The following is a 72089-nucleotide window of genomic DNA, read 5'->3' on the forward strand; positions in this document are numbered from 1 at the left end:
AGGTCTAAATTAGTGTTCTTTTTTCAGTTTTATTGTAAAGATTAGTAATCCTGACATTCACACCAAGGTGGTTTATGTTTGTTGCCAATATTTTTGTTCTGATTGGGACTGCTTGGTTTATACTATTTGTCAGATGGAAGTAAAATTCATTGGTATAAGTGACAACTGAGGTCACATTGAGACTGGAAATCTTGCAGATGAATTTTGAGAGCTCATAATATCATTTTAATGGTTTGTCTTTTTAAAGTCTTTAGATTCAGAGGTGTTCATTGTATTGCTTTCTAAAGGAGATGATTATTGATCTGTGTTTGGCTTTGACCAGAGATGAGGATACTATGTAGTGCAAGAAGGTGTGATGCTACTGAGATCGAGGTCTAGAAAATCTTGACCCTTAGTACTCTAGTGGGCTGGTTAACTGTTTATACAAAGGAGTTAGCATTTAACATGTCTAGGAATGTATGGATATAACCAGCCTTTGTGGTATAGGTACCCAGTTAATTGATGGACAGCTGGAATCACCCATCAAAGGGGAAAACTATGGGTTTTACCTGGGGAGCCTGCAATGGTGGTAGGTGCCATGTGCTAAGGCCTGCTTCTGCTAGCCATGTGTTGCATGCTGTCTACATTTGCTCTGGAGCCTGCTGAAACCGTGGTCTTATCACTTGCAAGCATGCTAGTATGCTTTTCCATAATTCTATGGATTTGACAAATCTCGATAGCTTTGCTCAGCATTAAGTCACTGTCATGAAGCAATATCTTTCTCACTGCAGCACTAGTAATACCACACACAAACCTGTCCTTTATCAGCTCATCTTTTAAGTCACCAAAATGACATGTTTTTACCTCTGTTTCTCAGGTCAGTTATATAAGCTGTGAAAAGTTGTTTTTTGATCTCATGTGTAAAACAAATGCCTCTCTAATGTAATATTTGTCTTGGGTTGCACATTTCCCTGAACTTGCTCTTCAAACACTCGGGGTCTTCCCTTGATTCAGCCTGTACAAACAACAATATGATGGTTTTTACCTTATCCCTCATATACCGCTGGTGCATACACAAATGAACTCTCTCTTTCAATGGCCTCTGACCCAACTAGGTTTAGCAAAATGAATGCCCTGGTGCAGCCATCTTTATAAGAAGAAGCTGCTTGTATAAAAATATCTTACTTTGCTGAAATAATCCCCAATTCTCTGCAATATTTTTATCAAACACCAATGGTGTTGGTTTTCAAAATCCATGTGCCATATTAACACATACCAGCAAAAGCTTTTGCAAGTATGCATGAGCACACACACATATGTAACTATGCCCAACAGCACCACAAGCCTCTGAATAACTGAACTTTGCGAAATAAGTGCCTCGGGCAGTGTAATACTCTTGAAATCACTGTACTGTAAGCAATCACCTCAGTGTAAGAAACATTTCAAAATAACTGCACTGTGTGAATAAACTGGGCAGGAAAAGCTCAGAGTAAGAAACATTTCAAGTAACTGCACTTTGCAAATAACCAGTACACAGCACACTAAAACTTTTCCAAAATGGCGGTACCTTGCTAAATAACTCTCCACAGTGTAAGAAACACTCTTTAATGGCAGCATTTTGAGAATAGACACACCCAGCACAAGAAACTTTTCAAAATGGCTGTATTTTGATTGTACTTCACAAAATAGTTGCACTTTGCACACAAACTCTCTGGAATAAATGCACAGTAAAAAGCATACACTGTAGGCACTTTTACACACTTTGACATACTTTGAATAACTCTAGTTATTCCCCGAATAGAATATGAAATAGTAGTTATGCCAAAACATAGTACTTTGCCAAAAAACATGCAGTTGCCTTGCTTTATTTATACTTAATGTACCTTTTTGTCCTTATTATATTTTATATTATATACCAGTCACCAACACTCAAAAGATCAGAATTTTTCCTGTTCATTTTCACCTGACATTTCACTTTTGCCTCAAGGTTTTGCTTCAGTACTTAAATGGAGGTCACATACAGGACTACCAGCTCTTTCCTGCAGATGGCCAGTCTAATATGTACCAGCAGTCTGGATTTGGCTTCCATACTTTACCATTTGAAACCCAAGGCCAAAACTTCCAATCTGTACTGCATGAGCAAAGTTTTCCAGTTCAGCCTAGTGGTCAGACTCATTCTGTGATGTTTAATTGCTCCCAGAATATGAACCTTTCACAAGATCAAATTTCTGCTGCGGTGCAGTCAAATGCTTTGTTTTCATCATCTGAGCATTTCTGTCAGCAGAAGCCTGTTACTGAGACAAACCCTGTACAGCCTGGAAAGTCTTTCCTTCAGTGGCAGATAGAACAGGAGGAGAATAAACTTACAAATGTTACCCATGATCAGCTTTTGGCCAAGGACTCTGATGGAGATACACTCCTTCACATAAGTGTTGCACAGGGACGGAGGGCTCTCTCATATGTCCTAGCAAGGAAGATGGCTGCCTTGTGTATGTTGGATGTTAAAGAGCACAATGGGCAGAGTGCCTTGCAAGTAGCTGTTGCAGCCAACCAGCATCTGATTGTTCAGGACCTAGTAAGTCTTGGTGCACAGGTGAATACGACCAACTGTTGGGGCAGGACACCACTACATGTCTGTGCTGAGAAAGGTTTTGCCCAAGTCCTTCAGGCTCTCCAAAAAGGAGCAAGAGCTAGTGTTCAGCAGATGGATCTTGAAGCTACAAATTATGATGGCTTAACAGCCCTTCACTGTGCAGCAGTTGCTCACAATGCAGTGGTACATGAACTCCAGAGGAATCAGCCTCGCTCTCCTGAAATGCAAGAGCTTTTGCTAAAGAACAAAGGTTTGGTGGATACTGTCAAAACGCTGATCCAGATGGGTGCTTCTGTTGAAGCAAAGGATCGAAAAAGTGGTCACACTGCACTGCACCTGGCTGCTGAAGAAGCTAATGTTGAGCTGCTCCGGGCCTTCCTTGAACTTCCCAAATCCCTGTGTTTTGTTAATGCCAAGGCCTACAGTGGGAATACTGCATTGCATGTTGTTTGTGGGTTGCAGTACCGGGTAGCTCAGCTTGATGCTGTTCGGCTCTTGATGAGAAAAGGAGCAGATCCAAGTGCCCAAAGTTTAGAGAATGAGCAGCATGTTCATTTGGTACTTGATGGTTCCTTAGGGAAATTTAGAAGAAAAAAAAAACTCCCCAGACTCTGGAATAGACTGCCCATACATGTCAAGCAGAGTGCCTCTTTGGCCCTCTTCAAAAGGAACCTTGACAATTGGATGGGAGAAAGGAAATCCTCCCCGGGGATCACGTCAGTTGCCCTGCTAGACAGGGGTCCAGGGAAGTAAATAGTGTGGGAAGAAATATCCAGGGAATTGTTATGGCTAGGCTTGTATAGGCCCTAGGGCCGATAGCCTAGTACCAGCCTATGAACCTATGAACCTATGTTTTGCTCGTTTAATCTCTTTCCATACCCATTATAATTTTCTTGTGCTTGTTTTACTCTAAGCATGCCTGTTTTGCTTTAAACATGCTTGTTTTGCAGTTCGAGGTAATTCCAAACCCCTTATGTGCTGTTCTGATAATCATTTTATGAGATATCTTAATAGTAAACATCTTGTTTAATTAATGAACCTTTTGTGCCTCTCACTTGTTTAGTGATGCGGTTTGTGCCTTTGTAATGCTCTGTTTTAACTTTTTTTATAAAATAAATTATTTGTGAAAGTTTTCATTTCCTGTGGTTCATTTCTGACCTTTTTTCATGCTTGTTTCTCTTAGTTTACCTTCACTGTTATCTCTGCACCTCATAGCTCTGAAAAACAGTCTCTGAAATCCTGGTTCTGACACCATGTCGCTTGTCTAGTCATGATAAAATAGATGAGTCTTAGTGGGCTATGTTCAAGCAGCTTTATTATGTACAAACACATCAGGATTGAGGCTTAATAACTTTAACTTGGATAAACTTATAAACAAACTAGCTATTACACTTATACATGCGCACTCTCTGGCTGCACTCTCAAAATGGCACTGAAGCTAGTACGTGCTTGCTATTTATATGCACGTGTCAACCTTGAAATGCTTCTTAAAGGTACTGCGCACACACGCGCACACACACGTACGCACACACACACACACACACACACACACACACACACACACACACACACACACACACACACACACACACACACACACACACACACACACACACACACACACACACACACACACACACACACACACACACACACACACACACACACACACACACACGCACACACACACACACACACACACACACACACACACACACACACACACACACACACACACACACACACACACACACACACACTATTCTACATGCTTGATGCAGTGGGTAGTTCAAAGAGTAAGGAATGTGCTCCAGACCCACAAAATCTCAAGAAATGCCTGAAGCCTGGTTGGACAGGAATGTGATGCTAAACATCTTTTAAATATAATATTGCAAATAAACTTGAATGAGGAAGAAGAGGCAACAGGTTATGAAGTGATATCATTCTAAATCTGAGCACTACCACAAACAAGTTTAGGAAAGAAAGATCCAGAAATGGTCTCTAAGCATTTTCTTTCTTTGGCACTAAAACATTGTTGAATAAAACCCCTTTCCCAGTTGGGGAGTTGATTCTTTCATTCCCTGTGACAGCATGTGATGTAGGACAATTGGAAACAAAAGTCAGATAAGAAGAATGAGGAAGTACCCCCTAGAAAAGAGGAATTTCCTCTTTCTGCCATCTGTAACTTTTATAAATGATCTTTAGAACCCATTTGTCTGAAACTATCTGTTGCCAAAGAGAAAGTGGAGATTTAGACTGAGTGGAATGAAGTCTCTTAAGCCGTCATTCGGACTTATAGGACTGTCCTTGGTTTTGGCAGTGACTGTAGGATATATCTTACTTTTTACAGTTTAAAAAAATGTCATGAAGGCTAGGGCGTGCAATCCAAGTGACATAATGCTCTGCTGGCCTTATCTCCTTTTGTTTTTAGGTAATTTGTGTGTCTGTCCAGTTACTAGTTCATAGGTTCATAGGTTCATAGGTTCATAGGTAAGTACTAGGCTATCTGCCTGAGGGCATTTATAAGCCTAGCCAGAGTGTGTCGGCTTTCGCCGCCCCATTGATTAATTAACTGAGCCTCTGTCAAGCAGAGCCAATGAAGTGATCCCAGGGGTGTACTTTCTGTTACCCATCCACTCGTCAAGGCTTCTCTTGAAGAGTGTTAGTGAGGGGCTCTGCCTAATGTAGTTAGGGGAGTCTCTGTGACAGGAATCTATCCCTCCAGCATGTTCTATTTATTGTTGTGGCGAGGTTTAGCTCACTAGAGCACGTGGCTCGCAGTGAGTTGGATTTCTTTAGGTGGAGCATGTCCATCAATTCTGAGTTGGACATGGCTTTGTAAGTCAGGCAGAGATCACCTCTCAGTAAGCAATATGCCACTGAGTACAGCCAGAGTTTTTTCAGTCGGGCTGCAAAGGACATATGTTTGAGGCCAGTAATCCTCTTGGTGAGGTGCTTTTGTGGTCTTTCAAGCTGTTGGAAGTGTCTTGTGAGGTACATCCCAAATGGGGCATTGTACTCTATGATGGGTCTGAAGAGTGACGAGTAGAGGGGCACTATAACCTCTTTATTTCTAGATGTGAACCCCTTAGTAATTAGATGGGCCACATAGAAGGATTTCCTAATTACTTTGGCAATATGATTGTCAAAGGAGAGATTACTATCTACCTGGGTCCCCAGATCTCTTATTACCTCTTCTGTATTAAGGGGGCTGCTGCCTATGTGGTAATTCCTGGGTGTTTTGTTTTTCCCAAATGGGATGACTATGCATTTTTTGGCATTTAGCTTGAGGCCATGACTTTGACACCAGGTGTCTGTCTCAGTAAGGCCTTTTTGGAGGATGTCCGTGTCAGCCGGAGAGTCAGTTATGGCTCCCAGTTTGCAGTCATCAGCGAACTTGGTTAGCCATAGTCCTCCTGTGTTTGCCTGTACTTCTGAGAAATATATGCCGAACAGTAGGGGTCCCAGAACTGAGCCTTGTGGGACACCACTTGTGACTGGTTTAGAGTCAGACCTGGAGCCCACTATTCTTACCGTGTGAGTTCTGTCTGTAAGCCAGTTGGCAACCCATCTTGTGACGTAGGGGTTTATGTTCAGGCTGGTGAGTTTTTCTATAATACCTGAGTGAGGAATGGTGTCGAACGCCTTGGCGAGATCAAGGTAGGCTGTGTGAACAAACACCATTCCCTCATCTATGGCTTTGGTAACTGTCTCGAAGAAGTCAACCAGGTTTAGTAGGCATGATCTGCCCTTAACAAAGCCGAACTGGGTTGGGTCAAGTGTTTGGAGGTTTCCAATGTCTTTGTTAATGAGTTCCATGATGATGCGCTCCATAGCCTTGCAGACCAGGCTAGTCAGGCTTATGGAGCGATAGTTACCAGGGTCAGTTGTGGCTCCTCCTTTGTGGAGCGGAATAACCATTCCTGTGTGCCATTCTATGGGCATGTAGCCTGTGGAGTGGCTGAGGCTGAACAGCGTGTTTAGGTGGGGGGTTAGTTTGTTCTGTAGTTCGTGCAAGATGCAGCCTGGGACACCATCTGGCCCCATTGATGCTGTGTTTTTGGCTTTTGAAAGGGCTGTTTTCACCTGTACTTCTGTGATTTTCGGGACACTACACTTTTCCGGTATTGTTGTGGGCCCTTTTGAAGGTGAGAGGGAGGTGAAGTTTGCATTGAATCTATCTGCCAGTATGTTGGCAATATCAGTAGGTTCAGTATATTCTGTGCTATTTTGCACTATCTCAGAGCATATCTGTGAGTTGCCACTTAGATTCTTGACATAGCTAAAGAAGGCTTTGTGGTTATCTTTCGAATCCTTGGTTATTTTTCTTTCAAAGTTAGCCTTAGATGATTTTATGAGGGACCTTAGTCTCTTACTGATACTGATCAGGGATGTCTTTCCTTCTTGGGATTTGCTTTTTTTCTGAACTAGTTTCCTCCTTTTGTTGTATAACCTGTTTATGGCAGGGGTCCACCAGACTGGTTTCCTTCTCTTAGGGGAGTGAGTCTTGGTTTTGCTAGGGATGGCATGATCCATGCATCCTTGTAGGTGCTCATAGAGTGCAATTGTAAAGGATTCTGCATCTTGGGCAGTGTTATCCTTTAGTGTGGGGGCTGTGATACTTACCACCTCTGCCTTAAGTAAGGTGAAGTTTGCTTTAGAAAAGTTTTTCACTGTGGTTTCCTTGGTTGGGGTTGGTGGTGGGGTGTGGACATCCAGGGTGATTAGTTTATGGTCTGATCTAACCAGTGATGGGTTGACCTCCAGTACAGAGCACCTGTCACCCATGTTGGTGATGACCAGGTGCAATATGTTGTGGCCTCTGGTAGGGGAGTTTACCAGCTGATCCAGGGCATTTGAGTTGATAAATTCCAGGAAGCGCTGAGCATGGGAGTTTGTACTCAAGTAGTTTTCCCAGCTAATGGTAGGGTAATTGAAATCTCCCAAGATCAGGGTGTTTGGTAGGACCTTCATGTTTACCAGTGTCTCCAGAAAGGCGGAGTGGTGGTCCTGGGTCATGGAGCGTGATCTGTAGCAGGCCACAATTTGCATTGCAGATTTGCCCGATGTTAGTTGCACATGGATGATCTCAGAGGTATCATGCTGTGCCACTAACCTGGAGGTGTGGGTATCCTTGATGAATATGGATACACCCCCTCCTTTTGTGTTTTGGTCCGTGTTCTGTGGCCGAAATGTGTGGTATGAGTTGTAGCCCAGTAGTGCTGGAGTGCTCTCTGGAGCCTTGAACCAGGTTTCAGTTACTGCACAGATGTCGACGTTCTCCATACTTAGGAGTGCTTCAAGCACATGCATTTTGAGATTTAAACTCCTGGCGTTAAGTAACATACCCCTCAGTTTTTTACTTGTGCTGTTTATGGAGGTGGGTTTGAATTTTGAGCCTTGCCTAAAAAAGGCACTATGGGGGCAGCAAGAGCCTTGGCCAGTATTCAAAAGCCAAAGGGTGACAGGTGCAAGCCATCTCTTGTGAAGTAATGCGGCTTGTCGAGCATGTCATCCCAGGCTGACAGACACTGGATCCCCTTTGAATGAGACCAGAAGCTTAGCCAATTGTTGAAATTGATCATTTTTTTCTTTATACTGAGGTTTCATTCTTGGTGAGGGCAGGATGCTACTCAGGGTCAGGGTCATATCCGCCTGGGCTACATTATCAGAGAGCTCTTCCATGTCTCTTTTCATGTAGTCCAGGGAGGTATGGTTCAGGTCATTCACACCAACATGAACAATGACAGAGTCATATTTGTACTTGCTCTGGAGTGACCTGAGTGCTTGTGTTATGTGGCGGATTGTGGCTCCTGACAGGCAGCTAACAGTGACCTTCTCCTTGTCCAGCCTAGTGAGTGGGGCGTCACTGTGCCTGACTATTGAGTCACCTATTACTAGTGTGTTAGTTATATTATTTCACCTTAAGGGCTGTGATTGTGCAGCACATTGATTTTGCATTTTATGTGTTGTCTGGTTTATGACGGGAGGTGCAGGTTTTGTGGGTGTCTGCTTTGGAGCTCTCTGATGCTTTTGCAGGTTTTTATTTAGAGCCTCCGAGTATGATATCATGTATTTATGTGTATTTTTTGCCAGTGCTGGTTTAGTAGGTCTATGTGAGGCTGGAGGTGTGGTGCAAGTGCTAACCTTCTCCTCATGACTGTCTGTTCCAGTCTTGGGTGGAGATACCTTTGCCTCCAGTTTGGCTGTATAATTGCATCTCTCACATATGTTAGTGTTTTGTGGTAGGAGGAGAGGGCTGTCTGTGTACATGAGGCAGTTGTAACATTGACTCAGGATACCCAGATTCACCAGCTGGACCAGACAGTAAACCTGAAGTTGCCCTTTGGTCATGCCTGAATAGTAGGGTGAGCTGCTTAGTCGCTTGGTTGGTGAGAGGTGGATAAAGAGCCTTGCCCTGCTGGGCAGTCAAGTGTCGGGGTATATTAGTCCTGAAAAAAAGCTTAAATTGCTAATTTTTACTATTCATTTTTTTTTCCCTTTTAATTTTACATTAGTTTTTTCAAATTTTCTGATTACAAATTATCAGTTTAGATGTTTGTGTGTTAATGATAAGGTTGGGGATAACAAATGTATACATTTATCCAAGGAGCATATATGGCTCTTGAAGCTTAAAGCTGATTTACATTATTAATAGGTCATTGGCAAATATAACAACAACAGAAAAGTCCTAATACTTTGGGGACATCATGTCCACTTCATTCAGTCTGCTAACCAAATTATCTATGTAGTGAGCCATAGACAGGAATATTGGTGGGCTGACACTGACAGCACTTTTCGTAGACCACCACATACTGATTCAACATCCACTAGCAGGCATTCCCCTCCCTACATAAAATCCACATCCATTCCCTCCCCACCCAGTCTCCAAAATCTTCAAAACTGAAAAGGAGCTCAGCTTGGCAGCCTTTAGAAAGGACATTTGGAAGTCATTGTTTAGTTCAAAGAATGATTTTATAAGACTGATCTCCTTTTGAAACACTTTCAGTTGAGCTGTTATTAGTAATGATGATGAGAATGACACAGTGATGTCATATCTGCATGCTGCTTACATAACAGGTAATGAAAAGCCCATCCTATATTATGAAACAGAGAAAAGATGGCTGACTATAACTTGTATTACTGTTTTAGTAACTATTAAACTGCTAGCTAACAGAACTCTGTTACTGGGAAATGTGCTGTCCTTCTAGCTGCCCACCACATTCTGCTATCTTTGAATGATGAGACAGTCAGAAAGGGAAGAAGTTAAAAACTTTTAATAAAATATACTGCAGCAGGCTACAGTACACAGTGTTACTATAAGTGCCTGAGTACTAACAAAAGAGCTAACAAAAATGTAACTAGCATGTTGTACTGCTGCTACAACCAGCACCCATGGGGATTGGTAGATGCTGGATAACTAGTGTCTGGTTGCTTAAGAGTTACTATTAAAAATAGACTTGACTAATACTGTACCCTATATTATTTGTTTGATTTGACTTGTTCTTACGTTGGGGAAAGATGGAATTTATTCCTATCTTCCTTTTTAAAGCTCTAAAACTCTAAAAACATAAGATACGTTTCTGTGGAGAGAAACCAGAAAGTGCAACATATGAAAATTGTACTGTATTTCTTCTATTTTTTTTGCCGGTTGCTTGAGAGTGCCATTTGCTTGAGTTCCGGTTAACTGAGAGTTTACTGTACCAATTTTCTTTGTTTTTCTCTCTCTTGCTTATTGTTAAACAAGATAAGAAAGCTTTCCACTAAACTTTGCTTTCTGATTTACATTTGTAAATCTCTCCCACAATCTGCATACAAGACAGCAAGCCACAGGCACACTGCAATGATTGGTCCTGTGAGGTCTGTGGTGGCACAAGCTGCTTCTGTCTCTCTCCACCTCACCGTGAAGTATTGCCAGTACCACCATCACTGAGCTGACTGATAGTGTTGTTGGATGTCAAGATGGGATACCTTTCCAGGGTGGGCAAGTAGGGAGGCATCACAAGGTACACAACCCTCACCTACATTGGTAAGTGTATATTTTTTCTCTTCCTCTACCTGCTCTTATTGTGTTTATTGTGGGTGGCAATGAATCCCAGCCTCTACTGGCATGACACATTTCTAGTGAGCTCCATCCAGGTCATGGTGTCACATTTGACACTATCCCTGATACACTCCTAATACAACAGGTGTGCAGAGAGTGGGCCCAGCTGAGTTTCACATTTTGGCAGTCCATCTACATTGCAGGAAGAAATATCCATGGCAAAGAATGCCTATCTCCTACAGATCTTCACCTCTGCCTCCTATGACATGCTACCCTCAGCCAGTGTGTGTATTGACAGCCATGTGCCATTTTTTGTCCCTAACCACATGTGCACATGATGATGACATTTACCTCCCTCCTCCCATGTGGAGTAAGGGAAGATATCTCATGTATGTTATGCATCTCCCTCCATGCAGTCATGTGTGTGCACAGTCCAGCTGTACCTACACCACGGGGCTGGCCTGCCTTCTCTCTCACAATCATCTTATGTAGCATATTACACATACTACAATCATCCTGTAGACTTTGGAAGAATTATACTGTGGCACCCCACACGGCATATCAAGGCAGCAGAAGCAGGCTTTGAGCTAGCCAAACATATGCTCATTGAAGTCATGGCTTTGTCCATGTGCTGTGTTGTACTGTTGTTTGGCAATGCTCTGTGAGTTCCATACACTCATCATTAGCATGACTCCAGTAGGTATCCAGCATCACCTGCAATTCAATTGCAGCCTATATAGAGGTTACCACATTTGGACACACTATATATGTAGATCTATACACTTCCTTTAACCACTGTGTCTGCATTTACTAGCTAGATGGTCCAGTGGAATGTCTACTTGCAGAAAAGGATGAAGCAGCTGATATGCATACTGTATATGTGAATCATGTGAACTGCCTGGGTACTGTGCAGACACATTGGATATAATACCATGTGCATCTCACACTTCCTTGCAGTTCACAGAATGTAGAATTTCCTTTTAATTTATCTTGGAACTGTGTGCCAAATAGGACTGTTATTGCTGCATGTGCTCAGTCTATGGCATCAGTATCTCTCAGATGCAAGCAGTGTCATTAAAGCCACCTGTACTGGTGCCTGTCTGGTCTGGTGTGTTAGGGAATCAGATGTGCTCATCCACATGTAGAAGCATTATCTCAAGGAACTTGTTCAGTGTTCTGGAGGTAAAGAATTGAGAAATATATAATGTGTGCCCTGATGGTCTTAAGATGGAAAGTGGTATACATACCATGTTCCACATCTAGGATGGAAAGCGCTGTACATACCATGGTTCCCACAAGGATAGGAAGACCATGCATTCCTAAAGATTCCATGTGTTGCTGGCACATATCAACCAGTTCTATACTCTGTCCCAAGCTGAAGGGAACTGGTTAATGTGCTTTTTGCCATAAAAGTTATGGAATGTTACTTGCTACAACAGGCATTGTATTTGATGCCTCCTTGAGTATATAGGCAGTAAGTGTCAGCACTGTTGTGTGACTGCTACTGGGATCCCAAGCAGTTTTGCTACCTGCAACTCCAATATTTTCAGTGTATTTTGACCTTTTATGTTCCAGTGCATATTGCTGTATTTACCCCCTGTACAGTTGTAAAATATGAATATGACATATTATTATGGCCTCATTTCCTTAGCCACTTTCATTTGCATATTATTATGCTCTATTTTGCATATGTTTTCTTTGGTACACATCTTCTTGCTTTACCACAGCACAACCAAACACTGTTTATTTATTTACTTTGTTTAGTTGTATTTATTTAAGGGATAATTCAATTGGGTGATTGTGACTTTTCAGTAGAAGTTCATGGAGATCAGCTCTGTAAAAGATATAATGGTAATTATAACTACCTATTCAGTAAAAAACAATTATCCATAACATAGAACAGAACATACCAGACTGCATGTGGCCATTTCACATGTATCTCCACACTGCACAATACACAACCTGTCTATAAATCCCAACCATTGTTATTCAGCATTGTTTTCACATGCCTGTTCAGCTTTTCATATATGTATGTGCATGTATATATATATATATATATATATATATATATATATATATATACCGCTCTTGCAGTTTGATCATTTTAAATGTACTACTTCTACAAAAATGTGGCATTTAGCCTCTTTGTAATGATATATTTGTGGGCATAATTATTATTGTTAGATTTAAAATATTTTATTTTTATGTTTTGCATTATTTGTCTGTCTTTCAGCTTTTTATATAGCACCATGTGTACCACATAAGTCTTTCTGGTTGTGTATCTGGACCCAGCTTTTTATACAGCACCAACATGTGCCCCACATGTCTTTATTTGTTGTGTATCTGGATCCAGCTTGTTATACAGAGCCAACATGTGTCTCATATCTCTTTAATGGTTGTATATCTGGATCCAGCTTTTTATATATCACTGTGTGCCTCATATGTCTTTATTGGTTGTGTGTCTGGATCCAGATTTTTGTACAGCACCAACAAGACTGGCAGCCAGCTAAATATACAACCTTTGGTATATAGCAAACATACCTGTCCTTGGTAATCCGAAACTGTATTTTATCCTTGTCTTGTCTGGCTTTTTATGTCAGCAAGACTAACAATGCTTTTAATGAACATATATACCAGCAGATTTATAGTATCAACATAAAAGATGAAAAAAAGCCCTTGATAAAATCATCTCATGTACAAAGAATTGTTTTGGCAGTTAAGGTTAGATGCAGCCAGCAACCCTGGTTTAAATGAGGAAGCATCCATTGGTAGCATTTTTAAATATAAAGCAGCAATTTTATGAAACACGGGCGCTTGTAGCTTTAAATTGTGTTGGTAGGCTTTGATAGAATGTAACGGGGTTGGTTATCTTGTATATATAGGAGTGTGTGTATTAGTTTCCTTTTTATGATGTCACTTTCCTTTGTAATAGTTGCAAATGGTTCTGAAGATGTCTAAATTTTGTTTAGATGAAAGAGCTTAACCTTTTAATGCATTTTAAGCCTGTGTTTATTTTATTAAAGTTTTGGATTATTTCTTTGGATTCCTTGGCTTCCAGTATGTTTTTGGATTATTGGTTGAGTTGTACGATACTGAGTGGTTGCATCCTGCTTTGCTTTTTTATTATGAATATGTTTAACTTGTTGTTTTCATTAATATTTACAATAAAAAAGGTGCAAACCAGATGAAATATGAACAAAGAAACAAAAATCAGGAACCGATGGTCAAGGCAAAGAAAATGTAAACCGGTTTAGCATACCAAAACGCTTTTGTCAAAAGACTTCAACAGAAAACATAATCCACTTGTAGAACCAGTGTATAAATAATCGAACCAATCAACTAATTAAATCATTAGTACAAATCACTTAATATAAAAACCTTTTAAAAAGACAGAATCTGTTAACAGGACCATACAAAAAATAATATTAAACGCAGAAAAAATATGTTAAAACCATAATCAATGTTGTTGTATCTTTCGGCTTTTCCGGTTAGGGGTCGCCACAGCAGAATTCCGGTCCGCTAATGATTGGTAGTAGATTTTTACGTACCGAGTTGCCAGCTCTGACACACAACCTTCAACGAAGGTATGCCCATTCACGCATGTCTCAACACAGTAAGTAATTAAATCCATATGTTTGTTCAAACTTAGTTTTCTATGTTTTAAAAAACATTTTATGTTAACAGCCTCATTTAATCCAGGCTTCCTGTCAGCACCAAGTTTAACCTGCCATATGGTTTCTCTCTGTTCAAGGTAGTTTTTGAAATCCCCACCCCTCAAATCCATTTGACCAACTTCCAAAATGGAAAAAAGGAATTTCTTGTATTTCACACATTCCGAGGAATGTCTACATAAGGCACTTCTAGAATCCTTAATCTTGATGCTATAAATATGTTCTGTTATGCGTTCCCGTAGACTACGATTAGTCTTACCCACGTAGAATGCCGAACAACCACTACACAGACTAATGTAAACAACCCCCCTAGTTAAACAGTTAACAAAACCAGGGACTTCAAATGTTCTAACATAACATAAGGCCCTTCAGAGATGTATCTACAGAAGTTAAATTGCTTGCGTTTGTACATGCCTTTCCTATGTGTTAAGTGCCGATTGTCCTTATGATCTAAATGGTCATTTTCTAATGACCTTTTAAAATTAGAATGATTCTTGTAAACAAACTTAGGTCGATCCCCCAAAACCTTAACTAAATCTGAATTTCCTTTTAAAATATTCCAATTTTTCTCCACTAGGTTCTTTACCGTCATATCAAGTGAACAAACAGCACCATAATGATCATTATTAAAGGTCTTGTTGTCACCAAATTCCTTAGATGTTATTAAACGTGCCCTCAATAAGGCTGGATATAACAAATTTCATTTGTTAAAAATATCAAGCCTCAAATTGGTCAAATACATTTCAACATATCCCCTGTTAACAAACATTGCTGTAATAAGTTCAAATTCTTTTAGTAAATCACTGTCCTTGGTTGTCACATGACAAGCTCTGATGTATTGTCCCCTAGGAATGTTTTTCTTTACATATTTGGGGTGATTGCTGTTATAATGTAAATAACCATTAGTAAAAGTCTTTTTATGAAAAATTCTACTTTGAAACTTATTCTCCATGTTATCCCACCAAAGAGTAACATCTAAAAAATTTACGAAATAGTCTCTTTCGCTTAATAGAAATTTTAAAAATTCAGAAGACTTGTTAACATCAACCAAGAAAGCACCCACCATATCTGGTGTACCTTCCATAATAAAGAAAAGGTCATCTACAAATCTAGAGTACAAAAGTATTTTGTAGTGCTTCCCAATTTCAGCTAAAACATTTGTTTCCCACCAAGCCATAACTACATTGGCATACGCCGGAGCAGCTGCTGACCCCAGAGCAACCCCTTTTTTTTTGCTTGTGGTAAGTGTCATCAAATAAAAAGAAATTGTTGTTTAAAACTATGTCCACTAAACTATAGACCAGGGAAATCATTCCTGCTTTCATCTTCGAATGTTGGGTTAGAAAACTACGAACAGCTTCAACCCCCTCCTCATGAGGGATACAAGTAAATAAAGACACAACATCGATGGAAAACATAACATGCTCAACCACATTTAAATCCACTAACTCAGAAAATGTTCTTAATTTATTCAAAAAGTCCCATGAGTCTTTCAAATAAGACTTGGAATCCTGTATTAAGGGGCTTAATAAAGCATCAACCATTAAAGCAATTCCTTCGGTTATGGATTGTGGTGAGGAAACAATAGGTCTAAAAGGGGGATTAACTAAGTCCTTATGAATTTTGGGAATGCCAAATAGCACCCCAACCTTAGGTTTCTCGACAACACAAATACATTTTAAAATCCATATCCCCAGTCATTAAAGCTTCATATAAAAATGAATGGATGTTCCGGTAACTACGGTGTATGTCAAATAAACACACTTTATCGTACTCATCTGTGTTATTAAGAATATTTAACATATTTTATTTGTATTTAGCTACATTCATAATGACAATGTTGCCCCCTTTGTCACTCTTCATAAATCTGAGATGGGATTTTTTTCTAAGTTCACTTAAGGCCTTACGCTCTACGTGGGTTAAATTATCAACCCAATTCCCCTTTCTTTTTAAAAATTCAAAAAGCTCCTGCAAACAAACCTCCTCGAAAACCCTAATGGCATTGTTTAAAGAAGGTGTATAGGTGGAAGGTTTAATGAACACATCATTTGAACTAGATACATTATGCATTAAGAACTGAAGGTTCAAGTTACGAGTATATTTTTTTATGTCAATAACAGTTTTGCTGAATTCAGCCCTTCGAGTAGGAACAAAGTTTAAACCATTCCTTAAAATGTGTAACTCAACTTCTTTTAGTAATGTATCAGATAAATTCACAACATCAAAAGTGTCACATAAAATTACATTAGAAGTCCCTAAATTTCGTCCCCCAAGGAATTCGAGCTGGTTATCATTCTGCTTCTTGTGGTCACTGTCTTTTTTACATTGTTCCCTTTCTTGGCTAAAAAACCCTTGGGAACAACATCATTAACAACACTTCCAGATGGATATTGATTACCACCGTCATGTTTAGTAAGGGAAATTACTTTTGGTTCTTCCACATTGATGTCGCCATCATTTTTATTAAGAAAAAACTTTTTTATAGGAGCCGAGGGTGTAACCCTCTTAACAGAAGTGTCCGTTCTATTGAGTCTAATGGATTGAGGTCTGTTGTTAAAAGACGTCATGCTCAAGCCTGGTTTCAGTTTGAAAGTACCAACATGGTCATCACCATAAAAACGCTTCTGATTGGGTTCAAAGTTACTGTAAGCAGTGCTGTTTTCATAAGATGTGACATCGCAAAGCAACTTAGTGTGCTTACGAACAGTAACTTCATTAATAGAGTGTTCAGCCTCAGTAAAAAGTTGCTAGTAAGCATCGTCAGACCCAAAGTCCGCCAATAAACTGTTAACATCATTGTCAATTTTTAGTATGTCCTCTTTAAGTTGCCACATTTTATTAGTGTTATTTTCAATGAACAACTTTAAAAATTCTAAACCAGCATTATTAAAAAAAAAGAAGTTAAAGTCTTAAAGAAACAATCGTCCCCACTTACCCCATTAGGGCACTTGAAAAATCTTAACCCTTTTGGAACAGTCTCTAGTCCCAAACATCACTGAAAGCACCGATTTTCTAAATCAAGAAACCTGTATTTTTTTTAAAAGTTTCCCAAGATGTTCACATTTGCCATGGAATTCTTCAGTTTTAGCTCTAGTAACCCGATAGTCCGTTCTCGTGAAAGGATCATAGTTAATCTCCAACATAGACTTGATGTTTATATTGGAACCAGCTGAATTAGAAAATAACTTAATTCTACGTTTATCTTTACCAACCTCAGCAACTGGAGAAAAAACATCCTCCTTTTCCAGGTCGATAATCCTATTCTCCTCACCATCAGAGTTGGAGGAAGAGGTTGTAATACTTGCACCATGAAATTTAGAAGTAAGTATTTTAAGAGATTTTTGAATGTCAACCATAGTAGTTAGAAGCATTTGAACAAGCCTAGTATCTTTACCCGAAGGGGTAGAATGGATAGTTAGCTCCATTAACGGATCCGCTACTGCCTCGGCCATCAAGAAAGCACCCGCTCAGTAACAACAACAAAAAAAGGTGCAAACCAGATGAAATATGAACAAAGAAACAAAAATCAGGAACCGATGGTCAAGGCAAAGAAAATGTAAATCGGTTTAGCGTACCACAATTTATTAAACGCTTTCGTCAAAAGACTTCATCAGAAAACATAATACACTTGTAGAACCAGCGTATAAATAATCGAACCAATCAGCTAATTAAATCATTAGTACAAATCACTTAATATAAAAACCTTTTAAAAAGACAGAATCTGTAAACAGGACCATACAAAGAATAATATTAAACACAGAAAAAAGATGTTAAAACCTTAATCAGTATAAGTAATTAAATCCATATGTTTGTTCAAACTTAGTTTTCTATGTTTTAAAAAACATTTTATGTTAACAGCCTCATTTAATCCAGGCTTCCTGTCAGCACCAAGTTTAATCTGCCATATGGTTTCTCTCTGTTCGATGTAGTTTTTGAAATCCCCACCCCTCAAATCCATTTGACCAACTTCCAAAATGGAAAAAAAGGAATTTCTTGTATTTCACACGTTCCGAAGAATGTCTACATAAGGCACTTCTAGAATCCTTAATCTTGATGCTATAAATATGTTCTCTTATGCGTTCTCGTAGACTACGAGTAGTCATACCCATGTAGAATGCCGAACAACCACTACACAAACTAATGTAAACAACACCCTAGTTAAACAGTTAACAAAACCAGGGACTTCAAATGTCACATTAAGATGTTCTAACATAAAATAAGGCCCTTCACAGATGTATCTACAGAAGTTACATTGCTTGCATTTGTACATGCCTTTCCTATGTGTTAAGTGTCGATTGTCCTTATGACCTAAATGGTCATTTTCTAATAACCTTTTAAAATTAGAATGATTCTTGTAAACAAACTTAGGTCGATCCCCCAAAACCTTAACTAAATCTGAATTTCCTTTTAAAATATTTCAATTTTTCTCCACTAGGTTCTTAATACCAAAGCTGTCAACCGTCATATCAACTGAACAAACAACACCATAATGACCATTATTAAAGGTCTTGTTGTCACCAAATTCCTTAGATGTTATTAAAGGTGCCTTCAATAAGGCTGGATATAACAAATTTCATTTGTTAAAAATATCAAGCCTCAAATTGTTCAAATACATTTCATCATAGCCCCTGTTAACAAACATTGCTGTAATAAGTTCAAATTCTTTTAGTAAATCACTGTCTTTGGTTGTCATACGACAAGCTCTGATGTATTGTCCCCTAGGAATGTTTTTCTTTACATATTTGGGGTGATTGCTGTTATAATGTAAATAACCATTAGTAAAAGTCTTTTTACGAAAAATTCTACTTTGAAACTTATTCTCCATGTTATCCCACCAAAGAGTAACATCTAAAAAATTAACGAAATAGTCTCTTTTGCTTAATACAAATTTTGAAAATTCAGAAGACTTGTTAACAACATCCAAGAAAGCACCCACCATATCTGGTGTACCTTCAATAATAAAGAAAAGGACATTTACAAATCTAGATGATATGTTTTCATTCTGTGTGTATTTTACTGGCACACCAAATTAATAAAAGATTTCAGTAAAGCCAATCCATGACATTCATCAGTTTTATTTTATAGTTAGCAAATTGTATTACCTTTCGGTACAAACAAAGCCTATTCTAACCTGTTTTATGGATATTGCATCTGACAATGATTATTTCATGAAGGATACCTATTCACGATATTGACGTTACATATGTCCTATTTTCCATCAATTAGCATAGCTGCTAGCAATTTAATTAAGCTGGATGTAAGACACCACTGATATGACATATCTTTTGTGGTAAATATCCACTTCTCATGATAAACGACTCCTTGGGAATATACCAAAATTTTATGACTTACTGTTAGTGTGGCCCTTTCTGAAGATGATACTACAGTTGTAGAAGGAATTTCTATAACTCTCTCCTATTTCATTGTCTATTCTCATTGACATTTATGTGCATGTGAACACCTAGCCTCATTATTCTGCATATCAGTCAAAGGACTAATAATAAATTTGCTCTTCTAGAAGATATCTCAATCCCACGTACTTGCTACTGCAGACACTTGGCTCAAGTCTGTAGGTGCTCTCCTCAGTTGTCTCACCAGATCTTGCCATTTTTATGCATCTGACCAACCAGGACACACTATAGCTGGAGGACTAATTACTACATACTGGGGAGAATCTTACTATCACTGAAATTATCTTCTTTCCAACCACCGTCACTGTGCGACCCTAACTAGATTCATGTATAACTGCAAATAGGATCATACCCTAAACTATATCATCATGCCAGGCTCCTTAAAGCACTATTTCATTGTTGTCTCTGTTGGTAACTCTATCCTCTTTGAAAAATGTATTCCCCTTAGAGTTAGAGACCTTAACATTGATCACCTGGGAATCAGCCAACACAAACCTCAGCAGGCTTCCTCCTGCCTTAATCTCACCCAACAAATAACTAGACCCATTAATCCAAATCCTCTTCTGGTTGGTATCCCTTCCTAAATATAATACTCACCAATATTCCTAATTGTGTTTCTTTCATGATGTCTTCCCTAACACCATCACTAGATATAGCTCACTTAAATCTAGCAATTTTTTTCAAAGAGCCTAAGATCCTCCTAAGGATCATTACTCTCTGCCACTCTTTCCCCTATTTGAGAAAAGACACAGTAACGTTCACCCTTATACAAATCAAATGGTCACCCTTATACACATATTCATTTAATATGGATCCACATTACTTCAATAACGCACTGTTGAAAATTCAAGGTTCACTTTATTCTATACATACATTTCCTCTGTTTATTTGCTAAGTTTTTCTGCATAGCCGCCTATTTTGAGCATTTTCTGGCTTGTTAAATTTGATTTCTGCATTAGTAACTGTATTTAGAGCACAACCTAGAGCTGTTTACTGAATTTCCTGTTTGCACTTATTTTTAAAATCATTTTTTCTCAAAACTTGCATTTTATCTGTCTTTGGCCTAACACTCTTGTGTGGGGTCATTTACTGCACTGTTATAACTTGTTGATACTTGTGAACCTCTGCTATCTCTGAAAAAAAAAACAAAACAAAAATCTTGCTTTTTTCCCACTTTTCTGAGATTTTAAAAAGTTCAGTTACAGGCTTGCTGTTCTTGAACTGTTTGTAAGTTTCTGTGAGGCCATTTTTTGCTTGGGCTAAAGGGAAGTCTCTCTGTTGATCAGTGGCAGTGAAAAACATTGAGCAGCCTGCCTGCCCCTGTGGGAGTGGTTACTGACTTGAAACTGTAGTTTTATTGGCCATTCTGGGTCAATTCCAAAACTCCTTCATCTTCCTCTCTTAAAACCCTCTTTTGCGCATTTTTGCGCGTTTTGTGCATAGCGCTACAGCGGGCAGCGCCGCCTAATTGGGTTTAAACTATTCCTGGCTCCACAAAGTCTGCTCTTCACTTTTTCCCTTAGAACTGCTCTATCTCTCAATTTAAACACCATATTCTCATTCTAAGGCCCTTCACTGGTCCAATGAAGTAATCCTACAAGTTAGCACTATTACACCAGAAGCACTACTTACTCTTATACTCTCTACGATTACCCTGTCCTCTATTGGTCTGTCTTAAATTCAGTTTCCCTATTACTCTAGCATGTCCAAAGGTCAGTCAATGGTTTCCTCTCCAGTCCAGCTGGTGAATCTGGGAATTTTGAGGCAATGTTACAACTGTCTCATGTACACGGACAACCCTCTCCTCCTCCAAACAGGTTCAAATATATGTGAGAGATGCAACTATTTAGCTAAACTGGAGGCTGAGCTCTCTCATCTCAAAACTGTTGTAACCAGTCAGGAGGAGAAGGTAACCTCACACAACAGAATTCTGGTATCACATGGTCCCACCACATCAGCGAACCAAACACATAAATACACAAAAACATACTCGGAGGCTCTAAATAAAAATCTACCTAAGCAACAGAGACCTCCAAAGCAGACATCCAAGCAAACGCTACCTCAAAACAAAACACACACAACACATAACCCACAAAGTCAGTGTGCCAAGCAGCGACAGCCCTTAAGGCTGAATAACACACCTGATACTCTTGTTATAGGTGACTCTATTGTCAGACACACTGACGTCCGGCTCACCAGGCTGAATAAAGAGAAGGTCATGGTGAGCTGCCTGTCGGGTGCTAGGATCCGACACATAATGCAAGCACTCAGGTCACTCCAAAGCAAATACAAATATGACTCAGTCATTGTACATGCTGGTGTGAATGACCTGAGACGTACCTCCCTGGACTACATGAAAAGAGACATAGAGGAGCCTTCTGATCATGTAGCCCAGGCTGGTATGACCCTGACCTTGAGCAGCATCTTACCCTCACCTAGAATGATGCCACAGTACAAAGACAAAATGATCAATTTTAACAATTGGCTAAAATGTTGGTGTCATTCAAAGGGGATCCAGTGTCTGTCAGCCTGGGATGACATGCTCGACAAGCCACGTTGCTTCGCTAAGGATGGCTTGCACCTGTCACCACTGGGCTTTCGGATATTGGCAAAGGCTCTTGCCACCCCCATAGTGCCTTTTTTAGGCAAGGCTCAAAAGTCAAACCCACCCCCATAGACAGCACAAGGAACAAGAAACTAAGGGTAATGCTGCTAAACGCCAGAAGTCTTAACCTCAAGATGCACGCACTCAAAGCTCTCCTCAGTATGGAGAACATCGATATCTGTGCAGTGACAGAAACCTGGTTCAAGGCTCCAGAGAGCACCCCATCACTACCAGGCTATACCTCATATCATGCTTTTTGGCCCCAAAACCCAGACCCAACCACAAAAGGAGGGGGAGTTTCCATATTTATCAAGGATATCCACACCTCCAGGTTAGTGGCATTGCACGAAGTATCGGAGACCATCCATGTGCAACTAACAGTGGGCAAGACTGCTTTTCAGTTTATAGCATCCTACAGATCACCCTCTCAAAGTCAGGAATCTCACTCTGCTTTCCTGAAAACATTGGAGAACATGAAGATCTTTCCGAACACCATTATATTGGGCGACTTCAACTACCCAAACATTGATTGGGAGCACTACTCAAGCCCCAGCACCTTAGCCCAAAGATTCCTGGAAATTATAAACTAAAATGCTATGGAACAACTAGTCACCACTCCCACAAGAGGGGACAACATACTAGACCTGATCATTACAAACATGGGGACTCTATGCTCCACACCAGAAGTATATCCCTCATTGGTAAGATCAGACCATAAATTAATTTCACTGGATGTCCACATCCCGACCCCACCCCCAGCCCAGAAAACCACAGTGAAAAACTTCTCAAAAGCAAACTTCTCACTTCTCAAAACCAAAGTGGAATCCTTCAAGGCCCCAGGGCCAGTGGAAACTACGGCCCAAACTGCAGAATCCTATATAAATGCATTCTACGGACATCTCCAGGAATGCATGGATCATGCTATCCTAAACAAAACCAAGACCCAATCATCCAAAGGCAGGCGTCTGGTCTGGTGGACCCCTGCCATAAATAAACTGTACAATAGAAGGAGGAAGCTACTACATGATAGAGCAAAATCCCTAATAGGGAAGGCATCTCTGATCAGTACTAGCAAAAAATTACGATCCCTCATAAAATCCTCCAAGGCCAGCTTCGAGAGAAAAACTGCACAGGACACCAAAGACAATCATAAGGCTTTTTTCAGTTATGTTAGAAACCTGGGATGCAACTCCCAGACTTGTTCTGAGTTGATTCTAAACGACAAAAAATACACTGAACCCACAGACATCGCCAATATCCTGGCAGACAGGTTCAGTGCAAACTTCTCCACCCCCCCCCAAAAGAGCAAGTATCTATCCCAGCAGAGGGCTGCCTCCCAAACATCTCAGATGCTCAGGTGAAGGCTGCCCTCTCCAAAGCAAAAAACACTGCTTCCATGGGACCAGATGGCATCCCAGGTTGCGTCCTACATGAACTCCAAGAGGAACTAATCCCTCAAATAAAACAGCTATACAATCTCAGCTTCACTACAGGATATGTGCCCACAGAATGGCGTACAGCAACAGTGGTCCCACTCCACAAAGGTGGAGCCTCTACGGACCCTGGAAACTATCGCCCCATAAGCCTGACTAGCTTAGTCTGCAAGGCTATGGAGAGGATCATCATGGAGCTCATAAACAAAGACATTGGGGACATACAGACACTAGATCCTACCCAGTTCAGCTTTGTCAAGGGTAGATCCTGCCTTTTGAACCTGGTTGACTTCTTTGAAACAGTCACCAAAGCCATAGATGAAGGGAAGGTAGTCCACACAGCCTATCTGGACCTTGCAAAGGCATTTGACACAATACCCCACTCGGGCATCATAGATAAGCTATCCAACTTAAATATAAACCCCTATGTCACAAGATAGGTCACAAACTGGCTCAAAGACAGAACCCACAGAGTGAGAGTTGCTGGAGCCATGTCAGACTCGAAACCGGTCACAAGTGGCGTCCCACAGGGTTCTGTCCTGGGACCACTCTTGTTCGGTATATACTTTTCTGAGGTACAGGCAAACGTGGGAGGACTATGGCTCACCAAGTTCACAGACGACTGCAAACTGGGCGCCATAATCAACTCTCCAGCTGACACAAACATCCTTCAAAAAGGTCTCACAGAGACAGATAACTGGTGCCAGCGCCATGGTTTAAAGCTAAATGCCAAAAAATGTATAGTCATACCCTTTGGCAAAAACAATGTGCCCACAAATTACCACATAAGCGGAAACCCATTAAGTACAGAGAAAGTTATTAGGGACCTGGGGACCCAAGTTGATAGCAATCTCTTCTTTGAAAACCACATTGCCAAAGTGGTTAGAAAGACCTTCTACATAGCCCACCTCATCATGTACGGTTTCACATCTAGATCAAGAGAGGTCATCGTGCCCCTTTATTCATCCCTCATCAGGCCCATCATAGAATACAATGCCCCTTTTGGGATGTACCTTATCCGACACCTGCAGCAATTAGAAAGACCCCAAAAGTATCTCACCAAGAGGATCAAGGGTCTCAAACAGATGCCATATGCTGCTCGGTTAAAAAAACTCCAGCTCTACTCAGTTGCATACCGCCTACTTCAAGGCGATCTATGCCTGACATACAAAGCTATGTCAAATCCAGAATTAATGGACATGCTCCACCTCAGTAAATCTAAATCCCTTAGAGCCACACGCTCGAGGGACTTGAACCTCAGCACAGAAATAAATAGAACTTGCTGGAGGGACAGGTTCATAACCCAGAGGCTCCCTTCGCTCTGGAATAGAATTCCAGTTCATGTGAGGCAGAGCACCTCACTGAATTTCTTCAAGAGAAATCTCGATAAGTGGATGGGGGATCGTAGGTTTGTCCCAGGGATTACTCCCGTGTCACTATTAGACAGAGGCACAGTAAACTAAACCTTAAAAAGGGCACAGTATACTCAAATCAAGGGGTGGTGTAAGCCATACAGAATCTGCCTAGGCTTATAATTGCCCCAGGGCAGATAGCCTAGTATGAACCTATGAACCTATGAGATTTAAGGGTAACCCCTGCCTTGGCTGCCCAATAAACATAAAAACTCTATAGGACAAAAAAGCAAAGCATAAAGACACTGGAGTGCTGCAAACAACCCAAACTTCAGTACCTGAAATACAGTGTCTTGATTGCTGTTAAGGCTGCAAAACTGCAGTCCATCTGGGCAAAGTGAAAGGCTATATTTGTAGAATTCTGACTTATACTAGAAGACTTAAAACTTTGGTAGGGGACAGAAAAACACATTGCAGACTACCATCCCTCTTATTATTTCAGCTAATGCATTAGAAGACTTCACTTCCACATCTGATTTTCCACTATTCCTACTTCAAATCCTTAATAGTGCACACAACACATAGTCCATCCATGTAGCCCAGAGATACCATGTTAGCAGCATCGGTACTGGACATACCAGGCAATGGAAGATGGGTATGTGTGACCAGTGCTTTCCCATCCTGGAGGGAGTTAGAATCGCTGGCTTGTTGCACTGGTGATACTTGCAGGAATGCAGCTGCATTTCCAGCAGCATGAAGAACCTAGAATGCCTTTCATAATCCAGTAACAAACAGAAAAGCTTATTTACAAGCACATGCCTAACCACAAATAACTATTTTACTCCATTTCCAATGCTCAATATGTTTTTCCAGCCTATATTTAGTTCCATTTTGTGCCAATTATATTTTTTCCAGCATGAAAAGAGATGTCTTTACCAAGGTGATACTCACCGACTTCAAAACAACAAAAGCTTTTGATATTGTGAATCACTGTACTTAACACCCTTTCCCATCTGGGTTTGTCTTCTACTATAATCCAATTATTTACCTCCTACCTACATAGCCATCCAATTAAAGTCCTATTCAAATCCAATGCTTATGACCTATTACTCTGAAAACAAGGAAAATACCTACCTGATCCTGCCATACAGCATTAACATACTTTAAATTTTGCCTCAAAGCCAAACTATGATTTGCAGAACACCTGAGTGCATCTCAAATAACCTTCATATAAACTTTCCAGATGTTTGGGGAAATCCTTTACTGCTTATTTCTTCCTACAAATGCTTCGGCATGACTCTTCTTAGGTTCACAGGTACTTATCAGGTTATCGATCTGGCTAGTAGCCTAGCCATTCATTCCCATTAGTTTTTAGTCCTTATATTTTAAGTTCAAATAGCCCAGAGTTCAGCAGAGCATTTAAATGTTGCCCCCATATGTCTTGATACATGCCTTAACTTCAATCAACAAACACACTGACCTCTCTGCATCTAAATACCTGTCCAGACTGAGACAGTGTTAATAAATAGCTAATCACTTTACCCCAGAGTCCAGATACTGCATCAACAAATCCTTGGTAATGCTGATAATTTAATATGCACTGTTTCCCATTTCCCTCAGTAACACTCAGAACATATCCACCAATCAAGGCCCAGCCAAAATATGAAGATTCATCTTTCTGGTATATGCATACATTACTGTATTCTGCTACAACCAATCTGTACTCACTCCATCAGTCGGTGTGCTACCTTTCTATCTGCCACTAAATTATTTTAAAATAATACATTTAGACTTCTGTTCCATTAACTATAAATACCAGAGGGCACCCCCACTGGAATACCCCCCCCCCCACCATGTAACATCCTTACCATCACAGAACTCTCCTCCTGCTTTTTGGGACTTCATCCTTGGTAACATTCACAACATCCCATTTCTAGATGCTGTCAGAACTCTACTCTCAGCCCATCATTTCAAACAAATACAATGCTGTTGTTTTGCACAGGCTCCCTACTTAAAAATCAATTTCCACCTATCATTCTTAAATTCTATGCTCTTTAGCTAACTACATTACAGAGCAATGATCTGTTATGTTGGACATCACTTATTGACATATTATATATCCCCAATTATTAATAAGATAATTATTTCTTTCACAGGTCTCTAAACTCTGTCCTAACATACTGTGTATTTCCTGTTATCATACTGTGCATCCTTATATTCAGTCCATACCTCTCAACCTCTTAGTGCAAGAAATCTAGACAAAGCCCAATCAAGTAGGGGGAACAAAGGCCCAATGGACATATTTTAAATATTGCTCTTATAAACTTAGAAAGTTGCTAGAGTAAACAGAGTTTATTTTAACATATATTTTCTGAAACATTTGAAGTCTGACACTCAAATGTCTGTCATTATTTAGTGACTTCAGTCCTCAGATCATTCCAGTCATTTGGCCAGAAAACCACATATTTTATGAGGAACAAGCAAAAAATATGAGCCAAAAATCTAGACATTCTGCAAAAATCTGGACAGTTGAGAGGTATGATTCAGTCTCTAAATATATGTGCTTGCTTTGTGTATCCATGTATTCTCTCTCTCTCTGTGAAGATATGTCCTTGCTTTTGTTTGCTTTTCATATTTAATAAATGTATCAAGTTTTAGTAACCTTTGTACTACATGATAACAATGTTAAAGACTCAATTGTTCTCTTGACATTTATACTTGAAGAAAATCAGCTTTGTTTGTTTGTTTTCTGTTTTAATTATTTTTGCCCCTGCGGTCAGGGTTGTGGCTGAAATAAGTAAATTTATCATATCCTCCCTCCAGTTCCCCTCCTAGGGTATTGTACGCATTGTAAATAGTAGCAACTGCTTATATATATTTATATATTGGTATATGTTGGGTGACATACCCTAGGATACAGAAAACGGCTAGCAGCTCATGCTAGTTACCCAATACAGGTTGGTCAATTAGTATGAAGGCAAGAAAATGCAGTTCAGAGAAAGCCATGGCTGCAGTGAGAAAGACTTATCAATTCATTAGTATATCCAAGAGTGTGAATTGCACACTAGCCCACACTACAGTTATGAGATCTAGCAGCCCATGCATCATTTTTCCAAAGGCATCCTGCCTACAATTACACACACACACACACACACACACACACACACACACACACACACACACACACACACACACACATACAGAAACACATTAGGCACACACACACACACACACACACACACACACACACACACACACACACACACACACACACACACACACACACACACACACACACTCACTTGGATTCAGGCAGCTTCATTCATGCCCCTACAGACAAGTGCACACAAACACACTAACAGACATCTACACCTCCATGCCCTTGCTGAACATACCTGCACCATGAGTATGTATTAATGGGTGACTGCTATGTTTTTTTTTAATGGCGGTCACTTGTGTCACACCTCTTGTATATCTAAATAATATAATGATGTGGGTGTTCGTTTAAGCTGTTTATTATACACAAACACTTCTGGATGGAGGACTGGAGCATAAAACTTAAATGAACTTCCTAATTGACTGACTAACTGCTACACTCATACATGCTTTCACTTTGGCTACTCACTCAAAATGGCACTCTTGCTTCCATGTGCTCAGTATATACACATGCCCAATGACTTCAGTGGTTCTTAAAGGTACAATTAAAGTTACAACACACACTCTGATCTACATCCTCCTTCTTTGACTATTCTGTCATGCAATGAAAAAATGACAATTGAAAAGGGATGTTAAGTTATACAGACACATATACACAAGAACAATCATGTCCAGGTTGCCGTGTATCTGAGACTAAGTCTTGAGATGCGGCCTGACCTCGTAACATAATAATTAGTACTGGGTTTAGCAACAGGGACAGTCACTGGGGAATGCTCTTCTTTCGGAACTTCAGGGACAGTATCAGGAAAAGGAAAAGATGATTAGACATTTCCTGGAGCAGGTACATTAAAAAAGTCACTCTAAGAATTAGAGTCTCCATTATAGGCAAGATGCTGCAACACTGGCTCAGACACTGGTAATAAAGGTTTCTGATTCTGGTTAAATTCCATCCCTTGTAATTCAACAATGTATGATCTCAGTTCCTCACACATATATTTCACATGCCCAATCTGATCAAATCCTTTTGCTGTCTGCATCCTCACTATCTCTCCTTCTTTCAACAGATTCAGAGGTTTGCTGGTTTTGTCGTAGCAGGACTTTTGGGAAAAACACTTTTTTTAGGAGTTGAGCTTTTTCTGCTTTGTTGTTTTTAGCACTAGGAATGAACAAATTCTTTCTGACTGGTAGTATGGTTCTGGTTTGTTGTGATGTCACTCTCTGAGCAGGTGAACCAAGTAACTTATCGCGAGGAATTTTTCTGAGATTAAGCAAATTTAGAAAAACATCAGTATTGCCTTGTTTGGATTTTTCCAATAAATGTTTTGCACTCTGAACTACACGTTCAGACACACTATTAGATTCTGGGTATTCAGGACTACTAGTAACATGAGCAAAGTCCCAAGTTTCAGCAAATCTTTTAAACTGCTGACTTTCAGACTGTGCACCATTGTCAGAAATTATTTAGTGCAGACTACCATGGGCAGATAAATGTCTCTTCAGATTTGTAATGACAGTGCTGGACATTAGGTTAGGAAGCAGGTTTATCTTGAACCAATTTGAATAAGAGTCTACTAACACCAAGTAATGGTCACCATTCAATTTGAAAATATCTGTAGCTGCTATGGTAGTTCAGGAATCTGGCTTAGCTGAAGTGTTTTTTTTTTGTAAGTGCAGTTTAGTACGATTACAAAGAAAACAAAATGAAAGTTCCTTCTCAATATCTTTTGACATAGTAGTTCAAAATACTAGTCCTCTCACCCTTCTTTTGGTAGAATCAGTTCCTGGTGGCCACAATTCAAGATCTTAATAAACGCTTATTGCAAGGATTTTGGAACTACCACTTTTGGACCTTTCATGAAGATACCATCTTCCATCAAAATCTCATCTCTGTAAGGAAAATACTGCAGCACGTCTAGTGTTAAACAAGATTGCTTTGACGGCCATCCTTGACTGATAAAGTGGTTGAGCTTTTGAAGAATTGGATCTGAAGCTGTGTGACTTCTAAGCTCATCAAGATATGTTGAAGAAAAATTTCTCATTTCCATAACTTCAAAATCAGGTTTCTCATTGTCATGCTGTTCAGTGGTTTTACTGGGTGATCTGGATAAAGTATCAGCAAGATAAAGAAGTTTGCCTTTTGTATATACTATTTTGAAATTGTACTTATGCAGTTTTAGCATCACGTGTTGCAGTCTGGCAGGAGATGTGTGCATTGGCTTTCTTAAAATAGTAACTAGAGGCTGGTGATCAGTCTCTATTTGGATAGGTTGGCCATAAATATACTCATGGAACTTCAAACATGGAAACACAATTGCTAAGAGCTCTTTTTCTATTTGTGCATACTGCATCTCAGTATGGGTTAAAGTTCTAGACCAGTGATGGCAAACCTATGACATGCCTCAATGTTTTGGGTGACACACCAGTGTTCACCAACATCCAAGTTACCACAGAAACTGAATAAACAAAAATACAAGAAATATGTGACCCTGCACTTATCTATTAAAACTCAGAAACAAAAAAGTCATTAACTGATGTTAAATCAATGCAATGTGCTCCATATTTTTTTCAGTTCAATTCAAAATTACTATTAAAAGTAGGGTAATTTTTGGTGCACTGTTTTAAACCCAATTATCATTTTTTGTAGGTCACTGATTTTAGTGTTCCTTTTACAATACATGGGAACATACAATCGGACTGCCATCATCTTCTTTCGGCTGTTCCCGTTAGGGATTGCCACAGCGGATCATCTGTTTCCATTTCTTCCTGTCCTCTGCATCTTGCTCTGCCACACTAACCACCTGCATGTCCTCTCTCACCACATCCATAAACCTTATCTTAGGCCTTCCTCTTTTCCTGTTACCTGGTAGCTTCATCCTTAGCATCTTTTTCTCAATATACTCAGCATCCCTCCTCAGCACATGTCCAAACCAACATAATCTTGCCTCTCTGGCTTTGTCTCCAAACCTTCCAACCTGGGCTGACCCTCTAATATACTTATTCCTAATCCTGTCTACCCTCATCACACCCAGTGCAAATCTTAACATCGTTAACTCTGCCACATCCAGCTCAAACTCCTGCCTTTTTATCAATGCCACTGTCTCCAATCCATATAACATAGCTGGTCTCACTACCCTCTTGTAGACCTTCCCTTTCACTCTTATTGGTACTCGTCTGTCACAAATCACTCCTGACACTCTTCTCCACCCACTTCATCCTGCCTGTACTCTCTTCTTCACCTCTCTTCCACACTCACCATTACTCTGAACTACTGATCCCAAGTATTTAAACTCATCCACCTTCGCAACCTCTACTCCTTACATCCTCACCATTCCTCTATCCTCTCTCTCATTCACATACATATATTCTTAGTCCTGCTGACCTTCATTCCTCTTCTGTCTAGAGCATATCTCCATCTCTCCAGGGTCTCCTCCACCTGTTCCCTACTCTCACTACAGTTAACATACAATTGGACTGTATTTTTTAAAAATAAATGAATATGTAAAAAAATTGTTTCTCTTTCATTTGGGGGGGGGGTGACATGCTAGCAGAGTCAAAATAGGCATTTTATGAATTTTTGACACGCTGAGCCCAAAAGGTTCGCCATCACTGTTCTAGATGCATAGGCTACTAGTCTAACCTCTTGAAGAATAACTCCACCAAGATCAAACTTTGAAGCATCACAGGAAAGAGTTACTGGTTTGTGAACATCATAGTATCTCAAAGTGGGTGGACTGGCAATTCTTTGTTTCAGGACATCATATGCATTTTGGTGTTGCTCCAATCAGGACCAAGTTACATTTTTGCATGTCAGCTCTCTTAGCAGTGCTGAAAGCTCACTCAGATCTAGAATGAACTTGCCTAAATAATTGACCATGCCAAGAAAACATTGTAAAGATGTGACATTGTCTGGTGATGGCATCTCAAGAATTGCTGTTTGTTTGTAAGGATCTGATCGTAAGCCTGAACTGGTAAACAAATAAGTAACTTCTTTCAGCCTGAATTTACATCTCTGCAGATTCAGCTAAAGATTCACTTCATGACCACATTCCAGAACTTTCCTAAGGTTTCTATCATGTTCGACTTCTCCATTGTCTCCTACTAGAATATTATCTACTATAATAGCACATGGATAGTCAGAAAAAAAATTGTTCCATCACATGTTGAAAGACTTCACTGGCAGAATTTATTCCAAATGGCATTCTCAGAAATCTGTACCTTCCAAATGGTGCACTATATGTTGTTAGCAATGAAGATTTTCGATCAAGCATAATTTGTCAAAATTAACATTTTGCATTCGAGACAGGAAAAACAGTGGCATTTTGTATCTTTGACTGTACGCATTGCATAATGAGGTAATTTAAGCACTTTGTTCAAATCTCTTGGATCAATACATATTCTAATATAATCTGATCTTTTCTTATGAGCTACCACCATGGAGGATACCCATTCAGTTGGTTCTTCTACTGGACAAATTACTCCTAATTGCACCATTCTGTCTAGCTCAGCTTTGACTTTGTCCTGCATAGCTACTGGAACTTTCCATGCTGGTCTGGCAACTCTACTTACGTTGTGGTCTGACTTCATGGAGTAGACAACTGGGAGTTTGCAAAGCTTTTCCTCAAAAATAGCAGCATAGTCAGAAAAAAAGAGTGTGGGTGAAATTCGAGCATATGCTTATACGATGGACTTTTTTACTAAATGAAAGCAGTCCCAATTTCAAACTGTGTTTAAGGCCTAACAATGACTGCATATGTCTCTTGACTATGTAAAACTGCAAGTCATAGCTGTTCCCAGCAGAATAACATGAAAGCACTACTGAGCCTTCAGTTTGAATTTATTTACCACCATAAGCAACAAGCTTCGCACACATTCCCAAATTAAGTTGTCCTCCAGCTTTTACTCTAGCAAACATTTCTGCTGATATAACATTGCACTTTGAACCAGCATGTACTACGAGCTCTATGGGTCTCCCATTAATCAGAACAGTGCAAAATACTCCACTCTTTGCCAACAAATCTACCGCATTGATCTTTTCATCAAACGCAGACACACCGTCAACATAAAAAGTAGGGTCTCAGCATTCGACTTGATCAGCTTGCTTCTTTTAATAAAAAATGTTCCCCATTTGATTTGCAGAGCTTTTTAAAAGGATTCCATTTTTTATATCTGCGGCACTGCTGACCAAAAGCTAAGCACTTCTCTTGACTGGGCTCATGGCTACCTCCACAATTACAACAGTTGACTATGAGGTTTGCCTGTGGTTTTGCTGAGTCACCACTTTGCTTAACTGAGTGTGCCCTAGGTTTTACTGAAGCTACTCTGGGTTTTGCTTTAGCAACCACACACTTTGGCCTGTATCTTTTAACCTCATGCTGCATATTATCAACATTAGCACTATTCACTATACCTGTTCCTGGCGTTTTTAGCTGTAAAACCAAAGGGGTGATTTATGTTACTGTTTGCAACAAATGTCAAGAATTTTATATTGGTATGACAACTAAAAACTTGTATAAGAGAATGAGAGAACATATGTATAGTATAAAAAGGAAATATATAAGTAATGCTTTCTACAAACAGTTTGACGTGTTGGTTTTAAAAAGTTTTCATTTTCTATTTTGGAACAAGACATAGGTGACATCAGAGGGGGTGATTTTAAAAACTATTTAGAACAAAGGGAAGCCAAATGGCACGTTCAGCTGTAAGCTGATAAAAAACATGCTGCATACTATCAACATTAGCACTGGAAGACTCTGCAAGCATGCTTTTCTCATTCAGAAGCATATTTGTGTGCTTTTCTGAGAGCTCATATATTTGACAAATCTCTATGGCTTTGCTCAAAGTTAAATCATGGTCTTGAAGGAAAATCTTTCTCACTGCATCATTATTAATACCACATACAAGCCTGTCTTTTATTGGCTCATCTCTTAAATCATCAAATCTGCACATTTTTGCCTTATTTCTCAAGTCAGTTATGTATGCTGCAAAAGCTTCAACAGGCTTTTGATCTCTTGTGTAATATAAGTGTCTTTCCATTGTAATATTTGTTTGGTGGTTACACATTTCTCTAAATTTACATTTTAAGCACTCAGGGTCTTCCCGTCTTTCAGCTTGTACCACAGTATAGGTTCATAGGTTCATAGGTTCATACTAGGCTATCTGCCCTGAGGCAATTATAAGCCTAGCCCGATTCTGTATGGCTTATGCCACCCCTTGATTTGAGTATACTGTGCCCTTTTTAAGGTTTAGTTTACTGTGCCTCTGTCTAATAGTGACACGGGAGTAATCCCTGGGACAAACCTATGATCCCCCATCCACCTATCGAGATTCTTCTTGAAGAGATTCAGTGAGGTGCTCTGCCTCACATGAACTGGAATTCTATTCCAGAGCGAAGGGAGCCTCTGGGTTATGAACCTGTCCCTCCAGCAAGTTCTATTTATTTCTGTGCTGAGGTTCAAGTCCCTCGAGCGTGTGACTCTAAGGGATTTAGATTTACTGAGGTGGAGCATGTCCATTAATTCTGGATTTGACATAGCTTTGTATGTCAGGCATAGATCGCCTTCAAGTAGGCGGTATGCAACTGAGTAGAGCTGGAGTTTTTAACCGAGCAGCATATGGCATCTGTTTGAGACCCTTGATCCTCTTGGTGAGATACTTTTGGGATCTTTCTAATTGCTGCAGGTGTCGGGTAAGGTACATCCCAAAAGGGGCATTGTATTCTATGATGGGCCTGATGAGGGATGAATAAAGGGGCACGATTACCTCTCTTGATCTAGACGTGAAACCCTTCGTGATGAGGTGGGCTATGTAGAAGGTCTTTCTAATCACTTTGGCAATGTGGTTTTCAAAGGAGAGATTGCTATCAACTTGGGTCCCCAGGTCCCTAATAACTTTCTCTGTACTTAATGGGTTTCCGCCTATGTGGTAATTTGTGGGCACATTGTTTTTGCCAAAGGGTATGACTATACATTTTTTGGCATTTAGCTTTAAACCATGGCACTGGCACCAGTTATCTGTCTCTGTGAGACCTTTTTGAAGGATGTTTGTGTCAGCTGGAGAGTTGATTATGGAGCCCAGTTTGCAGTCGTCTGTGAACTTGGTGAGCCATAGTCCTCCCACTTATGGCTGTACCTCGGAAAAGTATATACCGAACAAGAGTGGTCCCAGGACAGAACCCTGGGGGACGCCACTTGTGAGTGGTTTTGAGTCTGACATGGCTCCAGCAACTCTCACTCTGTGGGTTCTGTCTTTGAGCCATTTTGCGACCCATCTTGTGACATAGGGGTTTATATTTAAGCTGGATAGCTTATCTATGATGCCCGAGTGGGGTATTGTGTCAAATGCCTTTGCAAGGTCAAGATAGGCTGTGTGGACTACCTTCCCTTCATCTATGGCTTTGGTGACTGTTTCAAAGAAGTCAACCATGTTCAAAAGGCAGGATCTGCCCTTGACAAAGCCAAACTGGATGGGATCTAGTGTCTGTAGGTCCCCAATGTCTTTGTTTATCAGCTCCATGATGATCCTCTCCATAGCCTTGCAGAATAAGCTAGTCAGGCTTATGGGGCGATAGTTTCCAGGGTCTGTAGAGGCTCCACCTTTGTGGAGTGGGACCACTGTTGCTGTACGCCATTCTGTGGGCACATATCATCTAGTGAGGCTGAGATTGTATAGCTGTTTTATTTGAGGGATTAGTTCCTCTTGGAGTTCATGTAGGATGCAACCTGGGACGCCATCTGGTCCCATGGAAGCAGTGTTTTTTGCTTTGGAGAGGGCAGCCTTCACCTGAGCATCAGAGATGTTTGGGAGGCCGCCCTCTGCTGAGATAGATACTTGCTCTTTTGGGGGGGAGGGGGGGGGAGTTTGCACTGAACCTGTCTGCCAGGATATTGGCGATGTCTGTGGGTTCAATGTATTTTTTGTCATTTAGAATCAACTCAGAACAAGTCTGGGAGTTGCATCCCAGATTTCTAACATAACTGAAAAAAGCCTTATGATTGTCTTTGGTGTCCTGTGCAATTTTTCTCTTGAAGCTGGCCTTGGAGGATTTTATGAGGGATCGTAATTTTTTGCTAGTACTGATCAGAGATGCCTTCCCTATTAGGGATTTTGCTCTATCATGTAGTAGCTTCCTCCTTCTGTTGTACAGTTTATTTATGGCAGGGGTCCACCAGACTGGATGCCTGCCTTTGGATGATTGGGTCTTGGTTTTGTTTGGGATAGCATGATCCATGCATTCCTGGAGATGTCCGTAGAATGCGTTTATATAGGATTCTGCAGTTTGGGCTGTAGTTTCCACTGGCCCTGGGGGCTTGAAGGATTCCACTTCAGTTTTGAGAAGTGAGAAGTTCACTTTTGAGAAGTTTTAAACTGTGGTTTTCTGGGCTGGGGGTGGGGTCAGGATGTGGACATCCAGTGAAATTAATTTATGGTCTGATCTTACCAATGAGGGATATACTTCTGGTGTGGAGCATAGAGTCCCCATGTTGGTAATGATCAGGTCTAGTATGTTGTCCCCTCTTGTGGGAGTGGTGACTAGTTGTTCCATAGCATTTGAGTTTATAATTTCCAGGAACCCTTGGGCTAAGGTGCTGGGGCTTGAGTAGTGCTCCCAGTCAATGTTTGGGTAGTTGAAGTCACCCAATATAATGGTGTTTGGAGAGATCTTCATGTTCTCCAATATTTTCAGGAAAGCCGAGTGGGATTCCTGACTTTGACAGGGTAGTCTGTAGGATGCTATAAACTGAAAAGCAGTCTTGCCCACTGTTGGTTGCACATGGATGGTCTCCGATACTTCGTGCAATGCCACTAACCTGGAGGTGTGGATATCCTTGATAAATATGGAAACTCCCCCTCCTTTTGTGGTTCAGTCCGGGTTTTGGGGCCGAAAAGCATGATATGAGGTATAGCCTGGTAGTGCTGGGGTGCTCTCTGGAGCCTTGAACCAGGTTTCTGTCACTGCACAGATATCGATGTTCTCCATACTGAGGAGAGCTTCGAGTGCATGCATCTTGAGGTTAAGACTTATGGCATTTAGCAGCATTACCCTTAGTTTCTTGTTCCTTGTGCTGTCTGTGGGGGTGGGTTTGACTTTTGAGCCTTGCCTAATAAAGGCAGTATGGGGGTGGCAAGAGCCTTTGCCAATATCCGAAAAACCCAGTGGTGACAGGTGCAAGCCGTCCCTAGCGAAGCAACGTGGCTTGTCGAGCATGTCATCCCAGGCTGACAGACACTGGATCCCCTTTGAATGACACCAAAATTTTAGCCATTTGTTAAAATCGATCATTTGTCTTTGTACTGTGGCATCATTCTAGGTGAGGGTAAGATGCTGCTCAAGGTCAGGGTCATACCAGCCTGGGCTACATGATCAGAGAGCTCCTCTATGTCTCTTTTCATGTAGTCCAGGGAGGTACATCTCAGTTCATTCACACTAGCATGTACAATGACTGAGTCATATTTGTATTTGCTTTGGAGTGACCTGAGTGCTTGCGTTATGTGGCGGATCCTAGCACCTGACAGGCAGCTCACCGTGACCTTCTCTTTATTCAGCCTGGTGAGCAGGATGTCAGTGTGTTTGACAATAGAGTCACCTATTAAAAGAGTATCAGGTGTGTTATTCAGCCTTAAGGGCTGTGGCTGCTTGGCACACTGACTTTGTGGGCTATGTGTTGTGCGTGTTTTGTTTTGAGGTAGCGTTTGCTTGGATGTCTGCTTTGGAGGTCTCTGTTGCTTAGGTAAATTTTTATTTAGAGCCTCCGAGTAAGTTTTTGTGCATTTATGTGCTTGGTTCGCTGATGTGGTGGGACTATGTGATACTGGAATTGTGTTGTGTGAGGTTACCTTCTCCTCCTGACTGGTTACACCAGTTTTGAGATGAGAGAGCTCAGCCTCCAGTTTGGCTAAATAGTTGCATCTCTCACATATATTTGAACCTGTATGGAGGAGGAGAGGGTTGTCCATGTACATGAGACAGTTGTAACATTGCCTCAAAATTCCCAGATTCACCAGCTGGACTGGAGAGGAAACCATTGGCTGACCTTTGGACATGCTAGAGTAATATAGGGAAACTGAATTTAAGACGGACCAATAGGGGACAGGGTAATCATAGAGAGTATAAGAGTAAGTAGTGCTTATGGTTTAATAGTGCTAACTTGTAGGATTACTTCATTGGACCAGTGAAGGGCCTTAGAATGAGAATACGGTGTTTAAATTGAGAGATAGAGCAGTTCTAAGCGAAAAAGTGAAGAGCAGACTTTGTGGAGCCAGGAATAGTTTAAACCCAATTAGGCGGCGCTGCCTGCTGTTGCACTATGCTCAAAAATGTGCAAAACCGCGCAAAAGAGGGTTTTAAGAGTGGAAGATGAAGGAGTTTTGGAACTGACCCAAAATGGCCAATAAAACTACAGTTTCAAGTCAGTAACCACTCCCACAGGGGCAGGTAGGCTGCTCAATGTTTTTCACTGCCACTGATCAACAGAGAGGCTTCCCTTTAGCCCAAGCAAAAAATGGCCTCACAGAAACTTACAAACACTTCAAGAACAGCAAGCCTGTAACTGAACTTTTTTAAATCTCAGAAAAGTGGGAAAAAAGCAAGATTTTTTTTTTGTTTTTTTTTGTTTTTTTCAGAGATAGCAGAGATTCACAAGTATTAACAAGTTATAACAGTGCAGTAAATGACCCCACACAAGAGTGCTAGGTCAAAGACAGATAAAATGCAAGTTTTGAGAAAAAAACGATTTTAAAAATAAGTGCAAACAGGAAATTCAGTAAACAGCTTTAGGTTGTGCTCTAAATACAGTTACTAATGCAGAAATCAAGTTTAACAAGCCAGAAAATGCTCAAAATAGGCGGCTATGCAGAAAAACTTAGCAAATAAACAGAGGAAAAATTCTTAAAATCTCAAAAGTGGCTCCTTTCTTCTCTCAGCATTTTCACCTCTTGGTGGGTGCTTCACCAACAGCCAACAAGCCTGAAAAGATGCCAAAACCACGAGGCAACCAGGTTTTAAGAGAGGAAGATGAAGGAGTTTTGGAATTGACCCAAAATGGCCAATAAAACTACAGTTTCAAGTCAGTAACCACTCCCACAGGGGCAGAAAGGCTTGTGGAGAGGCTGAGTTTGAACAGTGTGTTTAGTTGAGGGGTTAGTTCATCTTTAAGCTCATGTAGGACACAGCCTGGGACTCCGTCCGGTCCAATTGATGCTGTGTTTTTGGCTTTGGAGAGGGCTGTTTTAACCTGAGTGTCTGTGATTTCAGAAGCACTACCTTCTTCTGGCATGGTTATGGGCCCTTTTGGGGGTGAGAGGGGGGCGAAGTTTGCACTGAACCTGTCTGCTAGGATGTTGCCAATATCAGTCAGTTCAGTGTATTTTGTACCATTCTGCACTAACTCTGAGCTGATCTGAGCATTGCCACTTAGATTCTTGACATAGCTAAAGAATGCCTTGTGGTTATCTTTGGAGTCCTTGGCAATTTTTCTTTCGAAACTCAGCTTGGATGATTTTATGAGGGATCATAGTTTCTTGCTGATACTGATCAGGGATGTCTTCCCTTCTTGGGATTTTACTCTTTTCTGTACTAGTTTCCTCCTTCTATTGTATAGCTTGTTTATGGCAGGAGTCCACCAGACTGGTTTCCTTTTCTTGGAGGAGTGAGTCGTGGTTTTGCTTGGGATAGCACGATCCATGCATTCTTGTAGGTGCCCATAGAATGCATTAGTAAAGGATTTTGCAGCTTGGACAATGTTATCCTTTAGCATGGGGGCTTTGAAACTTTCCACCTCGGTCTTAAGTAACGTGAAGTTTGCTTTTGAAAAAGTTTTTCATGGTGGTTTCCCTGTCCTGGGGTGGGGGTGGAATGTGGATATCCAAAGTGATTTGTTTATGGTCAGATCTAACCAGTGAGGGTTTGACCTCCAGTGTGGAGCACCGGTCGCTCATGTTGGTGATGACCAGGTCCAATATCTTGTCATCTCTGGTGGGAGTGTGGACCAGTTGATCCAGGGCATTTGAGTTTATAAATTCTAGGAAATGTTGGGCAAGGGAGTTAGTACTTGAGTAGTTCTCCCAATTAATCTTTGGGTAATTGAAATCACCCAATATTAGGGTGTTTGGTAGGACCTTTATATTTCCCAGTGTTTCCAGAAATGTGGAATGGGGGTCCTGGGACATGGTGGGTTATCTGTAGCAAGCTATAATTTGAATTGCAGTTTTGCCCATTGTTAGTTGCATGTGGATGATCTCTGAAGCATCGTGCTGTGTCACTAACCTGGAGGTGTGGGTATCTTTGATGAATATGGATACGCCCCCGCCTTTTGTATTTCGGTCCGGGTTCTGTGGCCAAAATATATGATTTTAGTTGTAGCCTGGTATTGCTGGGGTGCTCTCTGGAGCCTTAAACCAGGTTTCTGTTACTGCACATATATCAATTTTCTCCATACTGAGGAGTGCCTCGAGTGCGTGCATTTTGAGGTTTAGACTTTTGGCATTGAGTAGCATCACCCTCAGTTTTTTGTTTCTTGTGCTATTTATGACGGTGGGTTTATCTAATGAGCCTTGCCTAAAAAAGGCACTATGGGGGTGGCAAGAGCCTTGGCCAGTATTTGAAAGCCTAAGGGTGACAGGTGCAAGCCGTCTCTAGTGAAGTAGTGTGGCTTGTCGAGCATGTCATCCGAGGCGGACAGACACTGGATCCCCTTTGAATGACACCAGAAACTTAGCCAATTGTTGAAATTGATAATTTTTTCTTTATACTGTGGTATCATTCTTGATGAGGGCAGGATGCTACTCAGGGTCAGGGTCATACTGGCCTGGGCTACAAGATCAGAGAGCTCTTCCATGTCTCTTTTCATGTAGTCCAGGGAGGTACAGCTCAGGTCATTCACACCAACATGGACAATGACAGAGTCATATTTGTACTTGTTCTGGAGTGACCTGAGTGCTTGTGTCATGTGGCGGATCCTGGCACCCGACAGGCAGCTAACAGTCACCTTCTCCTTATTCAGCCTAGTGAGTGGGACATCAGTGTGCCTGACTATAGAGTCACCTAATACTAGTAGGTTGGGTATGTTATTTTGCCTTAAGGGCTGTGATTGCATGGCACACTGGTTTTGTGAAGTATGTGTTTCATGATTTGTGTTGGGAGGTAGAGGTTGCTTTATGCTTTCACTCTGGCTACTCACTCAAAATGGCACTCCTGCTTGCACGTGTTCAGTACTTATATGCACATACACACTGACTACAATGGTTCTTAAAGGGACAACACACACTCTGATCTACAACCTGCTCCTCCAAGAGTAAATTTTTTCTTGGCCAAGTGATTCTTTGACTCTCTCGGCTAAGCAACGAGGAAACTTCTGACATTTCCAAGGGACAGCACATGCCTAATTAGCATTAGCCACTTCTCCAGACTGCTAAATTGTCATGCAGCTCTGCCTGACTTTCCTCCACACACATACCCCTGCAATGGGAAAACTTCAATTGTAGGGTAGTCTAAGAATTGGAAATGCCTAGTGTGATAGAGAAATCTGCTTAGCTAAGCCTTCCCCATTGCATTAAGCCTTTTGAATCCCAGGGATACTGTTTGTCATATCATTATTATGGTGCACATTTTATGGTAGAGATACTAGAATCCATGTCACTTTGATATTAAATGTTCTTAATGGAGGAAGGATTTTTGTGTTCTTCCTGATGGTTACACACAACTTACTATTACTGAAGGTTAAAGCTATTCAATTTCCCTTTTGATGCTTAAATTAGCTTGTCCCTTTGAATGTTAGCCTGGCCTTACCTATCCCATTGTTGATAATTGCATGTTACCCCTAGTGAGAATAACTGGGATCATACCATAGATAATTTGAGGGGACCCATGCATAAGATAAAGCATTTTTCTCCTGCATCCTGTCTATCAGGCACTTGTCTATCCAGCTGATGATATAGGGATTTATTCCCAGTTTATTTCGCTTTTCTGCTATGCCTGAATGGGGGATTGTGTCAGATGCTTTGGCCAGGTTGAGGTATGTGGTGTGTACCATTTTAATTCATTCATTGTTTTGGAGAACTCTTCAAAAAAAGTCCACCATGTTGAATTAGCATGACCTGCTACTGACCATCCAAACTAAGATGGGTCCATTGATTAGAGGTTCCTTATGTCCTTATTGATTAGTTCCATGATATGTCTTTCCATGGCTTTGAATATGAGGCTAGTCAGACTTATGGGCCAGTAATTGCCTGGGTCTGTGGACGGTCCTCCCTTATGCAGATGAATGACTGACATTGTTCTTCATTCACTTAATACAAAAACCGACTAGAGGCTGAGGTGGAACAATGTTGTTATGGATGTAGCTAAATCGTGCTTCATGGTATTTAACAAGCAAACAGTGGTATTGTCATGACCCACTGATGCAATATCTTTTTTACTTTTGAGAGCACTGTTAGGACTTAAATCATCATAGATACATTAAAAAACAGTCCAGAAATAATTGGTGACTAGAGACAGCTTGTATGGTGGATATACTGAATAGAGAAGCTAACCATTACAATAAACCAGTAAAAAAAGTTTAAAAAGACTAACCCATTAAATTTTTAGTGACTGATGTGCCCTCCTTGGTTAGCAAATGGGATTCCCTTTCAGTTATTCAGTTTTATTTAGAATTCACCACTTAGCCAAACTTTCTGATAATCAGAATAAGGCTAATTGTAGCTTAACCTTTTGTTTATCATACAGGTCATGCAGTTTGTGGTGTGAAAAATCCCTCCAAGGTCAGTGAAATATGCCATTACTTAATCACACATTAGAAGCCAGACATGTCAAACAAAGCATGGTATTCCAATCAGTTGCCATGTACAAGAAAGCATGACCACTGATCTAAATTCCACATTCATTTTCAGTTTTCTTTGTGGCTGAGATGCTGTACCTCACAGTAAAGAAAAGAGATAAGCAGGCAAAAGCAACTCCTGACACAGACACAAAAACTCAGTTAAATGATAAGCGCACCTCTCAACTTTCCAGATTCTCATGTGGTGTAATTGGCTAGGCTTAAAATGGCCACAAGGGTAGTTAGCCTAGTATTAATCTATGAACCTGATATATTTGGTCTGTTCTTCATAAAATGTGTTGTTTGTATGATCATTGAGGACTGAAGTCAATAAATAATGACAGACATTTGAGTTTCAGAATTCATATCCTTCATAAAATACACGGTAATGCAAAACCTCTTACTCTTGCAATGTTCTAAGTTTACAGGAGCAATAGTTAAAATATGTCTCTATTTTTCAGACTTTGTCCCTCATTATTTCTAGCTTTTTCCAAATTTTTTGTGCTAAGAAGTTGACAGGCATAACAATGAGGTAGAATGCACACACCAAATTAATCTCACAAGATATGATGTTTGTGAAAGTCTTCACGGTTTTATACATGGTGCTGGGCTTATCCAGATAAAACAGGAATCAAATTCCAAAATTAGGTTGTTGGAAACCTGACATAAATTGGTCTTGCTGCTGTTAACATGCATTCCTGTAGCTTCTGAAATCGTTATATCCTTACCCACTTATCACTCAGCTAAACAGTGTTCACAGTGAACAAATGTTCTACTCCAGTGGCGGATTTAGGCATGGGCGCAGGGGCGAGCGCCGGCCCCTTTTTAAACTTGCTTGTTTTTTTTTTTTTAAATAAGTTGCCTCTTTAATCCTGTCACCAAACTCGCGCCAGCCCCTTTTTAAACTTGCTTTTTTTTTTAAGTAAGCTACCTCTTTAATCCCATCACCAAATGCACCTATACGGAGATGCGATTGGAGGTTGCAGTCAGATGATTTTGTCTTTTTTATAACAATCCACCTCCAAATGCATCTCCGTTGTAATTTAGGCGGGTTGGAGAGAGCTGTGATAGGCTATAGATATCAGATATCAAGGACGAAGGCTAAGAAGAAAACGTGTGTATAGGATCAAGGAGGAACCATGCTGGGTATTGCTGCGGCGCTCTTACTTTACGTATTTGTCCTGAAATCAGCCCTGATAAGAAAGGTATATTTGTATACAGACTAAAAGTACTTTAAAATTCTTCGTCTCCCTGCGCACATTTGTTAGAGGGTCTAACTGTGTTACTGAAACTGGTACATTGAACATAAACACTAAACCATACTTGGACAAAGCTTGACATAACAGAGGGCAAAAGCTCCAAATCGGTAATCTTACACACGTAGAAAGTTGAGAGAATAAAAGGCTTTGCATTAGCACTATTTGACAAATATGAAGTTTGAAACTCAAATGGTTATATTTGGTGACTTTAATCCTCGCATATTTGCCCCCCCCGAAAAAGATTTTGCGAGGAACAGACCAAAATATGAGGCAAAATTTATAAAATTGAGTGGTGTGGTGTAAATACCTTAATGTGTGCTTAGTAAAGGTTCAGTGACAATGTTACTGCGTGTTCTGAAAAAATAATACGCAAGCGGAACTATTCTGAAGCAGACTCTGGAGTACCATAACGCAGTGTATCACCTGCGACTTTTGCAAAGAAACAGCGGGGCATTTTGTTTCTTTATTTCTTCTTCCTACAGCAAAGAAATAAAAGGTAGAAGAAAGCGCATGCTCTAAATCACACTAACATTTGTCAGGATACTAAAAACGTTTGTAGCAGCTGCTTTGAGTATGGCACCAATTGTAGCAAATGGTGTTGAACTCAGTCTGATCTGCGTCTGTACATTTCACTCCTTTTCCATTATTTGTTTGTTAATATGAGTACTATAAATCTAGACTGACTCTGTACAGGTTCAGCTACAATAGCCTGCATATTCTGTAGCGTCCCCAGCCTAAAGGAAGAAACAAAGCCCACTATTATTGTTAGGTGCTTGCATATTTCTGTCTCATCACTCCAAAGTCAGCCGTTCAATCCTGACTGCTCAGTATCTCGCGCATTCTCTATTTGCCTCTACGCGTTTTTACTCCATTGGTTTCCTTAGAAACTACGTCTGTCCTATGCCTCTCAACTGTACAGATTATAGTAACCAACACTGCGGAGCTGTAAAAACAACATAATAAGGGTATATTTATTGGATAAGAGTCAATTGTTGAAAAAAGTTTGTGTCAGACAGTCACTGTATTTTGGTGGGAAAACATGGTGAAGTACAAAATCTTGAAAGTGGTTTACAATTGACCAGAAATCCGGACTCCTTTAAACGTTTACTCACCAGAGTTTGTGATTTTGTAGTTGTGAGATTTTCCATGTGCAGCTTTGGAAATGACAGCTGCGTTACTCGAACTTGGTGAAGATTCACAACTTACCTGTCACTCATTTGACTCGTGCTTTTGACCGTTCTCTTGTAAATTGTTTTAATGAGGGGGTTGCACTAAGTCAATAATAGAAGGTATTGATGTTTTACTTATTGTTTGGAAATAAAGTAAGTGGCGAGTAATATTTAAAATATATATACATTATCCCTGATTTTGAGCTTCTGTCAGGGCATTGTCCTTGATTTGTGAGCAAAGAGGTTGAGTTAGAATTCAAAATAAACTTAAATGGGGAATTCTCGTATAGTGGGTTAATTATTTTATGTGAGTTTACTCAGTAAGTGGACTGTTAAGCATACATTTTAATGTCTTAATTTTTGCATAATATGTTTTCACTGTCACTTGCCAGTTGTTGTTTTTCTAGTAGATGACTGAGGATTACAGTCAGTATTGCTAGACATAAGAATTTCATACTTATTAGAAAAGGTGTGTTAATGTAAAACCTAATACAAAGCTTGTTGAGAATCATAGTAATATTTAAAAAGTCTTTTTGATTTTTAGGCATTTGCTTTCCTATTATTTTTGACTTTGTAACTGATTTTTTGAGCAAAAAAAAGTTGAGAGTTATGCTATGGTGGTCAGTTGATCCTTTAACAGCCACAACTCCAGGCTCATTTGAGGCATAGTAAAAGTCACGGATACAGTAGAGTAAACAACTAAAATGGCAAACTGAACTGTCAACTAGTGAATGTCAGTATTTTCAGTAGTGAAAGCAGAATAAAATGGTTAATTACAGTAATTTTGACATGAGTATTTACAGTTTGAAGATTAGAATTCTTAGAAGGTCAAACAAGTTATTTTTAAATGCGATTAAAGATCAAGGACTAAACATTTTCACCAAACTTTGGTTTTCAGTAAATTGTTTCACATGCAAATATAGTAGTAATCAAAAAAAAAATACCCTTTACTACTGTCACCTTCCAAGGAAGTGTTCTAAAAATGTCAATTGATTTCCTTCATTAATTTACATGTGGAAGCAGGTTATATTTACTTTACTGATTTGAACAGCACTAAGTGCTGACAATGGAAGTTGAAGGGACATTGATGGTTGTAAAAAAATGAAATCTAGGAATTATACCTATTAGTTTTAAGTGTAATCTCAAATCTTTGCTGTAATTTAATTATGATGTTTTTAGCTTCTATTTGTCTGAAAATCTTACGTTTTGCCAGTGTTCGTACAGTCCAAATTTGGGATTTACCAGCATTTTCCCAGAAAAATGGAAACTCAAGGGACCCTGGTAAATTGGTAGTAAAGTATCAATGATAGGATGACAATTGGCCAATTGATTTGCAGTTATCACATTAAAAGTAACAACATTTAACACTCAATTATGCAAGTATATCCTGCTTCACTGTGGTAATTAATGCAGGATGTTGGCAGTGGGGGCATTTTTATAACTCTACTGTTGTGGACAGGCGTTTTAAAGGGTGTATTTTAAAAGTAATACCTATTAAATAAACTAACAAAAGACTCTGCATGCATGAAGATGTATGTGAAAAGTTTTTAAGAAAAAGCTTTGAGTGCAATCTTTAAGTATTATATTTGTAGCAATATAATTTGACTGAATTCACTTACTCTAGAAGAAACCTCTATATCTCTTATCCTGTATGAGAGTCTTTTTGCTTTCTTTTAAAATTTCATATATTTGTTGGTTTATGATATTTTGTGGAATGTTATTCAATGGTGGACCTATTTTTAAAAATGTTTGACTTGCCTATAGCTAGTCCAAATGCAGGTAGTTTTTTGAGAGAGAGAGAATCGTTGTTTCTGATTACTAAGGTTACCATCTTTTCATTTGCCCATTAGTAGGGCATGTAGTGCGGAAATGTGAGACTTTTGCAGCACATGCTGTATCCTAAGTCAATGAAGACTCTTTCACTTGTAGAAAAATAAAGTCACAGATGTGTGGAATTTTTTTTTATGTCATGTTAAGGTCTTTCAGATATAGTATTTTTTTTTGCATTATTTAGAAGAACATTTAAAACACATTTTATCCTTGGGTAATAGAAAACTTCCATTTTTCATGCCACCAACAGGACATAGTTTCCCATATCAAAACTGCCATGCAAATAAAGGGACAGGTTCCTAACTGCACTCATTCAGATAAAGTCTTAATTGACAGGTTATTCCTGTTTATGTTGAGAGCTCCCTTTATAAATGATCTTTAGACAGCCAGATATTTGGGTCAGTAGCATATATTCTGAAAACTTCAAACTTGGTTCATTTTCACTGTAAAGCATACATATAAACAACAGTTAACTGTTTCAGGGCCTTAGGTTGGTATATACTGGAGAGGCATAAAGTAGGGTGGAGATAAGTTGGGAATTTGCTATTGAAATCTTTGCTGCTTTGGTGAGAAATTGTTTATTTCTGAATAACGCTCCTAGTTTTTTGTGGACTTTTTTTATGGTCATGGATATGTGAATGTCAAATTTTAGTTTATTGTCTATTTCTACTCCTAGTAATTTGGTGTGTTCAGTTGGGTATATAGTGGTGTTGTCTTTTGCTGTGATGTTAGTGAGAGTTGTTTTGAGTATGTTTGGTGGGTTGGAAGATGAGTAGTTCAGTTTTGTTTGGGTTGAGTATTAATTGGGCATTGGATAACCATGTTTCAACAGAAGAAAAGGCTTCCTGTGTGACTTTTTGCAGTTTGGGTAGGGACTGGGCTGAGCAGATGGTTGAGTCATCTGCGTATTGGATTTGTGTGCCATGTTTGGTGGCAGAGGCTAGATTATTGGCGTAAACAGAGAAAAGTAGGGGTCCAAGGATGGATCCTTGGGGAACCCCTATGGAGAGAGGTAGATGGGGAGATATGTCATTCTGCCATACAACGGATTGCTGGCGGTCAGACAGGTAACTCTGAAACCAGTTGGTGACTGATTGTGAGAAGGATAGGTTATTGAGGACAGAGGTAAGTTGTTTGTGTGGGACCATGTCAAATGCTTTAGATAGGTCTAGGAAAGTAGCAGAGGAGAGATAGCCCTTGTTTTTATGCTGAAGGATAGTGTTAGTAAAGGAGAGTAAGGCAGTGGTGGTGCTATGGTTTGGTCGGAAACCATGCTGAGTACTGGAAAGGAGGTTGTTAGTAAGGAGGTAGTGTGAGACCTGAGAGTGTATGCATCTCTCTAGTATTTTGGAGAGTGGAGAGAGAATAGCTATGGGGCGGTAATTGGTTAGTTCCGCAGAGGGTCCGCCTTTGTGGAGGGGAATTATATGTGAGACTTTCCACAATGTGGGAACGTAACTTTCTGACAGAGATCGGTTAATCAAGATGGATACTGGGTAGGCCAGAGCATCAGCTGCGATTTGTAGGTATTCACTTGGGAGGTTGTTTGCTGCTAATTTGGTGGGCTTAAGTTTAGTTAAGAGTTTTTTATGTTGGAGGTAGGTACAGGAGAAAAAGAGAAGGCAGTGTGGAGATTACTAGTTGAAGGTGTGGGTTGGAGGGGAGGGGGGGTTGTGTTGTTTAGCTAGTGATAGTATGGTTTGGGTGAAGTGTGTGTTTAATGCACTTTGCTGTTTTATTTACATTTCTTTTTCTGTCAGGTTAACTATTCACTATTTATGTCTCTGATTTCAAATAACTTTTGAGTTTTGAGATTGTTGCTAGTTCTTTGAATCTTGGGAGAGATCCCAAGTGTTTTATCATTTCAGCTTTTAAATGCTGCCCATTGTCTTCTGGAATACCAGAATGACTTTGTTAGGACTTTGGTTTGCATAGTTGTCTTTAATTTTACTCTTTTGTATAATTTTTAGTTCAGGGGAATGAAATGTCACTAATGTATTTTTAGCATATTGTAGGTTACTAACACAGAAGACTTCAGTGTTTACTTTGTGATGTCATGGTGATGTCATTGATTTTTTTTTTTTACTATAGTTTCATACATAAAGCACATTAAGTATGGCAAAATAGTTATAGGGGTAAAGTGTGATGACAGAAAACTGCCCAATGGAGAGAGGGCTGTATCTCATGTGTTGGAAATGGTACACATACTTCCCTAAGTGGTACCATCTACCAATATCTAAATGTCAACTACAAATGGCAAACGTTTCAGCATGGTTGTCTGTTACCAATGCAATGTAAGTTTCTGCCTCTGGCACATTTGTCTCATTTTTGTTTGATTTCTCGCTGCTGTTTTCTTCTCGCTTTCCCACATTCTCAATTCCTAGTGTTTATTTAATGTAGTACAGCTTTAATAGTTATATTTTACAATGCAACATCATTTAGGCAGTTTATTTGAATTCCTCTGTGTTGTCCAACCAAGAAGAAGGGATATTGCACGTTTCTATGCATAACCTGCATTCAGTGTAGAAAGCTGGTTGCTTTGAAAATATAATGGTCTCTTGAAAAGGCTCTGATGTGATGTCAGAATTAAATAAATTCATATTTAAATAATGATAGCAATCCTATATCATACCCATATGGTGTGGCAAAATGGGCCTATTACAATGCTGTTTTTGATGCTTTATTGTATTTTATTTGCTAATTGGTAAAAGATGCTGGTCCCGAGACCCTTTTTAGTCACAAAAGTAGTTATATTAGTTTATAAAAAGTCATCATGTCTTGGAAATATAGGAAATACAAATTAAATGTGACCAGTGCATAGCTAATACTGGACGCTAACATAGGTTGATAGTAAAATATATAAAATTGCACATAAACATAATATTATACAGTCTTATTAATATGCACCTGAGTCCGAAATTAACATTATTAATATACATCAGCAGTAGGGGATTATATAGCAAGTAGTATGAAACTGTTGTAGAGTTGAAATTCCTCCCCCTACCCAGCTCTACTTAGTCTTCCAGCTGTCATCCCTGTTACTGTGACTACCCACCTCCTAGATCCCCAGCTGCTTCTGCCAGGTAGTCCCAGAGCTAACCCTAGATTTTGGTGGGCCTCCCAAAGTTTTGTGGAGTCAGTCTTTCACTGATCATTTGTAATGCATGGGGAATGTATCCCATAGGGAAACACGGGAAATAAGCCAGGATCCATCTGGCATGTCAGTTTATCAACAGACCCTAAACCTATTGCTTGTCCCAGAGAGTCTGGGACAACTCTTACTTTGAGAACGTGATGTGCGCTATCCCATATGATAACTTTGAAGCCTGGGCAGTTATACCGAAGAGGGTATTATTATCTACTCTAGAATATGTCTCACCACTCTTCACTGACGTACCCTTCTCCACCTACAGCTGACTGCATGTTGTCCCATAAAAACATCTGTAGCTCTCTTGTACAAGCTTTCAAACATGAACACTGCCATGTCTCACTCTCCAAAACTAAACTTCTCCCAGTCACTTGGGGGGAATCTAGCTTGCTATTCCCTAACCTGTAAAAGTCCACCCTCAACTCTTAAATATTAAACCATTCCATCTCTAGCTCACTAACTATGCAAACACAAATGCCACTACAGTCATTTAGAATGTTGCACCACATCCTGCTAACCTTGTGATCTAATAGTTTGGAATTCACTGCCGGTTGTTGTTAGAAACTTATCCTCAAATCTAAGTCTAACCTTGGCAGATTCTGTTTTAATGAGCTGAAGTGCAGCTGTTCTTACTGCTCACTTAGAATAAGATTGCTATTGATATCAGATGTTGCTGACTCTGCCTTTACTTATATTACACCATTGGGACTGGTTTACATTTACAAGCCTGCAACTAATTCTCTCTGTGTGTGTGCGCCACTCTGTGTGTGTGTGTGTGTGTGTGTGTGTGTGTGTGTGTGTGTGTGTGTGTGTGTGTGTGTGCCTCTGTGTGTGTGTGTGTGTGCCTCTCTCTCTCTCTGTGTGTGCCTCTCTCTCTCTCTGTGTGTGTGTGTGTGTGTGTGTGTGTGTGTGTGTGTGTGTGTGTGTGTGTGTGTGTGTGTGTGCCTCTCTGTGTGTGTGTGTGTGTGTGTGTGTGTGTGTGTGTGTGTGTGTGTGTGTGTGTGTGTGTGTGTGTGTGTGTGTGTGTGTGTGTGTGTGTGCCTCTCTCACTAGAGAAGTTGTGACTGAAACTGAGCTACAAAATATAAGTATCATCTTGATTTTTTTTGATTATTTTTACAGATTACTGTTTTTACAATTTAATATGTATAAAGCACTTTGTCTATTCAGTATCTTCACAAATCCTTATCTGTTTAAAAACTTTCATTTGTCTCTAGTGCTTGCTGTCTTGTAGGCTATTGTGTAAACTGAAACATTTCCTCTGTGCAATTATCTCTTGGCTAGTGGGGGCTGGTTCTTTTGTGTTCTTGTAAAAAAAAAAAGTTTCTGTCTTTTGCACACAGTGCAGACTAGAGAAGTTGTGACTGAAACTGAGTTACAAAATATAAGTATCATCTTGATTTTTTTTGATTATTTTTACAGATTATACAATTTAATATATATAAAGCACTTTGTCTATTCAGTATCTTCACAAATCCTTATCTGTTTAAAAACTTTCATTTGTCTCTAGTGCTTGCTGCCTTGTAGGCTATTGTGTAAACTGAAACATTTCCTCTGTGTAATTATCTCTTGGCTAGTGGGGGCTGGTTCTTTTGTGTTCTTGTAAAAAAAAAAAAAGTTTCTGTCTTTTGCACACAGTGCAGACTAGAGAAGTTGTGACTGAAACTGAGCTACAAAATATAAGTATCATCTTGATTTTTTTTTATTATTTTTACAGATTACTGTTTTTACAATTTAATATATATAAAGCACTTTGTCTTTCATTTGTCTCTAGTGCTTGCTGTCTTGTAGGCTATTTTGTCCCACCCTCCCTCCCTGTTGGTGTCTTGCTCTTATGCTTGGTGGCTTTGCAGTTGCCCGCCTATACGGAGATGCGATTGGAGGTTGCAGTCAGATGATTTTGTCTTTTTTATAACAATCCACCTCCAACTGCATCTCCGTTGTAATTTAGGCGGGTTGGAGAGAGCTGTGATAGGCTATAGATATCAGATATCAAGGACGAAGGCTAAGAAGAAAACGTGTGTATAGGATCAAGGAGGAACCATGCTGGGTATTGCTGCGGCGCTCTTACTTTACGTATTTGTCCTGAAATCAGCCCTGATAAGAAAGGTATATTTGTATACAGACTAAAAGTACTTTAAAATTCTTCGTCTCCCTGCGCACGTTTGTTAGAGGGTCTAACTGTGTTACTGAAACTGGTACGTTGAACATAAACACTAAACCATACTTGGACAAAGCTTGACATAACAGAGGGCAAAAGCTCCAAATCGGTAATCTTACACACGTAGAAAGTTGATAGAATAAAAGGCTTTGCATTAGCACTATTTGACATATATGAAGTTTGAAACTCAAATGGTTATATTTGGTGACTTTAATCCTCGCATATTTGCCCCCCCCCGAAAAAGATTTTGCGAGGAACAGACCAAAATATGAGGCAAAATTTATAAAATTGAGTGGTGTGGTGTAAATACCTTAATGTGTGCTTAGTAAAGGTTCAGTGACAATGTTACTGCGTGTTCTGAAAAAATAATACGCAAGCGGAACTATTCTGAAGCAGACTCTGGAGTACCATAACGCAGTGTATCACCCGCGACTTTTGCAAAGAAACAGCGGGGCATTTTGTTTCTTTATTTCTTCTTCCTACAGCAAAGAAATAAAAGGTAGAAGAAAGTGCATGCTCTAAATCACACTAACATTTGTCAGGATACTCAAAACGTTTGTAGCAGCTGCTTTGAGTATGGCACCAATTGTAGCAAACGGTGTTGAACTCAGTCTGATCTGCGTCTGTACATTTCACTCCTTTTCCATTATTTGTTTGTTAATATGAGTACTATAAATCTGGACTGATTCTGTACAGGTTCAGCTACAATAGCCTGCATATTCTGTAGCGTCCCCAGCCTAAAGGAAGAAACAAAGCCCACTATTATTGTTAGGTGCTTTTCATATTTCTGTCTCGTCACTCCAAAGTCAGCCGTTCAATCCTGACTGCTCAGTATCTCGCGCATTCTCTATTTGCCTCTACGCGTTTTTACTCCATTGGTTTCCTTAGAAACTACGTCTGTCCTATGCCTCTCAACTGTACAGATTATAGTAACCAACACTGCGGAGCTGTAAAAACAACATAATAAGGGTATATTTATTGGATAAGAGTCAATTGTTGAAAAAAGTTTGTGTCAGACAGTCACTGTATTTTGGTGGGAAAACATGGTGAAGTACAAAATCTTGAAAGTGGTTTACAACTGACTAGAAATCCGGACTCCTTTAAACGTTTACTCACCAGAGTTTGTGATTTTGTAGTTGTGAGATTTTCCATGTGCAGCTTTGGAAATGACAGCTGCGTTACTCGAACTTGGTGAAGATTCACAACTTACCTGTCACTCATTTGACTCGTGCTTTTGACCATTCTCTTGTAAATTGTTTTAATGAGGGGGTTGCACTAAGTCAATAATAGAAGGTATTGATGTTTTACTTATTGTTTGGAAATAACGTAAGTGGCGAGTAATATTTAAAATATATATACATTATCCCTGATTTTGAGCTTCTGTCAGGGCATTGTCCTTGATTTGTGAGCAAAGAGGTTGAGTTAGAATTCAAAATAAACTTAAATGGGGAATTCTCGTATAGTGGGTTAATTATTTTATGTGAGTTTACTCAGTAAGTGGACTGTTAAGCATACATTTTAATGTCTTAATTTTTGCATAATATGTTTTCACTGTCACTTGCCAGTTGTTGTTTTTTCTAGTAGATGACTGAGGATTACAGTCAGTATTGCTAGACATAAGAATTTCATACTTATTAGAAAAAGTGTGTTAATGTAAAACCTAATACAAAGCCTGTTGAGAATCATAGTAATATTTAAAAAGTCTTTTTGATTTTTAGGCATTTGCTTTCCTATTATTTTTGACTTTGTAACTGATTTTTTGAGCAAAAAAAAGTTGAGAGTTATGCTATGGTGGTCAGTTGATCCTTTAACAGCCACAACTCCAGGCTCATTTGAGGCATAGTAAAAGTCACGGATACAGTAGAGTAAACAACTAAAATGGCAAACTGAACTGTCAACTAGTGAATGTCAGTATTTTCAGTAGTGAAAGCAGAATAAAATGGTTAATTACAGTAATTTTGACATGAGTATTTACAGTTTGAAGATTAGAATTCTAAGAAGGTCAAACAAGTTATTTTTAAATGCGATTAAAGATCAAGGACTAAACATTTTCACCAAACTTTGGTTTTCAGTAAATTGTTTCACATGCAAATATAGTAGTAATCAAAAAAAAAATACCCTTTACTACTGTCACCTTCCAAGGAAGTGTTCTAAAAATGTCAATTGATTTCCTTCATTAATTTACATGTGGAAGCAGGTTATATTTACTTTACTGATTTGAACAGCACTAAGTGCTGACAATGGAAGTTGAAGGGACATTGATGGTTGTAAAAAAATGAAATCTAGGAATTATACCTATTAGTTTTAAGTGTAATCTCAAATCTTTGCTGTAATTTAATTATGATGTTTTTAGCTTCTATTTGCCTGAAAATCTTACGTTTTGTCAGTGTTCGTACAGTCCAAATTTGGGATTTACCAGCATTTTCCCAGAAAAATGGAAACTCAAGGGACCCTGGTAAATTGGTAGTAAAGTATCAATGATAGGATGACAATTGGCCAATTGATTTGCAGTTATCACATTAAAAGTAACAACATTTAACACTCAATTATGCAAGTATATCCTGCTTCACTGTGGTAATTAATGCAGGATGTTGGCAGTGGGGGCATTTTTATAACTCTACTGTTGTGGACAGGCGTTTTAAAGGGTGTATTTTAAAAGTAATACCTATTAAATAAACTAACAAAAGACTCTGCATGCATGAAGATGTATGTGAAAAGTTTTTAAGAAAAAGCTTTGAGTGCAATCTTTAAGTATTATATTTGTAGCAATATAATTTGACTGAATTCACTTACTCTAGAAGAAACCTCTATATCTCTTATCCTGTATGAGAGTCTTTCTGCTTTCTTTTAAAATTTCATATATTTGTTGGTTTATGATATTTTGTGGAATGTTATTCAATGGTGGACCTATTTTTGAAAATGTTTGACTTGCCTATAGCTAGTCCAAATGCAGGTAGTTTTTTGAGAGAGAGAGAATCGTTGTTTCTGATTACTAAGGTTACCATCTTTTCATTTGCCCAGAAGTAGGGCATGTAGTGCGGAAATGTGAGACTTTTGCAGCACATGCTGTATCCTAAGTCAATGAAGACTCTTTCACTTGTAGAAAAATAAAGTCACAGATGTGTGGAATTTTTTTTATGTCATGTTAAGGTCTTTCAGATATAGTATTTTTTTTGCATTATTTAGAAGAACATTTAAAACACATTTTATCCTTGGGTAATAGAAAACTTCCATTTTTCATGCCACCAACAGGACATAGTTTCCCATATCAAATCTGCCATGCAAATAAAGGGACAGGTTCCTAACTGCACTCATTCAGATAAAGTCTTAATTGACAGGTTATTCCTGTTTATGTTGAGAGCTCCCTTTATAAATGATCTTTAGACAGCCAGATATTTGGCTCAGTAGCATATATTCTGAAAACTTCAAACTTGGCTCATTTTCACTGTAAAGCATTCATATAAACAACAGTTAACTGTTTCAGGGCCTTAGGTTGGTATATACTGGAGAGGCATAAAGTAGGGTGGAGATAAGGTGGGAATTTGCTATTGAAATCTTTGCTGCTTTGGTGAGAAATTGTTTATTTCTGAATAACGCTCCTAGTTTTTTGTGGACTTTTTTTATGGTCATGGATATGTGAATGTCAAATTTTAGTTTATTGTCTATTTCTACTCCTAGTAATTTGGTGTGTTCAGTTGGGTATATAGTGGTGTTGTCTTTTGCTGTGATGTTAGTGAGAGTTGTTTTGAGTATGTTTGGTGGGTTGGAAGATGAGTAGTTTAGTTTTGTTTGGGTTGAGTATTAATTGGGCATCGGATAACCATGTTTCAACAGAGGAAAAGGCTTCCTGTGTGACTTTTTGCAGTTTGGGTAGGGACTGGGCTGAGCAGATGGTTGAGTCATCTGCGTATTGGATTTGTGTAGCATGTTTGGTGGCAGAGGCTAGATTATTGGCATAAACAGAGAAAAGTAGGGGTCCAAGGATGGATCCTTGGGGAACCCCTATGGAGACAGGTAGTTGGGGAGATATGTCATTCTGCCATACAACGGATTGCTGGCGGTCAGACAGGTAACTCTGAAACCAGTTGGTGACTGATTGTGAGAAGGATAGGTTATTGAGGACAGAGATAAGTTGTTTGTGTGGGACCATGTCAAATGCTTTAGATAGGTCTAGGAAAGTAGCAGAGGAGAGATAGCCATTGTTTTTATGCTGAAGGATAGTGTTAGTAAAGGAGAGTAAGGCAGTGGTGGTGCTATGGTTTGGTCAGAAACCATGCTGAGTACTGGAAAGGAGGTTGTTAGTAAGGAGGTAGTGTGAGACCTGAGAGTGTATGCATCTCTCTAGTATTTTGGAGAGTGGAGAGAGAATAGCTATGGGGCGGTAATTGGTTAGTTCCGCAGAGGGTCCGCCTTTGTGGAGGGGAATTATATGTGAGACTTTCCACAATGTGGGAACGTAACTTTCTGACAGAGATCGGTTAATCAAGATGGATACTGGGTAGGCCAGAGCATCAGCTGCGATTTGTAGGTATTCACTTGGGAGGTTGTTTGCTGCTAATTTGGTGGGCTTAAGTTTAGTTAAGAGTTTTTTATGTTGGAGGTAGGTACAGGAGAAAAGAGAAGGCAGTGTGGAGATTACTAGTTGAAGGTGTGGGTTGGAGGGGAGGGGGGGTTGTGTTGTTTAGCTAGTGATAGTATGGTTTGGGTGAAGTGTGTGTTTAATGCACTTTGCTGTTTTATTTACATTTCTTTTTCTGTCAGGTTAACTATTCACTATTTATGTCTCTGATTTCAAATAACTTTTGAGTTTTGAGATTGTTGCTTGTTCTTTGAATCTTGGGAGAGATCCCAAGTGTTTTATCATTTCAGCTTTTAAATGCTGCCCATTGTCTTCTGGAATACCAGAATGACTTTGTTAGGACTTTGGTTTGCATAGTTGTCTTTAATTTTACTCTTTTGTATAATTTTTAGTTCAGGGGAATGAAATGTCACTAATGTATTTTTAGCATATTGTAGGTTACTAGCACAGAAGACTTCAGTCTTTACTTTGTGATGTCATGGTGATGTCATTGATTTTTTTTTTTACTATAGTTTCATACATAAAGCACATTAAGTATGGCAAAATAGTTATAGGGTTAAAGTGTGATGACAGAAAATTGCACAATGGAGAGAGGGCTGTATCTCATGTGTTGGAAATGGTACACATACTTCCCTAAGTGGTACCATCTACCAATATCTAAATGTCAACTACAAATGGCAAACGTTTCAGCATGGTTGTCTGTTACCAATGCAATGTAAGTTTCTGCCTCTGGCACATTTGTCTCATTTTTGTTTGATTTCTCACTGCTGTTTTCTTCTCGCTTTCCCACATTCTCGATTCCAAGTGTTTATTTAATGTAGTAGAGCTTTAATAGTTATATTTTGCAATGCAACATCATTTAGGCAGTTTTATTTGAATGCCTTTGTGTTGTTCAACCAAGAAGAAGGGATATTGCACGTTTCTATGCATAACCTGCATTCAGTGTAGAAAGCTGGTTGCTTTAAAAATATAATGGTCTCTTGAAAAGGCTCTGATGTGATGTCAGAATTAAATAAATTCATATTTAAATAGTGATAGCAATCCTATATCATACCCATATGGTGTGGCAAAATGGGCCTATTACAATGCTGTTTTTGATGCTTTATTGTATTTTATTTGCTAATTGGTAAAAGATGCTGGTCCCGAGACCCTTTTTAGTCACAAAAGTAGTTATATTAGTTTATAAAAAGTCATCATGTCTTGCAAATATAGGAAATACAAATTAAATGTGACCAGTGCATAGCTAATACTGGACGCTAACATAGGTTGATAGTAAAATATATAAAATTGCACATAAACATAATATTATACAGTCTTATTAATATGCACCTGAGTCCGAAATTAACATTATTAATATACATCAGCAGTAGGGGATTATATAGCAAGTAGTATGAAACTGTTGTAGAGTTGAAATTCCTCCCCCTACCCAGCTCTACTTAGTCTTCCAGCTGTCATCCCTGTTACTGTGACTACCCACCTCCTAGATCCCCAGCTGCTTCTGCCAGGTAGTCCCAGAGCTAACCCTAGATTTTGGTGGGCCTCCCAAAGTTTTGTGGAGTCAGTCTTTCACTGATCATTTGTAATGCATGGGGAATGTATCCCATAGGGAAACACGGGAAATAAGCCAGGATCCATCTGGCATGTCAGTTTATCAACAGACCCTAAACCTATTGCTTGTCCCAGAGAGTCTGGGACAACTCTTACTTTGAGAATGTGATGTGCGCTATCCCATATGATAACTTTGAAGCCTGGGCAGTTATACCGAAGAGGGTATTATTATCTACTCTAGAATATGTCTCACCACTCTTCACTGACGTACCCTTCTCCACCTACAGCTGACTGCATGTTGTCCCATAAAAACATCTGTAGCTCTCTTGTACAAGCTCTCAAACATGAACACTGCCATGTCTCACTCTCCAAAACTAAACTTCTCCCAGTCACTTGGGGGGAATCTAGCTTGCTATTCCCTAACCTGTAAAAGTCCACCCTCAACTCTTAAATATTAAACCATTCCATCTCTAGCTCACTAACTATGCAAACACAAATGCCACTACAGTCATTTAGAATGGTGCACCACATCCTGCTCACCTTGTGATCTAATAGTTTGGAATTCAATGCTGTTTGTTGCTAGAAACTTCTCCTCAAATCTAAGTCTAACCTTGGCAGATTCTGTTTTAATGAGCTGAAGTGCAGCTGTTCTTACTGCTCACTTAGAATAAGATTGCTATTGATATCAGATGTTGCTGACTCTGCCTTTACTTATATTACACCATTGGGACTGGTTTACATTTACAAGCCTGCAACGAATGTTATATACTTATTTACTAGTTATACTTCTACTTGTCTGCTACTGGCAGCACTGTGTATTAGCTTATTTTGCATTATAACCAATCATGAAAAATGACCTTGGGTCCAGTCCACTCATAATATTTGAACAAATATAAAATAAAACAGCACAGTTTTGCTTAACTTAATATGAACTTGCAGTGTTTCACTATTCCACTACAGTGTCTCTTCAAGATGTCAGGTTGCAGGATGTGTTATGAATAATTATGGCTTTATGGTTAAAGTAACTTTCTGCTGATAAATAATGCGTTAAAGGCCTGAGTTTGATAACCCAAATGTAAACCAAGTTACTTAATCACAATAATGTCCCTGTGTTTTCTTATGTAAGAACAATTTGCCCCTTCTGGGTCTTAGCCAGTTATATAAATAAATGCAACCATGTCTGCACTGTCTTATTCCAATCTTGAGTGAGCTACAACAGAGCTTAAAGCACCTCATGTTGCAGAAAAGTTGACAGGCGGCAAACTCACTTAAGTATACAAAACTGGATAAACCTGGAGAGGTCTAGAAACAGAAAAAGGAGGAAAACAAATTAATTTCTGCTCTTAAAACTATGCTGTGTCAATTCCCTTCATATTAACCAGTACTGCCATAATGCTTCATTTACCACCTTTATTTTGAAATTGTTCTAACTTAAGCATCGTGCAAGTTACCGATATATAATATGATAAGCACAGTGCAACACTCCCTCTTTTTGATAAGCACAGTGCAACACTCCCTCTTTTTAATTTAAATATGTAATTGTCAGTGTTCTACATCAATTGATTCTTCTAATATGAAGCTATGATGACTTAAGGACTGCATTAATTGGTGGAAAGCTCCAGTGTCTCACACCTTGCAGCACATTTGCCTTCTTTTATTTAAAGTTATAATGTTCCTCCTATCCCTCACACTCACTGCTTTCTAATTTAATACTCTAGTTGCACTCCCTCTTAGATGTACAGCCTTCTTGGTACCATGGAAAAGAATACAATTCTTGTTATTGACAGTGAGCACTTAACTGCAATTATTACTCAACCTCTTTAAGCTGATTTAAAGATACCAATCCTTCTGTATACATCAGCAAAAGTATTGTAGACAAACCATTCACAACTGCTATATAGTTTATATATGCAAGCAAAGGACAAAAGAAGGAAACCAGAGATGTTTTAATGAACTTATATGCCAGTCAAATACCTTCATGTTCTCACTTAATATTGTTCTGAGAAGAAATGCACTTAAAATTTTTTTACAATTTGGCACTAGGTTGTACATGCAATATGATGAATAATAATTCCAGTACACTACATTTTCTTCAAGATTTCCTCATTTTTTTGCTGTTTTACAGTTGCAGAAACAGAACAGTAAAGCTGAAAAGTAACAGAATCTGTTTTTGTTTTTCACTCGGCTTTAGCTTCATTGCTTTACTCACCATCTTGATTCTCTCCTGGCCACCACACTGATGCAGTCATTCCCCTTGTGGAAAGCCCTAAGGCTCATTCATTCCTTGGAGGTGAGGTGTGAGTGGACCAGGAGCAGGCATGTCATCCATGCACTGCATTAATTTCCCCTTGCTGAAAGCCCTAAGGCTCATTCATTCCTTGGAGGTGAGGTGTGAGTGGACCAGGAGCAGGCATGTCATCCATGCACTGCATTCATTCCCCTTGCTGAAAGCCCTAAGGCTCATTCATTCCTTGGAGGTGAGGTGTGAGTGGACCAGGAGCAGGCATGTCATCCATGCACTGCATTCATTCCCCTTGCTGAAAGCCCTAAGGCTCATTCATTCCTTGGAGGTGAGGTGTGAGTGGACCAGGAGCAGGCATGTCATCCAAGCACTGCATTCATTTCCCCTTGCTGAAAGCCCTAAGGCTCATTCATTCCTTGGAGGTGAGGTGTGAGCGGACCAGGAGCAGGCATGTCATCCATGCACTGCATTCATTTCCCCTTGCTGAAAGCCCTAAGGCTCATTCATTCCTTGGAGGTGAGGTGTGAGTGGACCAGGAGCAGGCATGTCATCCATGCACTGCATTCATTTCCCCTTGCTGAAAGCCGTAAGGCTCATTCATTCCTTGGAGGTGAGGTGTGAGTGGACCAGGAGCAGGCATGTCATCCATGCACTGCATTCATTTCCCTTGCTGAAAGCCCTAAGGCTCATTCATTCCTTGAAGGTGAGGTGTGAGTGGACCAGGAGCAGGCATGTCATCCATGCACTGCATTCATTTCCCCTTGCTGAAAGCCCTAAGGCTCATTCATTCCTTGGAGGTGAGGTGTGAGTGGACCAGGAGCAGGCATGTCATCCATGCACTGCATTCATTTCCCCTTGCTGAAAGCCCTAAGGCTCATTCATTCCTTGGAGGTGAGGTGTGAGTGGACCAGAAGCAGGCATGTCATCCATGCACTGCATTCATTCCCCTTGCTGAAAGCCCTAAGGCTCATTCATTCCTTGGAGGTGAGGTGTGAGTGGACCAGGAGCAGGCATGTCATCCATGCACTGCATTCATTCCCCTTGCTGAAAGCCCTAAGGCTCATTCATTCCTTGGAGGTGAGGAGTGAGTGGACCAGGAGCAGGCATGTCATCCATGCACTGCATTCATTTCCCCTTGCTGAAAGCCCTAAGGCTCATTCATTCCTTGGAGGTGAGGTGTGAGCGGACCAGGAGCAGGCATGTCATCCATGCACTGCATTCATTTCCCCTTGCTGAAAGCCCTAAGGCTCATTCATTCCTTGGAGGTGAGGTGTGAGTGGACCAGAAGCAGGCATGTCATCCATGCACTGCATTCATTCCCCTTGCTGAAAGCCCTAAGGCTCATTCATTTCTTGGAGGGGAGGTGTGAGTGGACCAGGAGCAGGCATGTCATCCATGCACTGGCAAATGGTTTTATTTTTTGATTCTCTGACCACAGCTCTTGCCTGGCAACTTGATCACTGTTTGGCTTGCAATGGGCATTGCCAAGGATATGTCACTTGCTTCAAATGGTGATGTAATGCCTCAGGGCTGCCCCCCTTTAAAGCCAATTCTCCCATGTGGTCCACAGTTATCACCAAGGAATGTAATGTGGGGCTGTGCACCATGGCCTATGTATCACCCTGTAGAGAGGTAAGCTGGCTAAATCGTCACCCCTTCCATGCATTAGTTGCAAAAAGCACCTAAGCTGCTAACTGAACTCAATTGCCTGGGCTGTAGCCAGGGCTTTTTTCCTTGTATGCCATTACATCTGGCTGGTTTTATGATCTTGAATTTACAAAAGTACTCCATTTTAAGACTTGTTTTATTTAGCATATATCATGGACAGAAATATTTTGACATTAATATATCTTTTGTACCTGTCTTCTAAGTATTAACATGCTGTCATAGCTTCTTAAAGTAATCTTTTCACAACCACTACACCCAATATCCAATTTTCCCTCTTCCATCTCGGTAGTCAACTAACCAGACTGCGCCCCCTCCTTTGCAAATTCCTGGATCCGCCACTGTACTCATGTGGCTTTTGTTAAAATAATAGCAAAACCAGAATGCCACACTTTGGTTTTGTGACAAGGGTTTCATCTCCACATGACATAAGAGCTTTGATTACTCTCGGCTTTTTGTGCAGCTCTTGCAGAATGAGCAACAATTTAACATCTGCACATATATTTTCTGAATTTTATTATACCTGTAATCGGGTCCCCTTCAAAACATTTAAAACCCATAACATCTAATTTCATAATATCAAGACCAGAACATCTAAAACTCATAACATCGAATTTCATAACATCTAAAATGTATATGTAATAGTGTATCAGCACATATGTAAATGTTATAGTTTAATCTGTTAATCTTGTGGTATCACTATGAGATGTTGTAGTTTTCATTTCTACAGTTATTTATATAGTGTAGGAATTAATACTCTTTCTATAGTGTTTGTTTTGCAGCAGTTAGTGTTGCTACCTCACAGCAAGAGGTTCTCTGGTTTGATTCTCGGCTGGGGTGCCTTCTGTGTGGAGTCTGCATGTCCTCCCTGTGGTCGCGTGGGTTTCCTCTGGGTGCTCTGGTTTCATCTCACATCCCAAAGACATGCAGTAGGTGGATTGGACACTCTAAATTGGCCCTAGGTGTGAGTGTGTGCATGTGTGTGCCTTCTGTGGAAGGTTAGGCGCCGGACTGGCAACTCGACACTGTAAAACTCCACTGCCAATCATGAGAGGACAGATGATCCTGTGTGGCGACCCCTAACCGGGAAAAGCCAAAAGAAGAAGAAGAAGATATAGTGTTTGTTTTGCCATTCTGTATGTGTTTTTTAGGTCATACAGGTAAATGATATAGACATTATGTGTACATTCTTTATGGTGATCATGATACAGTGGGATTTGTAAATTAACTTTTTCCCACTGTAGTGTGATCTCAGAGTTGATATATTTAATTTATGGGGGGTGTGGGAGGTGGAGCCCCCCACATGGGGGGCTGCAGTGGACTTGCCCCCCCCCCTGCAGAAATTTAGTAAAAAGTGTGTTTGGTAGTTTGGTGTTGTTATATGTGGAGGGGATGTTATTTTTATGTGATTTGTAGTGTTCGATGTTCTGATGCACATTTTCGATGTTATGTAATTCGAAGTTATGGGTTTTAGATGTTTTGAAGTAGATCCCTGTAATTAGCCTACATATTTACATTTCAAGTAGAAAAAAACATAAATAATGCACTATACAGCAATAACATCAGGTGGGAACATTCAAACAGTACTGTATTCTATATCAGGCTTTTAAAGTTGTTCTCTGGAATACAGTAGCTTTTAGCATAGAAAAAGCAATTCAGTAAATGCATCCTTGGGTCAGGGGATATTGCCAACTATCATTAGTCATACTGGTTAGAAACATCATAGCTGTATAATGCCTTCACTTTAGTGACCAAAGCATTGCTCATATATATTTTCTAAATCGTAGAAAAAAAACTACATTTAATGTCAAGCATGGAATTATCCAAGCATATATGCACCAGTTTTTAGACTCTGGCTACTTTAACCTATTGTTCAAAAGCCATAACATTGGAAGCAGCAATATATCCTTTTATGTCTGTAAACACCCCATAGTGAAGCAAGTATGGCCACTATGCATTTTAGCGTAGACTACATAGTGTATCTTTCACAGCTGTACTACATCCCATGCTCTGCAGCTAAAAATGATTTTCTCAGCTGTGACATAAACGATTAAGCACCATATGTATGATTATCTGCTTCTGCAATCACCTGTAACTCAAATGCACTTGTTTTGATGCCAGATACATTCATCACATTTAACTGTGAGCTTGTAGAAAAGACAAAAAACCCCGACTTATCTGGCAGCAATAACTGAAACCTTCTCAATTACAAACTGACTTTCTCATCTCACAGATTGTTATAGTGCTGCTTTTAATTCCCTTCTTCTTGTTAGCTGTACTGTGTCCTCTGCTGTCTCACTGCAAAGGAATGAGATCTTAGCCAGTCACATTTCCGGTTCTTGTATCCAGGCTGCAACTTTCTAATTTTCTTCATTCAGTGTGTCCCACTGTCACACTGTCAGTGGTTTGACCAATCAGGTTCATGAGCATACCCCACCCCCACATTTTTTAGCAGCTTCCCTTCTGAAGGCATAAACTGTCATCTCACTTTTCAGTGCGGCTGAGAGGAAAGGATGTCTGGAAAAGTAAAACCACATGTTTTGTTTACCTCTCTTCTCTCCCAGTAACAACTGCTAACATGTTGTGTCACATTCTGTGAATTAAACTGTTAGAAAACCTCTGGACAGTATTGTTTTTAATGAGACGATAGCCAGAAAAAGAAAGATTAGGTATCCAAGCTTTTTACAACATATGAACCAAACCTTCCTATCTGAAACTCAATTGCAAAAAAATGTTTGTATAACACAGAGTATACACACATGTGGCACTAAAACATGCATATTTTGGGGGTAGAAAAAAAGAATGGCTCTGCCCTGTTAGTATGCATCTTTGGCTTCAGTAAATAAAAAAAAAAAATCTGCAAGTCTCTGCATAAGTACATCAGCTCAGAGTAAAGACAATGAACACAGACCTAGCCATATTTGTAACACAGTGTGATTTAAGGTGGACATATGCAGTACCATGTATAGATCAGAAGATGTTTAAAAACTATACTGTAAAGCCTGCACAAAAACAAACCTTCTGCACTGAGAATACCAGAAATCTGTAGGCCAAATTCATTCTTCATGCAGTTGCTCACTGCACAACATTGCTCTCCTCTTATTTCCTAATAGACAGCAAAGTGTACCTGGTCAGTGTTTTATGGTAAAAGTAATAGGCCATTATTATGTACCCCAGAAATAATTCTTACTAAACTTACAGTAAGATGTACTTACATTCACCATTGCAGTATTCATTACTTATGGGATTCTCTGCCGTGGAAGCCTGACATCCAGTCAGTCTACCAAAGCCTACCATTGCTTTAAGGTATGCTGAATGCCACCCAAACACTCCTCGCGTAGCGTAGGGAATAAAGGTGACGTTCAGACATACCATCCTCAGAACTTCTTTGCCACCAGTCCAAACGCTGTTTTTAAATGTTGGTCTATTTGCTTATATTCGTTTTCTACCATTTGAACTGCATTTTTGTATTCCAGTGATTACTCCTGTTTGCTGAAGTCCTCACTGTTGCAGATAAGTACCCAGTTGGGGTTTTGTACTTTTTCTTGGATTTTTTGTGCTGTTTGGGGTTAATATCATCCAGGAAGGGTAACTGCCAGTGTGGGAGACAGATTCCCCATAAAGATAGCCAAAATAAGTGACTTTTTTTGCCTAGGAGCTTCTCACGACCATACTATACGTCTCATTCGATTTGTCAGGCATTCATCCCAAAAACCCTTCATAGTAGGGTTTCTTCCCTTTCATTGTATCCTGAGAATCAGTGTCTTCATCTTCTTGCTAAAGATACAATGGAAGGAACTCCCCACCCTGAGGGTCAGCCATCAGGGAAGAAGAAGGTGAAAAAGGTAAGACAGGAATCTTCCACCATCCAGTCTGCCAGTTTGTTACAAACCTGGAGGCTTACCCAGCTGTGTTGTCAGATTTCTCTGCCACATCCAGATTGGAAGCCACCGAGGATGTGGCAGACAGCACATCCAATGAGACTTTGCAGGTGTCCATTTTGGATATTCAGGGGAAACCACGGTTGATTGTTTCCAAGGGGTCAGGAAGGGTTCTGCAGATTCTTCTTAGGGAAGAAGTTCCTACTACGGTTGTCAGATGCTGTCCTGAGTCAGAGCCTTCTCAGTTTTCTTGGGTGGACGTTCCCTTAAAAAAAGAAACAGAAAACTAAACATGTTTTTTCTGCTTCCAGGGATCCATAAAGTGAGTGGCAGGCCTTTACTCGGAGGTTATTTAATGCTTTATTGTCATTAACGCCTCCTCAAGGGGTTTAGATTCCTGCTCCTCCTTAATCGTCTTCTCCACTTAAAAGGCCCAGTGAACTGAATTCTTTGTCTAAGGAGTTGGATTCTGATGAAGAATCCTTTACTTATTCTACTCAGATTCCTTATCCTTTAGACTACGGGTCAGAGGAAGAAGAATCTAATAGTCCACATACACCTTCTGAGGAAATTTCCTTTGGGGACACAATCTCTAGGTTGATGGAATTTTTTAAGTGGGATTGTGCTCAGGTCTCTGATATCCATAAAAGGTATGTTGAGTTACTGCAGATGGAATCTCCTAAACCTGTGGCTATTCCTCCTGTTTTGGCTGCTTTACTTTGCCCCCTGCTCCCAAAAAGCCTTATAGGTTTTATAGGGTGCCTGAAGATTGTTCGTATTTGTTTAAATGTCCTGCTGCTGACCCCTCTGTGGTGTCTGTAGCCTCTGATTAGCCATTTCAGTTGCTTCCTTCGTGCAAGTTACTGCCTTCTGAAAAGGACAGCAGAACCATAGACAAGTTGAATAAGAAGGTTTATACTTCAGCTATCCTAGCTTTTAGGGCTATTAATTATCAGACCCATATATTTAGGTATGCCTTGGCTCTTCTTTCTCAGGTTTGTCAGCTTTTTTCTGATCTTCAAGACTGTGAGAGTAAATCTTCTGCTCTTTCCTTGCTACGGACTTCCTGTCAACCAGTTTGTCCTTCTATCAAATGTAGTTATGATGCAGCAGCTGTCTCTTATAGGGCTGCTGCTTTTGGTTCAGTAATGAGGAGGTATTCTTCGTTAAGCTTCAACCTTTACCTGATGATATTAAGGCTAAGTTGATGGATATTCCTCTGGATAATAAACCTTTGTTTGGGGAAGCGGCTACTTGTTTGTTTATATCTCTTCAGGACAAGGAGAAGGCCTTGCTGGAGCTTAAACATGCGTTTCTTTCTCCTGTGCCTAAATTTCAGAGAAACTACCCTTCTAGGCCAGCCTTTGTTCATAGGCAATCTCGTCCTCCTGCTAAAGGTAAAAAGGGTGGTAAATGGGTTCCTCCTGCTAAGGCCACTCAGACTGCAGGGATTCAAGAGCCTAATAAACCAGCTACTGTCTGCTATCTGCCTTTTCCCAAAATTCCTCTCTCTCTTCAACTTTCTCTTTCTCTTCATATTTGTCTTCAAATCACCTAGGAGTCTTGGTTTCTGTCAGTCATTTGTCAGGGGTACTTCATGGTATGACTATCCCAGCCTCCTTTTATTGGTATTTCTCAGCCTTCTAGGGAACAGCTTCCTTTTTTCACAGAGGTTCTTCAAGACTTCTTGTCTCAGGGTACAATTTAAGAGGTGTGAAATCTAGAAAATTACAGATGGACATTTCTGATTTTAGAAAAGGCTTTGTTTTTTCTTGGCCCAAAGAACAGAGACAGGAATTTACAGGTGCTGTTAAATCTGCTCAAGTGACTGTTGATTCTGTAAGAGATGCAGATCCTCCTGTGATACAAGCAATGAAAGATAGAGAGCAGAAGACTGATGATTATGACATAGATGTAGTTGAGTAAGTGAGTGTGAGCTTTAACAGACACAGTGAAGTAACCCCTTCATCTGCTGTACCATCAACTAGTACTGCTATTGTTGTGTCATCTGCTTCCACTAACTCTAACATTAACACATCTTCTTTTTCAATCCCTGAGCCTTTTCCAATTGCAAAAAACTTCAGACAAGGGAGATCTCAAAGTCAGTCAAGGAGAGGAATGATAAGTTACAGACAACAGTCGATAGAGAGATTACCAAGGAAACGTACCTGCAGCACTTAGTTGTGATGAAATCAGTGTGCTGAGTAAAGGTCTCTCCTTCATTCCTGCTAGGAGATCTTGTCTAGCTGAAGTTCTACTTGACTTAAGAATGTTTTCCAGGAATGTAGCTCTGTCTTTGATGTTCAGTGGACAAAATACATGTGCCAGTTCCTTTAGAAGACATAGTACTTTCATCCTGAATAACCATCCTGTGTTGGATACATTTGTTACAGTTTGTGAAGATGAGATACGTGAAATTTTGATTAATAAGAATAAGACATTATTTAATAATTTGACGGCTGGTGAGCATGCAGCTTACAGAACCTTAAGAACTCATCTTTATTAGAGATATGTCCAGCTGACAAAGGAAGAGGTGTTGCCGTTATGGACAGGACCTCCTGCCTCAGATGTATGGATAAACTTCTTGATAATGTTGAGACTTATCTACCTATATCCAAGTTACAGGTGACTTCTATTATAGATAAAGTTTCTGTTCTTTTATTTGATTTATTGATGTCAGGTATGATTACAGAAGATCTTTATAAGTATTTCAGTGTTGAGTATCCAGTGATTCCAATCCTTTATAGGCTTCCTAAAGTCCACAAGAACCTGGTTGAACTTCCGTTGTCCTATTCTTTCAAGTAAGGGTTGGGTGATGGAACCCCTGTCTATATTTGTAGATAAGAGATTACGTCTGATTGTTAATAATACTGTGACAGTTTTAAAGGACACACAAGATTTATTGAAATAACTTTATATTAAGACTAGGTCCTTGACAGAGAAATGCCTTTTGTTTGTCACTTTGGATGTTGAGTCACTCTTTATTGTCATTCCTAATGTTGATGGCATTGAAAGTATTAGGACCTATTTACATGATATATAAGCTTTTTCAGGTTTCAAGATTAATATGATTTGTAGTTTATTTGAATTGATCATGAGATTAATGTTTTTTTGTTTGGTAATCAGTTTTATTTACAGAGGGTTGGCATGGCTATGGGTGCAGCCTGTGCCAATAGCTATGCCAACATTGTTTTAGCTCATTAGGAACTTATTTATGTTTTGAAGGGCAATGTCTTTGCGAAGTATATTGTCTACCATAAACATTTTGTAGATGACATATATTTATTACAGGATGGTTCATATACATAATTTATTAGTTGTGTTGAGTTTATTCATTCTACAATGTCTTTTTTATGTTTTAGTGCTAATAGTTCATTTGAATCAATACAGTTTTTGGATGTTTGTGTATGGAAAGATATGTTAGGTTGTTTCAAAACTGAATTGTATAAGAAGTCAAGTAAAAAGAATTCTCTTCTCCACAGAAAGAGTATGCATCCTCAACTTGTATATAGAAATTCGCTGCATGGTCAGGCTTTGAGGACAATGCGATTTCATAATGATGATACTATACTTGAAGGTGCACTTGCTGAACTGAAGTCAGAGTTTGTATATAGGGGTTATGATGCTTCTGTGGTTGATGACAATATAGCTGCTGTAAGCACAGAAAGAACCGGTATAGCTAGACCGTATTTTTCAATGAATTTTCAAATGATAGAGCTATAGACATTGATCCTATGCACACAAAGATTAGGTTTCTATTGACTTTTTTGAGTGATGCAAATCTAGTATGTGATGTTATTAAACGTAATTGGGCATTTTACGTATGAATGCTGACTTAAGAAGTAAAACTGGTGATACTCCAAGCTTTTCTTTTTGTAATAACTTATCATTGTGTAGGCAGTTATGTTACAGGAATAGTGATTTTAGTAAGAAGGCTCTGTTGTCTGAACGTAAAGGAACTTTTCCTCATAGGAGATGTAAAAGCTGTAAACATTTATATTCTAATTGTTATTTTGAGCATTGCGTTTTGTACAGTAGAATAGATTTTTCTTTTTATGCCGATTGTTCCACTAGAAATGTTATTTATTGTGCTTTCTGTGAGATCTGTTACATGTTCTATATTGTGAAAACTAATGCTTGTTTAAAGGACAGAGTACTAGAATATTTAAATATTAAGAGAGAGAAGCTTAGTAATGCATTAGCTCAGAATGTACATGATCATGGCACCAATCATAGTTTATGCTTTTTTGTATTAGAACTAGTATCTGATAATGTTCGTGATGATGATATTAAGAATAAGACTGAAGTCAGAAGTCAGAGAGCTTCACTGGATTTTATATCTAAATACAGATAAACCACCTGGTATTAATGCTACTATTACTTGAAAACCTGTTCTGAAGGCACGGCCACTCCCACACTGATACGTAGGCTGTTGCATCTTACGTTTTGTTGTTGGGATGGAGTTATGTGCCTTGAGTAAGTTTATTTTTATGATTTTCTATATATTTTTAAACTTGTGGATATTTAAGCTTTATTTTTTGTTGAACATTTTCATTGTACTAGAATGGTAGCCAGTGATATATATTTGCTCTGCATTTTTTATTTAGCTCCATGTGACTGGTTAATTGATTATTTAAATTTTGACGTTAGCTTGTTGCTTTAGATGTGATGAAGCGGACATTTTATCCACGAAAGCTCTTACCTGTTGTGTATAGGTTTCATTGTTTTCTATATTAAAACTTTATTTTTAGCGGTGGTCATTTATGTTTATATTTTTATTATTACTATTCAAGAGGTGCCTATGTCCCAAAGGGGCAAGGAGTTTTATTCAAGAATCTTTCTAGTGCCCAGGAAAAAGGGTGCTTGGAGACTGATTCTAGACCTCTCTCATCTTAACACTTTTATGAAGGTGCCTTCCTTTCAGATATTGCCCCTTCAGTCTTTGTTTCCTGTCTTGCTCCCTCAGGCTTTTCTGGTGTCCCTGGATCTCAAGGATGCTTATCTCCATATTCTGACCATCCTCTTTTCAAGAAGTTTTTGCATTTCTCTGTTGCTTCCTGACATTTTCAATTCTGTGCTTTGCCCTTTGGCCTTTCCCAGAGGTGTTCACTAAATACCTTGCTCCTGTGATTGCTTTTTGCAGGCTTCAAGGGATCCACATACTAACTTACTTGGAAGATCTGCTGATTCACATGTCTCCACCGGAGGTCCTTTTGCAAAATCTTCGTTTTCCAATTTCGCCTCTTCAGACGGTGAAGTTCATGATAAACTTCAAAAAGTCTTCTCTGAGTCCTGAAGATCATTTTTTTCTGGATTACATGATTCAGATGGTGCCACTGCTGGCATCCCTGCCTCCTACGAAGGCCTTAACTCTCATTTCTTACTTTCAAACTCTTTTTCCCCCCTGGCCTCCATTACAGCCAGAGAGTTTCTGAGAGCTCTGGGATTCATAGCTTCCACCATTCCGATGACCAAACTCCACATGAGGAAGTTCCAGTGGTTTCTGAAGTCAGTGTGGCTTCAGCATGCGCACCCTCTAGACTTTATAGTTCC

This window comes from Protopterus annectens, chromosome 10.part0, assembly GCF_019279795.1.
Source record: "Protopterus annectens isolate FY-2018-M chromosome 10.part0, PAN1.0, whole genome shotgun sequence".
NCBI lineage: Eukaryota > Metazoa > Chordata > Ceratodontiformes > Protopteridae > Protopterus > Protopterus annectens.